The 71,508-nt window shown below is 43.5% G+C and overlaps 3 protein-coding genes and 1 pseudogene across 7 annotated transcripts in view; 1 reads left to right on the top strand and 3 right to left on the bottom strand.

Moving 5' to 3' along the window:
• Nucleotides 1–408: 408 nt before the first annotated feature.
• Nucleotides 409–9,173, top strand: THEM6 (thioesterase superfamily member 6). Its single transcript, XM_027845136.1, is given in 4 exon segments — nucleotides 409–502; nucleotides 505–621; nucleotides 624–1,258; nucleotides 7,598–9,173. Coding segments are annotated over 4 exon segments (957 nt in total). The 3' UTR covers nucleotides 7,709–9,173.
• Nucleotides 9,174–33,042: 23,869 nt separating this feature from the next.
• Nucleotides 33,043–36,462, bottom strand: LOC114030380 (annotated as a pseudogene).
• Nucleotides 36,463–44,070: 7,608 nt separating this feature from the next.
• LOC114030279 (secreted Ly-6/uPAR-related protein 1-like) lies at nucleotides 44,071–65,257 on the bottom strand. Of its 4 annotated transcripts, none has more exons than XM_027845107.1 (4): nucleotides 65,010–65,257; nucleotides 55,405–55,524; nucleotides 53,900–54,104; nucleotides 44,071–44,524 (listed from the first exon to the last, which is right to left on the bottom strand). In XM_027845107.1, the coding sequence occupies exons 1-3, from the start codon at nucleotides 65,062–65,064 to the stop codon at nucleotides 53,905–53,907; spliced, it is 375 nt and encodes a 124-aa protein (XP_027700908.1). In that variant the 5' UTR covers nucleotides 65,065–65,257; the 3' UTR covers nucleotides 44,071–44,524; nucleotides 53,900–53,904. The 4 variants fall into 4 exon arrangements, with proteins under 4 accessions (XP_027700908.1, XP_027700894.1, XP_027700901.1 ...); XM_027845093.1 differs by lacking the exon at nucleotides 44,071–44,524 and adding an exon at nucleotides 47,489–47,720; XM_027845100.1 differs by lacking the exon at nucleotides 44,071–44,524 and adding an exon at nucleotides 47,489–47,595.
• A 3,060-nt stretch (nucleotides 65,258–68,317) lies between these two features.
• Nucleotides 68,318–71,508, bottom strand: part of LOC114030265 (ly6/PLAUR domain-containing protein 2-like) — a 6,110-nt gene continuing 2,919 nt past the window's right edge. For both annotated transcript variants that reach the window (XM_027845072.1, XM_027845079.1), the window contains exon 3: nucleotides 68,318–68,936. In XM_027845072.1, coding sequence (XP_027700873.1) covers nucleotides 68,725–68,936 — 212 coding nt within the window. In that variant the 3' untranslated portion in view covers nucleotides 68,318–68,724. The remainder of the gene's footprint in view (nucleotides 68,937–71,508) is intronic.

Raw genomic sequence — 71,508 nt, 5'->3', positions numbered from 1 at the left:
ACTGCATCACCTAACTGCCTATGAAATCTACGAGTTTTCTGACACTGAATCTAACGCATGTAGCACATCACCGTGTTACCCTCCTTAGGGCAAAGCCAACATTCCCCCCAACCCCCACTCCGGGAGTGGTGTGCCTCTGCCCTGAAACGTATTATGAATTCTGGGGAGGAGCCTGGCTTCTGGACTGCTGCATTCTCCTGAGGGGGGCGGGGGGTGGAGAGCTGCGCGCTGGGCACGCTGGACCAGCTGGCCAGGACCTCAGCCTGCAGCAGCAGCTGCCGACTTGCACATCCCAGAGAGCCTTGGAATATCCCCGAGAATCATCGGCCTGTGGGGGACTGAAGTTCCGGGACTCGGCCGGTAGGTGGCGCCGTAGCTCTCACAGCATTGAGTGGGAATCTGGAGGGGATGACACTCGGGGCTAGTGACCCCAGAGCTCCGGGTGGGAAAAGAGAAAGCCGGCGCAGCTGGACCCGGCGGCGGAACGAACCAAGACTGGGAGGGGCGGGGGGGAGAGCGTGCGGAAGGGCGGAGCCACGTTGCGGGGGCCGCCCAGCCTCGCACTTTCCCCCCTCGCCCGGCTTCTGCGGGTGGTTTCTCCCATGCGCCGCATTCGCTCAGTGCGTCTCTCTCTCCTGGTCTCTCTCCCCGTCCCCAGGCCGCGGGGGGGCCCTCGCATCCGGCGTGCGCTCGCTCCCTCGCTGCCCGCCAGCCTTCCGATCCGTCCCCGCCTGCTGCCGCCGCCGGGATGCTGTGGCTGCTGGTGGCGCTGGGGCTGGCGGCCGCCTACTTCTCCCTGCTGGACGGTTGGTACCTGGTGCGCGTACCGCTGGCTGTGCTACGCGCCCGCCTGCTGCAGCCGCCCGTGCGCGACCTGCTGGCTGAGCAGACCTACGCGGGCCGCGTGCTGCCCTCTGACCTGGACCTGCTGCGGCACATGAATAACGCGCGCTACCTGCGCGAGGCGGACGTGGCGCGCGCCGCGCACCTGGCGCGCTGCGGGGTGCTCGGGGCCCTGCGCGCGCTCGGGGCGCACGCGGTGCTGGCCGCTTCCTGCGCGCGCTACCGCCGCTCGCTGCGCCTGCTGGAGCCCTTCGAGGTGCGCACCCGCCTGCTCGGCTGGGACGGCCGCGCCTTCTACCTGGAGTCCCGCTTCATCAGTGGCCGCGACGGCTTCGTGTGCGCGCTGCTTCTCTTCCGCCAGCACGTGCTGGGCACCACGCCCGACCAGGTGGTGCAGTACCTGTGCAAGAGGCGGGTGAGCGAGCCCCTACTCCCCGCTGGTCAGGACCCGCAGCCGAATACCCTCCCTGGCCCTCCTTAATGTGCAACGCCCCCCTCCCCAAGAGAGCTCCTCTTGGATGGCCTGCCCCGAGCAGACATAACCTTCCCCCACCCTCAAGAGCTCCCCCCGATGACATCTCTACATGCACCAACTTCCTCCTTCTAATCACCCCCGAAGTCCCCCATGGCATCCCCCAAGCAGATATCCCTGCATGCAGCACCTTCCCCCTAGAACTCCCTCCGAATGACATCCCCGAATGTGCCAACACCTCCTTTTAAATGACCCTTCCCAGTGCCCCCTGAATGGCATCCCCAAAGCAGACATCCCTGTGTGCACCAATCATTCCCCACCCCTAGCTCCCCATGCATTACCTGCATTGTACCCCCAGCAACCTCGACCCTATAAACAGTAAGGCATCCTGCCTCGATTGCCTCCTGCATCCCTCTGCCTCCAATCTCTTAATTCACATTCCCTCCAGTGCCCCCTGCCATCTCCTAATAGTTCAGGGCAAACCCTCTAGCAAATGTCTTTTGGGCCCTCTGGCTCTATTGTACCACAACTGATGTCCTTTCTCTTCTCCCTTCTCACCTGCTAACTCAGTGTCTGTTCCCTTTGCTCAATCCCCTGCCTCCCCTACTCTCTGTCCCTACCATTTCTCCCCATCACCACCATCTAATTTTCATCTTAATTTACATGGCCTGTGATCCTAAAATGTTAGGACTGGGAGCTCCTCTGGAATATAAAACAGGATGTCAGAGCTGGAGAATGTCAGAGCTGGGAGGGACCTTAGAACAACTCAGTGTCAGAGCTGGGAGGGCCATACAATACAATATCAGAGCTAGGTAGAAACTTAGAATATAGAAAGTCAGAACTGGGGAGTAGGGGTGGGTGGGGAAACCATAGAATACAGAATATCAGAGTTGGGTAGGAACTCAGAATATGGAAAGTCAGAGCTAGGAGGGACCTTAGTTGTTTTGTTGTTGTTGTTGGTTGTTTTGTTTTGGGCAATTGGGGTTAAGTGACTTGCCAAGGGTCACACAGCTAGTAAGTGTCAAGTGTTTGGTCTGAGGCCGCATTTGAACTCGGGTCCTCCTGACTTCAGGGTTCCTGACTTCAGGGCTAGTGCTCTATCCACTGCGCCACCTAGCTACCCTAGGAGGGACCTTAGAACACAGAATGTCAGAGCTGGGAGGGAACTTAGAACACAGAATGTCAGAGCTGGGAGGGACCTAAGAACACAGTATCAGAACTGGGTAGGAACTTAGAGTATGGAAAGTCAGAGCTGGGAGGGACTTTAGAACACAGAGTGGCAGAACATAGAACTTGACATTCTGGGAGCTGAGAGGGCTTTTGGAGTGTAGAATGTCAAATCAGGAAAGGCCCCTGCATTGCAGAATGTCAGAGCAGGGAAGGCCATTTGGCTGTAGAGTTTTCTATTAATTCTAGCATCTTCTTGACTTGTCCTGCATAATCTTCCTGGACTACAGCCACACCCATGTCAGTTAAGTGTAATGCAATAAAGTCTAGACTTTGGAACATAGAATTCCAGCATAGCTTTAGAATATGGAATGCTTGTAACTAATTACCTGCTATATTTAAGGCCTTGTGCAAGTCAGTGCACAAGGAAATAAAAAGTGCAAAGTATTCAGCCCTCAAAGAACTTATATTCAGTGGGGGGGGGGGATGATTACAGAATATGCTCAGATAAGAGACTAGAAGTTAATTTGAGGAGGGATGGAGCCCTAACTACGGAAGGAATTGGGGAAAGCTTTATGGTAGGATGTTATGGTGGTAAATGCCGTAGACTTGGTGTCAAAGGAGACTTGGATTCAAATGTTAGTTACTATTATTAATTATATCTCACTTCTGACATTTGCTGTCTTCTGTGACAATTGTCAGGCTACCAAACCTCTCTATGCCCCATCTCTATACTGAATTACATTTAATTATAATATACAACATATATATAATTCTTTACATATATTTACATTATATATTTTACATATATATTTACATTTATGTAATTCTTTACTTGGTTGTTAGGATGACATGAGATGACATATGTAACGTGTTTCTCAAACCTTAAAGGGTCATGTAATTATGAACTATTATTATAGAGTATAGAAAGTCAAAGGAACCTTCGAACATGGAATGTGAGGCCTGGGAGTTACTTTAGAAGATAAAACCAGGGGCTCCCAGGGAGACTTGACCAAAGTCACAGAGCAGCACTGGAAGCCAGGGGTCCTGACTCTCCTAGGGTTCAGTGCTCTTGCCACTAATGCTGGCCCTGCCAAGGACTCACTCACCGTGTGACCTAGGGCAGAGACACTGCAGGGGCAGACCGTCAAGGGAGGGGGTTGGATTATGTAATCGCAGAATGTGAGAGCTGGAAGAAACCCTAGGGAGTCTTTCACATCATCTCCTCATTATCATTCGTCAGGAAAGCTCATGTTGCTCCGTATTACTTCAGTTGCTTCTCCTGTGAGGTAGATGTCTTAGTGATTGGGGCCAATTTACGGATGAGAAAACTGAGCCCTCCAGAAGGGAAGGAGATGGTTTGACGAGATCCAGATAACAAGTGGTAGATCACAGGTCTCCTGAATCTTCCTTGGTGTTTAAGCAATAACAGCATCTCAGGACATTTGAGCCAGATAGGTAATTCTGAGCAGTTCTGAGCTTAACCTGCAGGGTCTGAGAGTGGGGAGGAGGACCGAACCCAAAGTCAGGGAGTTTCCAGAATCCCAGAATTAGGAAGGACCTTGGAAGTTATCTAGTCCAACCCAAAACTGAGCATAAAGTCCCTCTATAATGTCCCAAGTCAAACAAGGTAATCATAATAGCACTCTATTATCTCATGCTTTAAGATTTGCAAAACATTTAACAAATATTATCTCATTTGATTCTCACAGCCACCTTGGGTGGTATGTGTTATTTCTATCCCCATTTTACAGATGAGGAAACTGAGGCAGGCAGCAATGAAGTAAGTTGCCCAGAATCACATAGCTAGTGAGTTTCTGCAGCTGGATTTGAACTCAGATCTTCCTGATTCCTTTCCCACTGTTCCTCCTAGCTCCCTACCATCAGAGTTGGCTCTTTGCTCTTTCAGACCATTCTCACGTTAGGAAGTGTTTCCTTATGTTGAAATCTGTCTCTCCCACTTAACGACATCCAACCTAGTTCCCTCTGTGGTCAGGCAAACCATGTCTTACTCCTCTTCTAAGGATACTTGTTCAGCCACTTGAAGATAGCTGTCATATTCCCCCTAAATCATCTCCTTCCCAGGCTAAACATCCTCAGATCAACTGCTCGTCCTGTGACACTCTCTCTAGTTATCTCAACCTTCTGGTTACCTCCTGGATATCTCAAAGGAGCCTTCATCTGAAAAAGAGGCATCCAGGATTGAACTCAGTATTCCTCTTGTGGTCTGACCTGGGCCAAAGACAGTGGGACTATGGCCTCTCTTCTTGTGGCTTCTCTGCATCTCTCAGTGCAGCCAGAGAGAGAGCCCAATTAACCTTCTTTACTCCCATGTCATGCTTCTGATTCATATTAACCTTGCAGGCATCAAGCCCCATTTCTTTTTCATGTAAATGTGACTGCCTCACCCATTCTGTTGTCCAGTTGATTTTTTGGGCCTGAGTGTGTCCCTGTTCAGTCTCATCCTAATTGAAGGAATCCTAGCTTATCAGGATCTTTTCAGACCTTGGCTGAGTTATCCAACCCGTGAGCTGTCGTACCTCCTAGACTTTGTGTCATCTTCACTGTTGACCATGCCATCCGTCAGTGCCTTCATTGAAGACAAGAGGTCTTAGACCCGTTGGGAAGTCTGGTGAAACCTACGGATCCCATCTCAGAGTAATGTTTTCTAAATAATTTAAGGAAATGCTAAGTTTCAGTTAGATGTTAATGAAAAGAAAAGTGCTTTTATTTTTCCTTTCAAGTTCGTGGACCTCCAGTGCAAGCCATCTTCATCTGGAAACCTCATTTTCTTCATCTGTAAAATGGGGGATGGTAATGCTTGAATGATCTGTCTTGGGCAGTTATGAAGAGGAAACTGCTTTGTAAACTTTAAAATACCATAGGCTATGAATTGTGTTTGATCATTATTTCTTCATCTACTCTAGCACCTAAATGAGGCTCCTTAGTGACCTTAGAAAAGGGTGGGAGTGGGGAGAATTCTAATAGGAGACACAGGGAGAGCTGAGTTCAGATCCAGCCTCCAGACAGAGGAGAAGAACCCCCCTGGACACTTGATCTGGTCCTGGAAGGGGGAGCAGGAAAGCCTTCAGGTTTGGAGGAAAAGGAAGCCTTGGGTGTGTGTAGGCAAGTTTGGCTGGGATCAAGAGGGAACTTCCACAAACGTGAGTTTGGGGCCTTTCAGCCACGTGTTGTGGGGTGCTGGGAGCAGTATCTATAGGAGTCTCAAGGTTTTGGAGTGGGGAAGGGGCTCACCAAGAGCAGTTTCAGGCGGCGGAGGCTGGCATTTTGTGCAGTGTACAGAGTGAGACTGGTGGTAGACGTCTGTCATGTGTCCTGAGCAGAGTATGGGAGTGCTGTGACCCAGGCTCCTCAGGGGTGAGGTGAGGCTTGTCCAGCAGCCAGATGGAGGTCATGGAGTCTGGTGCTTGGCATAGCAGGGCTTTTTAACCTGGGGCTTATGAACCTGGATTTGAGGAGGTGTTTTAATAACAGTATTTCAATATAATTAGATTCCTTTGTGCCTGGCACCTAGTAGGTACTTGATAAATGTGTATTGATTGATTATAATCCTTTGTATTTTATTTTATCCATTTAAAAACATTCTTCTGAGAAGGGGACCGTAGGTTTCACCAGGTGGCCAAAGGTCCGTGTCACAAAAAAGGTTAAGAATCCCTCACATAGTCACAGAGTTCATCTAATCTAACTCCCTCATTTTATAGCCAGGTAAACTGAGTGGAGTTCACAGCAGCTAGGTGTCTTGCCCAAGGTCACAGATGGGATTTGAACCCAAGTCTGATTCAGAATGCAGTGTGCTTCTCATTATGTTCACCCCGTCTGATCCAAGCTCCATCTGGACCCCTGCGAGCTCTGGTGCAATGAGTAGAGCCCTGGGTCTGGAATCAGGAAGGATCTGGCCTCAGACACTAGCTGTGTGACCCCTGGGTGAGGCTTTTAACCTCTGCCTGCCTCAGTTTCCTCAGCGGTAAAATTGGTATAAACATTTATGGAAGGAAGGAGTTCAGTGAGCTGACCTCTAGGGTCTGATAGCCTCAGCTGGACTGGGCCGGGTTGTCTACCCGTAGTGTGCTAACTGCTGTACACTTTGATCAGATGAATGCATCTAAATGTTTTTTTGATCTGGCACAGAGGGAAGGCCAAGGACAGGGGTGACCAGGGAATAGTTCCCTGAAGACGTGGGACTGGAAGAGAATAGGTGGGATTTGGGGAGCTCCTTCCAGGTCAAGGCAGAAAATAGTCCTAACCGTGTGGAGGCAGGAATGAGCTTCGTGTGTATCGGAGACAGGGAGGTGCTCTGATCTGCATTGGCTCATTGGTTCTAGAACTGGAAGGAACTTTTTAAAGATTATCTAGACAAGGGGTGGGGAACCTGCAGCCTCGAGGCCACGTGTGGCTCTCTAAGTCCTCAAGTGCAGCCCTTTGACTGAATCCAAATCAGAAGTTCTGTGAAGTTTGGATTCAGTCAAAGGGCCTCACTTGAACACCGAGAGGGCCACATGTGGCCTCAAGGCCGCAGGTTCCTCAGCCCTGATCTAGACCCAGGGTTTTTTAACCTTTTTTTATTGTCCTGGATCCCTTTGGCAATCTGGTGAAGCCTATAGACATCTCAGATTAATGCTTTAAATGCATAAAATAAATTACGTAAGATTATAAAGGAGACCATTTATATTGAAATAGTTATTGATTTTTTTCTGAAGTTCACGGACCCCCTGAAATCTTTCCATTAACCCCTAGTTTAGGCTCATCCCCAACCTTCATTTTACAGAGGAGGCCCCAAAAGAAGTCATTTGCCCAATGTTAGGATAATAAAGATCTTATGTACCCAGTGATAGGTGGTAAGTAGTAATTCTGGGATCCTGAAGGAGGTTCCCTGTGTCAGATTCAGTTCTGTTGGGCCTGGGCGGTCATTGGCACTCACAAGTCAGGGACAGAACCCAGACCCCACCCTGAGATGGACCATAGGCCAAGGCAGGCAGCAGGAGCTTCCTAGAGGCAGAGCTAGAAGCCGAGGGGCCCTCGTGGATCGGAAGCCAGGACTGGGGGGCCACTGCCAGGACCCATTTTGGCCCTCACCTGTCTGCTTCTCCCCCACAGGTGGAGTCCCCTGAGCTCCCTGAGGATCTGCAGCACTGGATTAGCTACAACGAAGCCAGCAGCCAGAAACTCCGGGCGGAATCTGGGCTCAGCAGCACCAAGGATCAGTAACAGGCTGGCCCCTGCCCTTCCCCCGTCCCTCTTCCTGAGGAAGGAACGCCAGGGTCCCTGTCACTTATTAATTTATTTTCTACACGTTTGCACTTGTCCACTGGGGCTGGGGATTCTCAGGGAAGGGGTGGGGGGAGGGCAGGGAGGCTTCTGTCTGACCCCCTACCTGGGCAGGGCCGGATTGGGTGAACTAAGGGGAAAGGAAAGGTCAGGCTGGGGCCATCACTTCTATTTTACAGAAATGGAAACTGAGGCCACCTTGGCCAGTTTGACAGCAAGTTGCTAGCAGAGCCTGTGGTCCCTGTACCTCACAATTCCCAGTCCTGGGCTCTTTCTGTTACTCTACCTATGCCTTCTTTCCTTGATTTTACTATTTATGCCTCCCGTGGGGCTTTATTCTTGAAGTGAATAACCTGCCTGGAAAGCCCACTTACTGACCAACTTGGGGTGGTGGAAAGAGCCTTGGATTCGAATCTCAGCTCTTTCATGATCTCGCTATATGACCTAGGAAAGTCCTTTCCTCTCTCTGGGCTTCTGTCTCCTTCTTTTTCATAGGATTTAGAGGATTTGGGGCTGGAACAGACCTTAGAGGTAGTCTGATCCAACCAGCCTTACAGAGGGGGAAACTGAAGCCCAGAGAAGGGAAATGACTCCTATAAAGGTTATGCAGGGAGTGAGTAGTAGAGCGAGCAGTTAGTGCCCCTTTGTCCTACACTGTGCTGAGAGGGGCAAGCTAGAATGCCCCTAAGGCCCGTTCCCACCCCAGACCCCACCAAGTTGACTTTTCCAACAAGTCAAGAGTCTTTTTGCTCTCTCTACCCTGAGTGGGGGTCCAGAACTGCTGTGTGGGCCTCTTTGCAAGGAGCAGGGGAAGAAGAGAGATTGGTGGCCAGCCATATCACCCTGTCCGTCCCTCAGACACCTGAATGTAGTGACCAGGTCTCTCTCCTACACCAGTTCCCCTCCAATAAGCACTTTATGGATGAGACTGTATTTAATCCACCATACTAGATCTGTGTCAAGGCCTGTACATTTCTGTCCATGTATATCCCCTCTTCCTCCCAAGGAGCTGATGCTGGCATGTGGTCAGCCAAAACTGGGAGAGGGCAGGCCCAGCCACGCAGGGGACGCCCCGTCTCTTGCTTTTCTAACAAGAAGTGGGGACTTGAGGGCCCAAGCAGAGCTATCCTGTCCTCTGTTGTCCAGGCCTACCCTCCACCACTGCAACCTCTGCTTGCCTTGTGGCTACCCCGACAGGTTCCCCGGGGACCACAGGTGCCAAGGTCTCTCCTGTGGCTGCCCGGACAGGTGCCCCAGAGACTATAAGTCCCAAACTCTTTTTCCTGTGGCTGCCCCCACAGATGCCCCAGGGACCACGCATCCCAAGCTCTCTTTCTCCTCGGTTACCCCAGCCATTCTCATCCCCTATCTCAGAAAAACTGCAATCTTTTTGTTTTACTTAAGAGAGAGATATTAAAAGATTTTAAAACAAAATATCCTTAGGAGCTTATGGTTTCTTCATTCTTGGAGTCTCCTTGTTTCTGGTCCTTAAAAACACATTCAAGCAGTTAAAGTCCTGGCCGCCCCAAAGAGAGGGAGACATTTTCGTCTACTGTTCTCACATTTCAATAATTCTTGAAGGTTTGCAAAACTCTTTGCTCAAAATCCTTTCTATGATAAAGGTAATATAAATGTTTGTACTTTACTGATGAAAGAACAGCTTCAGAGCCATGAAGTGACTTCTGAGGGTCACATGGGGGTGGGACATTCAGAGAATATTCAGCACCTAATTGCAGGTGTGTGCGCAGGGGTTGAGTGGCTTAGTGATCAATGCAGAAAGGCTGTTACCTTAAGGAAGCAAAAATGTTTCCCAGGGGCTGACACCTTCCTGCTCCACAGGAAATGCTGGGAGTCTGGCAAATCCTTATTAGAAATTACCTTGAGGCAAATGCATCACCTGGGAATCCATCCTTAGGCACATTGGCTTTGAATCAGGTAGTTGAACTCATGGCAGATTGGGGCAGATTTTTTTCAGTTCAGTTGAACTGTCTGCTAGGAGCCACACTACCCTGTGCTGTGCTTAGGTCTGGGAGAGATCACTAAGGTTGTTCTTGGCCTCTTGGGGACCCCAGTGTGGGAAGATGATACCCACATAGGTAATTTTGATTCATCATATTACATAAATTCATCAGAGGGACAAAGTGTTGTGTGAGATCTGAGAGGGAAAGGCATTAATGATAGAGATATCAGAGAAGGTTCCCCAGAGGAGGTGCCACTTGAGGAAATCTTTGGAATGCAGTGAGAAGCAGTGTGGTAGAGTGGACAGAGAGCTAGCCTTGGAGCCTGTAAGAGCAGGGTTCAAATTCTGCCTCTGATGGGCACGACCTGAATGACCAGGGCCAAGCCACATTCCCAGGTTACTCCATAAGGCTACAGATGAGTTGCCAGTATGTATCATGGAGGAAGTTTCCCATGGGAGTTCCCAAACATGAAATCACAGATCTAGATCAAAATCAAGGAATGTCAGTACAAAGGAGGTAAGACAAGGAGGTCATTCTAGGCCTGGCCTGACAAAAAGTATGGAGGCGTGAGAGGACAGTGAGGAGTATGTGAGACTGGAATGGGTAACTGCCATACTCCAGGATTATTTCCTGCACCCCATATGAAACATACATTACACTGTTTGAGGCACATTACTTCTGAATCCTGGGTACTGTGGCTAGTCTTTCTGCCTGTGCGCATATGAAGTAGGTGTCAGATAATATCTGAGTTGTTCTACCCCCTGACATACACCCCCTGGCTTCCCAAGCCCCTTATAAAACCTTTATAAGTGAATTCAGCTGAATTCAAGTCCCAGCTTTGAAACTGACCAGCAGCATGACCCTAGGAAGTCACTGTTCCTTTATCCGTAAAATGGGAACACTTACATTACCTCTGTCCTACCAGGGGTTTGTGAGGGAAAGGCTTTGTAGACCCATAACATCACATGGTTCAGTATATTGTGAAATTTGGAAAGCAGATCCCTTACCATGCTGTGTGCTGATGGCTTTGGGACCAGGGGAGGGATTGGTTTCCTTCCTTTGGTCCTCAGTTATCTCATCTGTCAAATGGGAATCATAGTTTCATATATTTAGATCTGGAAGGGATTGTCAGGTCCACCCCCACACTGTAAACCTTAAAATGTAATTGAAATGAGAGTAAGGAGAGTAAGACATGTTTGTTGGTTTTGAAAACAAAAACAACACCCTTCTTTTGAGCTCTTTGTGGCTTTTAAAGCAAGTTCTTAAGATGTTATTGATCTGGTGCTCTGGCAGAAGTTTTGCTTGGACCTCCCCACCCCCACCCCCATGATTCCTAGCTGGGATTGGCTATCCTGGCCCCTGTGCCCAGCACTCCTGGCTTCTGACAGTGCTCAAAAGCCTTGGCAGCCCACCTTGGCACACACCTGCTCATCTTCATTGTGGCATAGGTCTGTCTGTGAATCTGACGAAGCTACATGCCATAGGCATGTTTTGAGATTAGGATTTTCGTGTAGGGAACTCCAACCCCTTCATGAGGCAGAAGTGGGACGCAGTCAGGCAACTTTAGGTGCCAGCAAAGGGACTCAGTGAGTCTAGGATGAATAGAAATGGTGGCCAGGGAGTTGTCTTGTAAGCACAGTGGGCCAGAAGACCTTCAGGGTGAATGTGGCCCCCTACGTGTCATTTACCCATCAGCTGTTTCTACCCACTGAAGGAGTACACGAGCTGTCATCACCCTCTAAAGCTCAGTTACTGTTGTTTAGTCATGTCTGACTCTTCGTGACCCCATTTGGGGTTTTCTTGGCAAAGATATTGGAGTGGTTTACCATTTCCTTCTCCAGCTCATTTTACAGATGAGGAAACTGAGGCAAAGAGGGTTAAGTAACTTGCCCAGGATGATACAGCTAATAAGTGTCTGAGGCCAGATTTAAACTCAGGGAGATTAGTCTTCCTGACCCCAGGCCTGGCACTCTATTCACTGCACCACCTGGCTGCCCAGAAAGCTCAGTGCCCCAGCCCAAAACGTCATGCATCCCACCCAGGTTATGGTTTTGTTGCAGCACTAGCTCAATTTTTCACAACTCCTTATGAGGAAAGAACCCTCGATTGGGAGGCATTCGAGTATAGCTGTCACTAACTAGCCAAATGATCTGGAGCAAGGGTTCAATGAGATGAGCTCCCTTCCAAATCTGCTTTTCTTGAGTTTCCCCCCCAGACTTTTGTGTGCTGATTGACTAGCTTAAGGCTGAGCTGAAGGAATACACATTGAAGGAATTTCGCCTGGAGGAGAGAAGGCTGGAGCACTTGATTGTAACTTTCAAATATTTAAAAAAGGGTATCTGGGAACAAGGGATTAAAGTGTTCTGCTTCATCCCAGAGGGCAGATCCCGTAAAGGAAAGCTGGGACACAAGTGGAAGCAGATGCAGGAAGCCAAGTTTACTAATTGCATAATTGTTCAGGTGAGCCCTGGGCTGCCTCAGGATGTGGCAAGGTGCTTTAGCTTAGGCTGGATGACCACCTGTGGGTATTTCCAAGAGAAATTCTGTCCTCCAAGCAAAGTTGGATCAGGCACCTTTAGAACCCCTTTCCAATTTGGAAATTCTAATTTCATTTATTCTCTGGGGAATGTTTGCCTTTGATGTCCAGGAGCATAGAGCCTTAAGGGTAGAAGATGACTTTTTCCCTGGGGCTCTGGGTGTGACTTCAGTGCAAGATGAGTCAGCCAGTAGTTAATATTTTGAGAACTTATTGTTTAAAAAAAAAATCCTGGAAAGGCTCAACAGTTGTGAAGGGTCCTCCTACCTTAGTGATCTGCAACCTGCCTGCCAGCCTCTTCTCAGAGCAAATTCAGGGGACCTTTTGCTCCTTCCCCCCTAGAGCCTTCATCTTTCACCAGTGTCTGAGATTTCCAAGATTCCTGAAGCCCAAGACTTCTGGGCTTGCTAGGATTCCTTGAGCCTGCATGACTCACCTCTCCAATCCCTGCCCTTTCTGAGCCGCCATTCATAACTGGATGCCCCAATCTAGAAAGCTGCTCTTTCATCTCCCTTTTCCCTTGTTTCTATGAGCTCCAGACCTCAAGAATGTTTCTCTCCAGGTAGTCACAAGAGGAAAGTCAACTTACAAATTCCCGGGGTCCCTTAAACTTTCCAGGAGAATTCTGCTTCCTAAGCTCTCCTCTCTAAAATTTCCCAGGCCTTACCCTTATTGTTGTTGTTGTCGTTATTAGAGTGTAGAAGGGACCTTAGCAATCATTTATTGCAACCTACTTACTATTTTTCTTTTTTAAATTATGAATTCAAGCATCAACAAACATTTTGATAGTCCAAGAACAAAGAAACAACATTGTATATGGAACATATTTTTTTTAATAAGTGTATATTAAATTTAACAGGATAACAACAAAAACGCCCTCTTTGTCCCCTTCTAAACATTTTGGTTTTCTCCTGTGTTTTAAATGTTTTATTGATGCTTTTTAAAAAATTTTACTTTTTTCTGAATTTAGTGAACCCTCAAAAGGGTATTTCCATATACAAAGCAGAATAGAAAAAGAGTATTCTAAGTGAAACTGTGTATGTCCACTGTGTATAGCTTGCTTTTTTTAAAGTGTATAACAGATCCATTATGTCATTTTCAAAGCTGTCGTGCCTCTCTGTCTTCCTTTGAACCTTCTGCTCTCTTTTATGTTTAAAAAAATGCTGCAATGACCTTTTCTTTCCTTTCATCCTTTTTTTTTTTTTTTGGAGGGGAGCAATATAACTGCTAGTTCCTCTCTTCTCTCCTTTCAAATAAAGAAGAAGAAGAAGAAATTCTTGCAGAAAATAAGCAAAACAAACAGACAGATCTGCCATGTCCAAAAACATATGCTTCATTCTGCACCAAGTCTTTTACCTCTGCTAGGAGATGGGCCGGCAGCATACTTGCTTTGTCATTGGTCCTGTGGTATCAAGGTTGATCATTGTGTTGATCAGAGCTCTTAAATCTTTCAAAATTGTTTGTTTGTCTTTATAATGTTATTGTAAAAATTGTTCTGATCCTGCTCACATCACTCTGCGTAGCAATTTATACAAGTCTTCCCAAGTTTCTCTCAAGCCATCCCTTCTGTCATTTCTTATGATGAAATAATATTCCATTACATTCATATACCATGATTTGTTCAGCCATTCCCAAATAGATAGGTACCCCCTTTGTTTCCAACTTTTTGCTAAAAGAAAAAAAAAGAGCTTCTTAATTTGTACACATCTTTCCCCTCCTTCTTTGATCTTTTTGGGGTACTGGGTTTGTAGTGGCATCACTGAGTCAAAGAGAGTGTCCAGTTTAGTGACTTTTGAGGGCATTGTTCCATTGATTTCTTTCCCCATCTCTATCACTACTAAGTAATTCACCTGTTACCCCTAAATAGAAGTTCTCTCTGGTAACAAATAAGTCTAATCAAACAAAACTCACCAACACATGGACCATGTCTGAAAATATGTATTTTTTTTCATTCTGTACCTCTTCCACTTACTACCTTTGACCTTTGTCAAATCACTTAACCATTTTGGACACAGGTTTCCTTATCTGTAATATGACCACATAACTTATAAAACTCACCTGGCTTTAAATCTGTGATCCTAGGACCTCTCTACCCAGAGGCAGGAAGCGTGCTTCATGCATTTTTCTGAAGCCATGATCACTTGCCGCCTTTATCAATGATCTAAAGTTTTGAAAGTTGTTTTTGTTTTCATCATTATGGTCATCTTGTAAAATGTTCCCCTGGTTCTGTCAGTTTCCTTCTGCATCAGTTCATATAAAACTTGTCCGATTTCTCTGAATCCTTATTTGTCATTTCTTACACCACAATAATATTCCATTGCATTAGTATATCATAATTTATTCAACCTTCCCGCACCTCCTTTGCTTCCAGTGCTTTGCTTGCAACAAAGAATGCCACCATAATTGTTTTGTGTATATCAGTCTTTTGCCTTTGTATTCTTTGGAATATATTTCTAGTGGGGTATCAGGTCCAAAGCAACCCCCTTACTGTTAAAGAAGGAAATTGAGGCTATGGGTAACACTGCTGCTTTGTTGTAGAGCTAGGATTTTAACTCAGGTCCTTTGAATCTTACATCAGATGTTCTTTCCACTAAACCCACAGACTACAATTGATGCCTTTCCCCCACACCACGGGATACAGTGACCTGAGTCTTTGTAACAAGATACCTCACTCTTGGCCTTCACATATTCCTCTTCCATCCCAACGCTTGGGGCTTTCTGTCCTGGACATTCTGTTTTGGTCTAATCTTTGTCATCCCTCTCCACCCTTACCTACTTACCACTTACTCTCTGGATAGAGAGACTTTTCCATAAACTGAGGTTCAGAAAGAAGAAGGGATCTTTTATCATCAACTTCTCAGGTTACCACTATGTAACTTATCTTTTCTGGACAATTTTGCAGGTAAGAGTTTGGAAGGATAGAGAGAATAGATTTAGGCTGAATTAATAAGTTTTCTGGGTAACAAGAAGACTGGGAAAAAATTTTTAATATGGGCAGTGTGGTGTAATGGTAAGATCAGATTTGCAATCAGAGGAACTAGATTCAAATCTCTGCTCCTGTGTGACATCAGGCAAGTCACTCTCCCTTTCTATGTCTTAGTTTCCTCAGCTGTAAAATACGGGCATTGTATTGGGTCTTCAAATTTCCCTGTATTTCTTGCTGGCTTTTTTCCTTCTTCCTGTTCCCTCTCCACTTTGGGTAGAGAAAAGGGAGATGCCTAGTTAGATGGCAAATCACATATATAGAAATGTAGGCAGGATGCCAAGAATCTGATATCAACCAGAACTGACTTGCTAATGATTGAGGAATTGAAGATTATAATCTAATGAAAAAACTTCTTCCAAAGTAACAGGTTGTGGGAATCCCAATCCAACACAACAAGCTTCTGTTAAGAGTCTACTCTAGGCAAGGCACCTTGCTAGACATGGGGGATAGAAGGCTTCAGAAGCCTTCAAAGAGCTTACATTCTTCTGGAAGGATACATCTTGTTAACATATATATTCGAGAATTTGAGGAGGGAAGAGAACACTATCAGGGAAATGGGGAAGGATTTGGAGATGGTGCTTGAGCTTAGCGCTGAAGGAAGCCGGGGATTCTGAGACACAAAGAAAGGAGGGAGTGAGGGAAGGCGTGTGATGGAGGAGGGGAGATGGAGTGATGAATTCATGGAACAGCCCACAGGAAAGCTTGGCTTCACTGTGGAGTGCCTGAAGGGAAATAATACGTAATAAGCTTGGGGAGGTAGGCTGGAGCCATGACTCTTCATTTTATCCTAAAGGCAATAGGACTGAAGGGTCTTGAACAGGAGATAGACAAGTCAGATTTGTTTCCAAGTTGGAATTGGAGGTGGAAAGGGCAAGGACATTATGAGGCAAATGACACCACTCTGGCGGGGGCCGTAAGACAGTAGCTGTGGTGTCAAAGCAATATATTGACTTGGGGGAAGTATAGGGACAATGTAGGCTGGGAAAAGTTGATCTCATAAAACAGGTTAGATGTTCCAGACCCACCCAGTCTGCACTGGATAGATTATTTTGTATAGTTCTAATAACGTTCCCCTGGTGTCTTATATCAGAATTTACATATCCTCTTTTCCTCTGTAGGCACAGTAAATACCCTGGCTTAGATCCAAGACGTCTACGATGTGATAAGAGAAAGAGCGAGGGGATCCTGGGAGTGCTCATCTGGACACGGTGGCAGATAGGAGAAAGGGGAAAGTAATTAGGGAATGGGGACAGTAGGTCTCCAAGCCCGAGGAAAGAGGAAGGTCAACAGGCTCAGTGCCTCAGATGGGTATTGGAGAATCAGGGAGATTTGGGAAATAGTGGGGGATAAAAAAGTCTTGGGCTCTGGCTCTTTGCATATTCTCATCAACAGAGTACTAAAAGCTAGGAGCCAGGAAGGGTGTTAATGATCTGCCTTGAATTATGAATGCCTGGCATGGCCATGACTCTCAGCATGGCTACTCCCTATCGGGGAAGAGGAGAAACCACTGGCATTCTTTTTTGGCCAAGACATAGGGTCCTGGACGTGCAGCTTCCTCCATGGAAGGGGTGAAACTTCCACAACCAACAAATTCCACTGTTTTAAAATCTAAAAGAGCTTGCACCACGTGATTGAGGGGCAGCCAAGGGCTGGAGAAGAGAGGCAGACACAGCCAAAGGAATGAGTCCCCAAGCAAGTTCCACTCAAGGACCAATTTTCTCCTCCTTCTCTGTCTCTCTCTGTCTTCTCTTCTGGCTCTAGGTCTGATACTCCAAACCTTTCCAAGTCTTTTCTCTTTCCCCAAAACTCCATCCAGCTTCTCTCACTGGGAACACCATAAAGGCCCCCATCTAACCAGAGTCTGTGCTGCCCAGTGGACACAATGCCCCATGCCCGGCATCCCAGAACAAGAGGCAATTGCTGTGAGGCCCTATAACACTGCAATGGTTTAATGAAGAAAGAAACCAAAGATCAGATGATTCGTGACAGGCCTAGCAGCAACTGGTACCATGGTACCATGGACAGAGCTGTGGGCCTGGAGCCAAGAAGACCTGAGTTAAAATCCAGCCTCAGATACTTTACTTGCTGTGTGATCCTAGGCAAGTCACTTAATCTGTTTGCCTCAGTTTCTCCATCTGTCAGATGGGGTTAATAATAACATTTACCTCCGAGGATTGCTATGAGGGTAAAAAGAGATAATAATTTCAAAGTGCGTAGGACTTTGCACTACCTGGCAAAGAGTAAGTACTATATAAATGTTAGACATCATTATTATCATTATAGTCAGTGCTATATAAATATTAGATATTATCATTGTAAGTGCTATGTAAATGTTAGCTATTATTATCATAAATGCTCTATAAGTATTATTATTATTATTATTATTATTATTAGGAGTCTGTTTCAGAGCTGTAATTCAAACTCAGGTTTCCTGATTCCAAGTCTCGAAGGTTTTTTTCCTCAAGAATTATTGATGACCTTTGTTTTCCAATAGTAGTAGTAATAATAATAATTAGTATTTATATGTCACTTTAAAGCTTGCAAAGTAGTTTACAAATAGTATCTCATTTTATCCTCACAACAATCCTGGAAAGTGGGTGCTATCTTTATCTCCATTTTACAAATGAGTAAACTGAGGCAGACAGAGGTTTTTGTTTTGTTTGTGACTTACCAAGTGTCACACAGTTAGTAAGTGTCTGAGGACAAATTTGATCCCAGGGCCTCCTGACTCCAGGTCTGGTGCTCTATCCACTGTCGCCATTCAGCTGCCTCATTTCTGGAAATATCTCCCTTGCCCCCTTTTCTACATTGAACCCTCCCTGTAACAAAGGAAAATTTGCCCAAGACATTAGTCAAATCCAAAAACACATTCACCATTCTGCCCTAGTAATCTCTCACCTCTCAGCCCAAAGGAAGCATATTTAATTCCTTCTTCCGCAGCATATGTATTGGTTTTCCCAGAGCTTAGAATTACAATCTTTTCATTTGCATTGCTTTGGTTCTTGTGCATATATATATATATATAGTTTTTTGTCTTTGATTTTATACATATACATTATATATATAATAATTATGATAAATATAATATGTAAGTATATATCTATGTATATGATTATATATCCTTTTTTTGTTTTTTGTCTTTTATTTTTGTTTCTGTCTTTGTCTTTATTGGAGTTTATTTGCAATGGTAGGATTTCAGGGTAGGAATGAACAGTTTTCCAGTCTCTTTTCTTGCATCATTCTAAATTGATACCTAGAATTGTTGGCCCAATTCACAGCTCCACCAGCAAATTATTAGTCAGTGTGTCTTCCGACAGCCCCTCTAACCTGACTTCCTGCTTTTGTTATTTTTTGCAGACATACAGGGCATGAAGGGAAATGCTAATGCTGCTGTAAAATACTCGTTTCTCTTATTGATTTGGAGCATGATTTCAAATACTTGTCTGTAGCTTACAGTTGTTTTGATAACCATTCATATCCTTTGACTGCTTATCTATTGGGTACCTCCTCCTCATGTCTCCCCTTCACTTTAGTTTGAGGAATTATGGGATCCTGAGATTTAAAGCTAGAAGTCAAGTCAACAAGCATTTATTAAGTGCTTACTGTGTGCCAGATGCTATGCTAAGTGCTGGGGATGTGAGGAAAGGCAAAAATAGTCCCTGCCCTCAAGGAGCTTACAATCTAATGAGGAAGCCAGCATGCAGACAACTGTACAAACAAGAGTTACACAGGATAAAATGGCGGTAATCCCAGAGAGAAGGCAGTAGCATTGAGATTGGGAGGGGAGGTTGGGTGTGGAAAGGCTTTTTATAGAAGGTTGGATTTGAGCTGAGACCAAGGCAGCCAAGAGGTAGAGATGAGGGACAGCATTCCAGGCATGGGGGTCAGCCAGCAAATGTGCACAGAAGGGAGCTCGGAGATCCAACCCCCTCATCTTACAAATGTGCATGAGGTCCACAGAGGGGAGAAATAATTGCTCAAGATCATATGGTCAGTATGTCAATATAGTCAGTATTGGTCAGTAGTAAATAGTGGAACCCTTGAGGGGCTGGAGGGAATCCGGGTAATAATCCAGGCCTCCTGGCTCTCTGTCTAATGTTTTCTCCTTCCCCAGGGGTCCCCTGAGATGTTTCCGTGATCTTTAATTGACAAAATGTCAAAATTGAGGGTTTTTGAAAGATCATCTAGTCCAATGCCCTTGTTTTACGGGAGAGGAAACTGAGATACATACAGTGGCTGAAAGGGGGTTGTGTGAGGTGAGTTAGAAAGGGCCTTAAATGCTGCTGCGGCAGCAAGGAGAGGCTAGCCACCCAGGAGACGGCCAAGTTCTTCTCAGACAGAAAGGGTTGCTTTAGGGACCTAATCAGTTCTCTAGCAACAGCCAGCTGGCAAACACTTACTGAGGGCTTGGCCTTGGGGAGAGGGAGAGAAACATTTTAGGCCTAGGTAGAGAGGAACTGGAGCTCAGCGATGATGTCCCCTCCCTCCCCCCCCTGCCCAACACCTGGATGCCTCTCCAGAGAGCCTGGGGGAGGCAGGTCACCAGGCACTAGTCTCCAGGCTCAGAATGGAATAGAATTCTTTGCTGGACACAGCTAAAAGGAGCAGGGTATAGAGTGCTGGGGCTGGGGTCAGGAAGAACCAAGAGTTCAAAGTTTGCCTCAGATGCTTACTAGCTGCGTGACCCTGGGCAAATCATTTAACTTTTGCCTGTCTCAGCTTCCTTAACTGTAAAATGGGGGTAATAATAGCAATTTCCTCTCAGAATTGTTAGGAGGGTCAAATGAGAAAATATTTGTAAGCACTTGGCACATAATACATACTATATAAAAGCTTATTCTCTCCCTCCTTCCCTGGAAAATAAAAAGCCCATTATTTTTTTTTCCATGTAGAACATGCAGCTTTTGTCCTCAAGGAGCCCTTGGTTTGAGGGAGGAGACACGCTTTACCCTCAGATAAATCTAGTCCCAATCCAAGGTCTTGTTCAATTTCATCGATGCCTTTCTTTATTGGAAGCTGTGAGGCAGGTGGTCTGCATAATGTTGTCCCCACTTTGTAGAAGAGGAAACAGAAGCTTAGAATTCTGTCCCTCCTGCGCCCCCTACCCCGTCCCTGAGACAGTAAGCAATTTGATATAGGCTATACACATGCAGTCATGCAAAACATATTTCCATATTAGTCATGTTGTGAAAGAAAGCACAGACCCTCCCCAACAAAAACACCAAGAAAAATGAAATTTTAAAAAGTATGCTTCAATCTGCAGACAGACTCCATCAGTTCTTTCTCTGGAGATAGATGGCATTTTTCATCATGAGTCCTTCAGAATTGTCTTGAATCTTTGTATTGCTGAGAATAGCTAAGTCATCCACAGTTGATCATAACACAATATTGTTACTACTGTGTACAGTGTTCTAGTTCTACTCACTTCACTTTGCATCAGCTTATATCAGTCTTCCCAGATTTTTCTGAAAGCATCCTGCTTATGATTTCTTATAGCACAATCTTATATAATATTCCATCACAATCATATACCACAACCTGTTCAGCCATTCCCTCAATTTCCAATTCTTTGCCACCACAAAAAGAGCTGCTATAAATATTTCACTACATAAAGGTCCTTTTCCTTTTTTAAAATCTCTTTGCGTTACAGAATACCTCTACTAAGAGGTATTGCTGGGCCAAAGGGTATGCATGGTTTTATAGTCTTATGGGCATAGTTCCAAACTGCTCTCCAGAATGGTCGGTCAGTTCACACCTCCATCAACAGTGCATTAGCATGGGACACACTTTTAAGTTTAATCTGCATTATTAAATCCATCAGCTTAATAAATCATGCCCTGATATGTAGTCAAAGTTAATTAAGCAGAACCAGGAAAACATTATACTCGGTGATCACAACAATATATTATTTTTGTGAAAAAGGAGAGGAAGAAAAAGAGGCATTTGCTGATTTCTGAATGGGAAATGTTCCACTGAAAATTTAATAGTCAATTCTCATGTGCCTGTTAGAACTAGATGCAGCAAACCCCTGTTCCCATCCCTCAGTTCTATGAGATGGGCTCTAACATAACCTTCTTGACAACTACCCCATCAATGAGTGACCTTACAGTGAAAGTTGGTCCAGGATGGAAAGGGGAGCAGATTCTATCCATGACTTGCCCAACAGCAGCAGTGGTTGTTTGGTCAGAAGATCATAGGTTTTAGAATGGAAAGGGACTTTAGAGAGTAATTGGTATGATCCCCTCATTTAAAAAAATATTGATATCTTTTTGTTTGGAATTACTTTAATTTCTGAAAATACCCTTCCCCTTCCCTTACCCAAAGAGCCATTCCCTAAAACAAGAATAACATGTTTTTAAAAATCATTTCAACAAAAGTAGCCACTTGCAAATCAAAACAACTCTGAGGTACCACATCCCACCTGTCAGACTGGCTAACATGACAAAACAGGAAAATGATAAATGTTAGAGAAGACGTGGGAAAATGGGAACACTAATGCATTGTTGGTGGAGTTGTGAACTGCCAACCATTCTGAAGAGTCATGTGGAACCATGCCCAAAGGGCTATAAAATTGTTCATACCCTTTGACCTAGCAATAGCACTTCTAGGTCTGTATCCCAAAGAGATCATAAAAAATGGGAAAAGGACCCACATGTACAAAAATATTTATAACAGCTCTTTTTGTGGTGGCAAAGAATTGGAAATTGAGGGAATGCCCATCAATTGGGGAATGGCTGAACAAGTTGTGGTATATGAATGTAATGGAATACTATTGTGCTGTAAGAAATGATGAGCAGGCAGACTTCAGAAAAACCTGAAAAGACTTGTATGAACTGATGCTGAGTGAAATGAGCAGAGCCAGGAGAACATTATACACAGTAACAGCCACATTGTGCTATGACTGACTTTGATAGACTTAGCTCTTTTCAGCAATGCAAAGATCTAAGACAACTCCAAAAGACTCACGATGGAAAATGACCCACATCCAGAGAAAGAGTGGTGAAGTCTGGGACAGCTAGGTGGCGCAGTGGATAGATCACTGGCCCTGAAGTCAGGGGGACCTGAGTTCAAATCGGCCCTCAGACACATAACACTCACTAGTGGGCAAGTCACTTAACCCCAACTGCCTCATAAAAAACAAACAAACAAAAACTATGGAGTCTGAATGCAGATGGAAGCATACTATTTGCTCTCCTTTTGTTGTTTTCTTTTATTGCTTCATTCTTGTGGTTCTTCCCATCGGTTCTAATTCTTTACATCATGACTAATGGGAAAATAATGCTTAGTATGAATGTGTAAGTACAGCCTATATCAGATTGCATGCTGTCTTGGGGAGGGGAAAGGAGAAGGAGGGGGAGAAAATTTGAAACTCGAAATCTTATGGAAGTGAATGTTGAAAACTAAAAATAAATAAATTATTTTTTAAAAAAATTAAAAAGTAGCCACCACATCAACAGAGTCTGACAACATATGCAATATTTCCCATCCACAGTCCCCCGCCTCTGCAAAGAAGGGAGGGAGGTACATTTTTCCATCTCTACTCCCAGGTCAAGTTTGGCCATTATAATGATAGAGTTTTCAGTTTTCTCTTTCCTCTCCACCTCTTCCTTCTTCTCTTTCTCGTCCTCCTCTTTTACATTTCTGTTGTTGTAGTCTGTGTGTTCAATGTCTTCCTGCTGCTGCTTATTTCACTGTATCATTTCATATAAGTCTGTGTTTTCCTGAATTCTTCATAGTCATTGGTTCTTACTGTGAAGCAAGATTCCATGATTACGTTTGTAACATTATTTTTTTAACTATTTTTTTTCTTTTCTATGATTTTTTTGTGGGGGGGGATTGAACTTAAACACCAAATAAAACAAACATTCCATATACCCAGTAAAACAGAAAAACAAGGCACATGACATTTCTTTTTTTCTTTTTCACATGACATTTCTAAACACTGGAAATTCGCTTTTCTTTGAAATGCATGGTATATTCAATACTTCATTTTCAAAGCTGTCCTGCTTGTCTGTGATTTTTTCTGGTCTTTCCTTTTGTTCTCTCCTGTGCATTTTGAAGAATGTTTCTGTGACTTTTCTTCCTCCCTTATCCCTCCTTCCCCCTCTTCCTTCCTTTCTTCTTTCCTTTCTTTTTTTCCTTTCTTTCCTTTCTTTCTTTCTCTTTCATTCCTTCTCTTTCCTTTTTTCTTTATTTTCCTTTTACAACCCTATCACTACCTTACTACCTTGCTACCTTCCTTCCAAAGCCCCCAATCCAGAAAAAAAGACAAAGAAAACATGGTAAATATGTATAATCAAACAAAAAAAATTCCCACTTGGCTGTGACCTAAAATTATGTCTTATTCTGCAACTTAAGTTTGCAGAACGTGGGTAGTATGCTTTAGCATCAGTCCTCTGGAATCATGAGTTCTTAAGTCTTTGAAAGTTATTTTTCTTTACAGTGTTTTTATTATATGAGTTGTTCTCCTGGTTCTGCTTTCTTCATTCTGCATCAGTTCATAAGGCTACCCAGGTTTCTCTGAAACCATCCTTTTTGTCATTTCTTACAGTGTGCTAATATTCCATTATATTCATATGCCATAGTTTGTTCACCAAATCCCTAATATGTGTGCATCTCCCCCCCCATATTCCAGTTCTTTGCTATAACAAGAGTGGCTATAAATATTTTTATATTGCACTGTAAAAAATGACATTTCTGTATATTCTTTCTTTGATCTTTTTGGGGTATGGACTTACTGATATGGTATTATTAGGTTAAAGGGTATGTATAGTTTAATGACTTTTTGGTCATAATTCCAAATTGCTTTCCAGAATAGATGGAATAATTCACAGCTCCACCAATAATGTATTAGTGTGCCTATTTTCCTGTAGTGTCTCCAACAATTTTCATTTTCCTTTTTTGTCATCTTTGCCAATCTGATGGGTATGAGGTGGAACCTCTGAGTTGTTTTAATTTTCATTTCTCTAAATATTAGTGATTTTGAGCATTTTTTCATATGCTTGTTGAGAGTTTGTATTTCTTCCTATGGAAATTGTGTATTTCTATCCTTTGACCACTTATTTATTGAGGAATGGCTCTTGCTCTTATGAAATCCAGTTTGTATGTAATAGATATGAGACCTTTATTAGACAAATTTGTTATAAAGATTTTTTTCTTTTAAGTACTTCCCTTCTAATTTTGACTGCATAGATTTTGTTTGTATAAAACCTTTTTTCATTTTATATATTCAAAATTGTCCATTCTTGTCATCTCTATCCCTTGTTTAGTCCTTCCCCTATTCATAGATCTAAAAGTTATTTTCTCCCATGTTCTGCTTGTTCATTTTGTGTCCTTTTTAAGCTAAGTCTCATATGCCCACTTGGAGCTTATCTCAATATATGGTGTGAATATTGGTCTATACCTAATTTCTGCCAGACTGCTTTCTGGTTTTCCCAGTAGTTTTTGTTGACTAGTGAGTTCTTGCCCCAGTACATGGGGTCATTGGGTTTATTAGAGACTATGCTGCTATATTTGGATCTGTATGTTGTGTCTGCTCATGGATAGACCCCTCTGTTTTTAAAACTAGTACCAGAGAATTTTGCCTGTTGCTGCTTTGTGCTATGGTTTTAAATATGGTATTACTAAGATGGCATGGGGGGAGCAGCTAAATGGCTCAGGGGATAGAGCATTTGGCCAGGAGTCAGGAGGACCTGAGTACAAATCCTGCCTCAGATTCTGGGCAAGTCACTTAACCCTGTTTACCTCAGTTTCCTCATCTGTAAAATGATCTGGAGAAAGAAATAGTAAACCACTCCAGTATCTCTGCCAAGAAAACCCCAAATGGGGTCACTGAGAGTTGGACCCAACTGACTTGAATCAACAAAACAAAACTACTAGGGCCATTTTCTTCTTACTTTTTTCCCTTATTTATCTTGAGATAAATTCAAGTTTATAGCTATTCATCAGAAAAGAGGAAGAAAAGAATTCCAGCTTAGTGCCAGAGCATATGCCTCAGAGAACTGTGATTAACAGCAGTCACCATAAAGTGTATGAACCACTGTCAGGCTGGCATGGATTGTAGATGAGGAGTGGGTCTCATAGCAGTTACGGCTGTCTGGATGGCAGAAGCAGGCCCCCACTCACAACAGGTGAGCCTGACTGGGGTGGAAGAGCCGATATGTATGCACAAAGAGAGGAGTCGGGCTAGAGAAATCACTCATGTGTGGGGAGCTGAGACTCATGCTGAGGGGACCAGACTTTGATAGACGCATTTGGATTGCAGTTGCTTCCTTTTGGACTTCTACTCTGTCTTCTCTTTACCCCGGGACTAAGCAAACGCAAACAAAGGGAACAAGGAAGTCAGTTCTAGGAATCCTGAGTAGGCTTTTGCCCTAATGGCCTTGAGGTTCATCTGAAGGGAGAGCATACGGTATATTCAGGCATGCCCCAGGAGGAATCAGATAATCCTCTGCTTTCTCTTCTGTTTCCTTGACAAGAGGAGAATTATCCTTGTTCTGTGTCTTTAGTGCTTCACTGAGGAAGCCTTTGCTTTGTCAAGTTCCTGGCTTCCTTCTCTTACCTGAGCTATACCTTTCTGCTTATTAGCTCCAAGACTAGATTCAAACAGAGAGATTATAAAAAGGCAGAAGGAAATCGGGGGATGGACAATGGAAGGATTGATTCTCTAGGGAAAGATTTGTGCATCATTTGGTTCTCTCCAGGGAACCACATATATTGAAAAAATGGCACCAGGAAGAGACACTGACCATTGGGGAGATACACATGGAAGGACCTGGAAGGAGGTATGCTCTTCTCTGAGACGCTTTGTTCTCCACAAGGACCAATGACATCACCCTAGTGGTGTCGCACCTTTTCCCTAATGCCCCTTCAGATAAAAGGAATTAACACCAGATAGACAGAGTAAGAAAGAGGAGCCTCAGCAAAAGGTGACAGAGGAGGATGAAGCAGACACTTAACCTCTCAGGGACACAGAGAGAGGCCCATGGTCCACACCATCTACCCAGGCGCAAAGAGAGAGAAAGATTGAAAGAGCAGGGAACCCTAGGTAGAGGAAGAACCCAGACCTATCCTTCCAATAGTATTGTGACTCATGTGGACTGTGTAGATCCTGAGAGAAGGCAAGGTTAAAGGAAGGGTTGCTACCCCCATGGGTTACCTCAACCCCAAAGAGGCACTGGAAACGCTATATTTCCCCAAGGGTGATGGGATTTACCAGAAAGGAGAGTTGTCTTAGGTATTTATTGACTCAGGTGCAGGTTCTTTGTATTACCTGTTGGGTAATGTTGAGTGGAACATCCTTTTTTAGATGTTTTGTTACCCTGAAGCCTTGCATGGGAATGAAAGGCCAGTCAGTCGATAAACATTTATTAAGCACCTACTATGTACCAGGCACTATTGCTAAGCTTTGGGGCACTGTGCTAAGTGCTAGATCCTTCTTAGGCAATGACAAATTATGATGTTCCCTGAAGAAAATTTGCATGGAGGCTTGAACTAGTCATTGTTTTTTTAATCTTATTTTAATCAATATCTTCATTTCAAATATAACCTTCCATCCCTCCCCAACCAATGAGTAGCAGGGATTTTTTTAAGATAGGAAAAAACCCCACACACTTCAACAAAATCAACTTATATATCAACCCAGGCTGACAGTGTATACACTATCCCATACCCCAGACTCCCAACTTTGCAAAGAAGGGAGAGGAATGTATTTTCTTAACTCTTCTGTGGGGCCACATTTCTTGGTCATTACAATTACATACCACTTTCAGTTTTCCTTGTTGTTGTTACCACTCACAACAAATCAGTGTAGGTTTTTAGAGAGGTTGTTAAATATTGTTAAACTTTTACTGACCTGCCAAAATACAAGATCATACAATTTTAACAAAAAAAGACATCATTTTATAAAATTTTCACAGGATACTAGTATCTTGGTGTTTACAAAGGCCTGCTTCAACCCAAACATAATAAAGAAAATAAAAAGTAAAAAAGGAAATAAAACTTTCCCCTCCCCTCTCAGAGGAAAAATCTGGTCCAATCAGAACTCCCAACATAGATAGGGGCTGTGGAGTTGATTGGAAATTATTCCCTAACTTCAAGTGAGGATCTAAACTTTCCTGAGTGAAAATTCTTCTGGGCCCCTCTAACAATGTCACTCGAAATTTCTTTTTTTTCTTTTTTCTTTTCTTTTCAGTGAGGCAATTGGGGTTAAGTGACTTGCCCAGGGTCACACAGCTAGTGTCAAGTGTCTGATGCTGGATTTGAACTCAGATCCTCCTGAGATTCCAGGGCTGGTGCTCTATCCACTGCACTACCTAGCTGTCCCTTGAAATCCAATTGGAGATCTGGGTGAAATATTTTCAATGGGTTCTTGAAGCACATTTGGCACCTAAAATTTCCGCAGTAGGCCCCAGGAACTCATTGCAAATGGAGATCTAAACTCACCTTTTGGATTTACTTAAGGGCTCCCCAAAAGATGTTAAGCAGATGGGGTTGATTACTCCTGGCTTCTAGGCCAATGGGCAAACCTCATCCTATGAATCTGGAATCTATATGGATCTCAGGCAAACTGTCCATAGTCATCACACAGTAAGGCAAGCAGTCTAGGTTGGATCAAGAGTAAAGGAAAAGAAATGATCGTGGATGAGTTTCCAAAGTATACTGTAGGAGAATTGCCAGGTACCCACTTTCTAAAGATACAACATCCATATTGCTCACATCAGTTTCCATAGGCATAGTGGCCACAGTAATACAGTAGACATCAGTACATAAGCTCTCATGCAAAAATTATCTCAAAGAAGCTGGCCCAACTTTTAATAGCAATGGAGCAAGTAATTATATTAGTTCCCTCTATCTCTTCGATATCACATCTTGTTAGAGATATTTGATGCAATTTTCCCCTAGACAATGGCTTTCATTCTTATGATAGCTACATTGATTTTGTTGATGCAAAAGTTTTTTTAATTTAATTTAATTTAAAGTAGTTAAAACTACTTAATCTTTTGTAATCATTTCTATCCTTTGGTTAAGAATTCTCCTCCTACCTATAGCTGGGGCCAATGTATAATAAAGTTCTCCACTTTTCCCCATGGTATGCACCCACAATTTTTCAGTGGTTTGTGGGAAAAGTGGCAAGAGTTGCCAAGTACTTAGGGATCTTGGGCAATCTGAAATATCTCACTGTATTTCAGAAGGCATTGGATGAACATGAGAAATACCCAAGAGCTTTTTATTGGCTTGATACCATGGGCCTGAAGCTGTGGCTTAACAAGCGTTAAGTTTTTTTTAATCATCTATGGGTCATGTATATGGGTCACCTCAGCAGGGAGAGAGTGGTGACCCTGAGAAGACAGAAGCATTTGTTACCTGGACAAGTTTAAAGAATTGTTGTGAGTGAGTGATATTTCTGGGGATTTGTGATTATTGTTAGAGATTTATGAAAAAAACTGTGTCCTCATTGTAAAACCTTTCAGTGAGTCTCACCCATGTTGTTGTATCAGGCTAAAAAGCATTTATTAAGCACCTACTGTGTGCCAGGTACTGGGCTACATGCATGTGTATATAATAGGGGGAACAGCCATAAGCAGGACATAAAGGAAATTCAGAAACTGTGTCTTAGATGAAAGGCATACCCTAGACTTGATCCCTTGGTACCCTTTAGAGACTGCTGGGATGGGAAACTTGACCAAGCCTTCAAGTATCTAACTAATTGCCTCACACATGCAAGGGATTGGCCTTCACCCATTTAAGTAAGCCTTTTGTGTTACACAGTGATGCCAAGCTTGATGTCTTGGGAATAGCCTTGTACCAGGAGAGCTCTAGCTACTCAAAGACACTTACATTCACCTGCCAGGAACTCTCTGATAGTGAGACTGATCAACTCTTAGCTTTGGAGTGGGCCTCACTAAGAAGTTCTAAGACCATGTGTCTGGAACTCCTTTTATTTATTTTACTTTATTTTTTATTTAATAGTATTTTTTTCCAATTGCATATAAAGATAGTTTTAAACATTCATTATTGTAAGATTTTCAATTCCAAATTTTTCTCCCTCCCTCTCTTCCTTCCTACCTCCTCAAGACAGCAAGCAATCTGATATAGGTTATACATGTACAATCATGTTAAACATATCTCCACATTAGTCATGTTGTGAAAGAACAATCAGAACAAAAAGGAAAAAACCGAAGTGAAAATAGAATGCTTCGACCTGTATTCAGACTCCATAGTTCTTTCTCTGGATGTGGTTAGCATTTTCTGTCATGAGTCTTTTGTAATTGTCTTGGATCATTGTATTACTGAGAATAGTTAAGTCTATCAGAGTAATCATTGCACAATGTTGCTCTTACTGTGTACAATGTTCCCTAGTTCTGCTCACTTCATTCAGCATCAGCTCGTAAGCCTTTCCAGGTTTTTCTGAAATTTGCCTGCTCATCATTTCTTATAGAACAATATTGTGGAACTGTTTTTAGATATGGATGGATACCAGCCCATTGATCTCACCAGTGTCGAGTTGAACAATGACAATCTTACCAAGCCAATTAAGTGTAAATTATGTCAGTCATGCCAGCCCTATAGGATTTTGACTTCACGTTCAAGTTTGAGCCAAGGCAGGAGTTGGCAATCACCACTGGGTTGATTGAGCTTATTTATTAGCAAGAGTACTCACTAGGAATATGTGCCTTTTGGCCTGAAGTTACTTCCATCCCTGAGAATTCCCAAACCCATTAGGAAATATCATGGCTCAGTGTTTGCTAGTGGGCATTTCACAAAATGGTGTAACACTTAGTTGAGTGTTTGGCTCTCAGTGATGCTACAGCTCAGTCTGGAGTCAGCTGATTTTAAGGATTCTTATCAAGCCTTGATCCAGTTCTGGAGCTTATTGGCATCCCCAGGGCAAGATGGTACAGTGGAGTGGTTGAATAGGTAAATTTTTGTACAGTTTCTAGGACTATGGATCAGCAAAAGTCACAATCCCTGAACCAATCAGCTCTTAATATTACAAAAATAATACTGAATACTCCTTTTACTTGAGAGAGTAGAACATATACCAGAAGTAATGACTTTCCAATTCTATAATCAATTTTTGTTGATTGACAGTCCTGATCAGGGGAATATATTAATTACTTCTGTTCCTTTGGCATCTGTTTGTTGTTGTTGAAGGAGGGTCCTGTTATTCTTTTTGCTGCCTTCTGCACCAAGCCAGATTAAATAGGGTTTAATAAGGCATTTTGGCCAGATATAGTTATTTTAGATCATCAGAATATGACAGTCATTATCACATATATGATGGTACCCTTTGAAAATGGACAATTCTAGATTGCCAGAGCTAGGGGAAAAAAAGCTACGTATCAACTAGTCATTTAGTATATGGTCCAAGAAGGTTTAAAATTCTGCTATGATGCTTTGTTTGTGGTGGGGTTCTTGGAAGGGTAGGACACTGGTAACAAGCCCATGCTATAAATACTGAAATTAGGGTGAAGGCACTGTACACTAAGGAGGAAATTGATAATACATGATGTCATTAAGTGGAATAGAGATAATTAGATGGAGCACTTATCACCAAGGTGAGGCAGTGTGACAACCAGTTGCTTTATGGAAGCAGGACAAATGCATTTGTCCTTTTTACCAAACAATTTTCTCTTAATTGCCAGATTTTAATGTGCTTTTCTTAATCCTCATCTTTCTTGATGTCTCTGTAGCACCTGCCACTGTTGACTACATTCTCCTGGATGCTCTGTCCTTTCTGGGTAGATAATGGTATGTAATACATATAAACACATACAAACACAGACATACATATGTGTAGACATACATATACATTTACATACATGTGATGGGAAGCAGAAATTGGCACCATCTGTTAGTGAAAGCTTTGAGAAATGCTTGAGAGAAGACTAGCCCTCATCCACGCACACACACACACACACACACACACACACACACACCCTTCTGCAGGAGCCCTGGCCAGGGCAATACTCTGTGTAACTGAGACTGTCCAAGAATGTTTTCTTGCCTCTGGCAGATGAGTCCTGTTTGTTTTCTTTATTCTCTAAATAAACATGTTCATGTTTTAGGTCTTGTAAACCTGTGTGCTTGAGGGGAATCTAATTACTGTTCCACTGAGAAGTGGGTGGCATCAGACTAAATTAGAGTTCCTAGATTATTTAGGTGAATGTAAGTAAGAGAAATGAGCAGTCCCCTGATATGTACTTGGACCCTTCATGGCAGGAGGGAGCCCTGGATTTAAAGTCTGAGGCCCTGACTTTATTGACCTGCATGACCCCTTTGGTCTGAGGGTCCTCACCTGTAAAACATAGTGATAGGACAGGATGACCCTGAAGGTCCCTTTCAACTCCAAATCCAGGAGCCTGTCATACAAGAGTCCCATATTCTTTGTCTTTCCTTTGGCCAGAGTTTTGTAGCCATTGATTGGTAGGCATGTGGGCAGAGCGCACACACCAAGCTGCCATGGAATTAGAAGTCTCCTCACTTGAGGAGTCTGAGCCCAAGATTGTAGAATGAGTCCCCTTGAGCTCCTTTCCCTACACTGGTCTGGCTCCCTGGAGGAAGTAAAGATTAAACAGGTTTTTGTTTCGTGGCCTAGGATCTGGCACAGAAAACCACTTATATGGCACCAGACTTGGCAAAACCAAAGGCCCCTTGGCTCATGGAAGGGCCACGGACCCCAGAGTCAGTGCTGGGGCTGTGGGCTGGGGGGAGGGAAAGAGCCCTGACCCCAGGGGCCCCATTGAGACAGGGCAGAGAAGGTGGGGATCTCAGCCAGGCAGGAGATGCCAGAGAAGAGCCAGAAATCATAATTTTAAAATCAATCCTATTTCTATAGTGCTTCCAGATTTATATAGCACTTACTTTATAACAGCATATAATGTAGGTAGTATTATTATCTCCATTTTACAGATGAAGAAACTGAAAAATAGAGAGGAAGCTGCTTGTTGGTGTCAGAACCTGAACTCAGACCCATATCTTCTGGCTCGAAGCTCAGTGCTCTTGCCGCTACACCAGCAGTCTCCCCCGAATAAAGCTTCCTTCCTTCCCTCCACATCTGATTGGAGGTGGCATAGATTGAACCAGACAATATCTGGGGTTCCATGATTCTGTGACTCATTGAGGCTCTGGGTCTGGGTTGAAGATATGGGGTGATAATGAGTAGGGGAGCTGGCAGTACAATAGCTCAAATGTAAATAGTGCTCCCAGGTTAACATAGGTCTCCCAACTTCCAGGCCAGGGAGAGACGGGGTAGTGGTTAAACCAGTATTAGTGCCCGGGCCTCACAATCATGGGCCAGATCTGTCCTGGGGAATTGGATACAAACTAACTAGGCCTCTAGGATCAGAAAAGGTAAGTAAGCAAATAAACAAACGAATGAATGAATAAATTAATAAGCAAATACAAATACATATAGACACATTTGTATATGTATAGACACGTATACACATGCATGTATATATGCCTGTCGGCTGTAGGTGGCGCTGTGGATAGGAGTCAGGAAGACTCCTCTTTCCCAGTTCAAATCCAGCTTTAGACATTTAGTAGCTGTGTGACCTGGGGCAAGTCATGTAACCTTGTTTGCCTCAGTTTCCTTATCTGTAAAATGAGCTAGAGAAGGAGATGGCAAACCACTCCAGTGTCTTTGCCAAGAAAACCTTAAATGGGCTCACAAAGAGTCGTGCATGACTGAAATGACTGAACAACGTACATATATGTGTTGAATAAATGAACTAAACATCTGACTTTTGTTCATGTCTTTCAATGTCTTTATTTCTCTCCATGTTGCTCTTTCTGCTATCTCTGTTTCTGTTTCTTTTGCTTTCTCTCACTGTTACAAGTGGGTATCTCCGGGTGTGTCTACCTCTGACTTTTTATCCTTCTTCCCTCTTTTCTTCTCCTGGCTCTGCCTTACCCCAAATGGGGCCCCTGGGGTCAGGGCTCTTTCCCTCCCCCTCAGACTAAAAGTTCCCTAAGGGGAAAAGATGTGTCTCCTCATCTTGAAGATCAATGCCTTCCCTTCAGACCAGGTGTACTCTGTAGGCCAGGGTTGGGACCCTTTCTCAGATCAGGGCTCTCTGAGGAAATCCGATGTCTTCCCCTCACTTCAGGATTTTCCTGAGGCCAAGGGTTGGGTCTCCTTCTCTGGCCAGGGCTCCCTGAAGGTTCCATGTCTCCTCCACAGACTGAGAAAGGGATCACATTTCTTCCCTCAGACCCAGGAAAGAGCTTTAACATCCTATTTCCTGGAGAAGCCTCCAGGCTTCCTGGGTAAGATGTGGTTTCCACAGAAACTGGCAGTCATATGTTTATTCAAAGGCCGTTCCATTCCCTTTGCCAAATTCCCAACATGCTCTCTCCCTCCAGAGGAGGGCATCGCTGGGTAGGTCATAGAAGGATGGAAGATCGTTCTCCAGAACCTGAGCCCCAGGCAGGAGATGTGTCTCACCACAGTTGCAATAAAAAGATTAGTCTGCATCTAGTGATGTTTCCGGGTTGGGGGGGGTGGAGTGAGGAGTGGAGAATATACAATGAGAATTATGACGGATCCTGAATATACAACCCAGATACCTACGGGACCATCTGGACTAGAATAAGGATATCAGGTAGAGGAAACTGGTAAGAACTGTAAGTCCTAGTAGGGACCTGGCCCCATCTCCCAAGGTACTATCTGTGTTGTAGAGGTCTTTGTAGCAGCAGGAAACAGGTGGGCAAGACCGATGGTATCAGGGTCCATGCCAGGCAGTTGTGAGAGCAGAAGCAGATTACTGTGGCATTGTTAAAAATGGATATTCTGGAGATGGATGGAATGGGGATAGGGTGGAGAAGGGAAAGCTCCCTGGGCAGCCTCTCAGCTTTTATACTCTTCCCTCTCAATTCAGTTCAATTCAATTCAAAACACTAAGTTTCTGCTGTGCAGGGAATCTTGTGCTTGAGGCTAAAGAAACAAAAGTGAAAAAAAAATGACAATCCCTGACCTCAGTGTGCTTACAATCTAATTGGGAAGACATAGCACATACATCTGGAGTGTGATGGAAGCCAAGGCAAAGTAAATTCTGATACTGATGAGCTGTATGTCCTTGGGCAATTCATATGTCCTATCTGGGTCTGTTTCTTTTTTCTGTAAAATGAGGGATTTGGCTTAGATAATTTCTAAGGTATTTTTCAACTCTAGATGCTATGAAAATACTATGCAAAATTTGAGTAGGGAGAGATCACTTTTAGCTGGGAAGGTCAAGGGATTGAGGAATAGAGAAGACCAAGATTTGCATATATCTGATAAAGGCAAAGCACTGTACTTACAGTAGTGATGTGTGAATTACTTGGGAGAAACAATGGTTTTAATATGGTTTCATTTTGTGACAGCAACAGTACATCTATAGACACTAAGTTGACTCAGAACATCTGACTTTGACCAGATAAAACTGGATATAAAGTTGACTTTCCCACCTTTAGCTAGTTATGTGTCATCTGAGTGCTGGATTTTATGCCAGACACACCTTTCATTGTTCTCTTTTGTTGCATTTTTAATTGTCTGGTTTTCTTTTTTTTTTTTTTAAGAAATTACTCCCAGAAAATATGTAAAATTTGTACTTCTTAAAGAGCACACTTCAGTGACTGTTAAAGATACTGTAGTGGGTCATGGTGCAGGCAAATAAATCAGTTCAAGGAGCATCCAAGTCCATAGAGAAACAGAATCTGTCATCAGAGTGTGGCCAAAAATAGGAAACAATACCAATAACTGGCAAACTGTTTTTGTGCAACAGTCTAATCAATACTCAGAAAATAAGCAAAGACCTTTACAGGGACCAGCAGCCAGAAGGATTGTTATTGATTCTTAAAAATTTCAGGCTTCTTCAAGTTGGAAGAACATTGGAAAAACAGGAAAAAAAAAACCCAGCCATAAAGAAAAATGTTTGGGGCAGCTAGGTGGCACAGTGGATAGAGCACCAGCCCTGGAGTCAGGAGGACCCGAGTGCAAATCCAGCCTCAGACACTTGACACTTACTAGCTGTATGACCCTGGGCAAGTCACTTAACCCCATTGCCTAGCAAAAAACAAACAAACAAAAACAGAGCAAAGAAAAAATGTTACAATGAAGAAAAGAATGCTTGTTTTGAGCAAGACAATATAAAGGTTGTAATACTAAAGATGGGAAAAAGGCAACTCTTACCAATGAAACTTACTTTTTCATTCAAGACTATACCAGTCATTGTCAGAAGAACTTCAGATGAGTCTGTAAGATCTAGACATCTTCATCAGACTGTAAAATTTTGAGCCCCCCCCACAACACAGACACATAACATAGTAGAAAGTCCTAGAGGTCGGGAGCTAGGAATTAGAGTCAGAAGCTCTATAAGATGGAGATAGTAATCCTTGCACTACCTACCTCATAAAATTGTTATGAGTAAAGTTGTTGTTGTTTAACAAAACATAAGGTGATATGTAAACATGAGTTGTCATTTATAAACTGAGTCCTAACCTTAGGTATTGATTGATCCCTGACCCTCACCCCCGACCGTGGTCCTACTCTGAGCACCAGCCTAGATCCACATTGAGTCCCAGCCCTGGTCCTATTCTGAGCCTGATTCTGTTAACTGACTGAAGCCTTCCACTGGTCCCGTGTTGAACCCTGGACCCTATTCACAGACAGAGCCCTGCTTCTGAACCCTCGCCCTCTCCACAGAGGACAAGCCAGGGCAGAGGGAAAAGTTCCCTCCATGTCTTTCCTTTCTTTACCTTATATTTTGCCCCCTCTTAGTCCTTTCCTTCATACCATCCCTCTCTTCCTGAAGTCATTTGCTCCCAGGAAGTGTCTAATAAATTGCTTCTTACCCACCCATTGAAGCCTGCTTGTTTCTCCCTCTTAGGATATTGGTATTTTAACAAAAAGGCTGGGGAGGGCAATGCCAAACCCTAAGGGTTGACAAGTTAATGGTGGAATTTTAAGCACAGGGGCAAGCTAGCTCGATAGAATTTTGGGTGCCCTGAGAGATTTCCTTGTGTCTCTTCCATTGTAGGACCCAGAGGGAGACCAACCCAGCCAACTGTCAGCCTTTCCCCAACTCCACACTCTCCAGCTTGGTCTTGCAGGAAGTCTCCCAGTGGTTACAGATACTGATGTTTCTGCATTTACAGATATCGGCTCTTTGCAGATATAGCATTTCAGGGTGTTGCCTGGGTAGGTGGGAAGGAAAAGAAATTGCATTTATCATCATAGGGTATCACATCTAGAAGGGATGTCAAAACAAAGAGCAAAGAATGTCATGGAAAAGAGGATTAACCATTCCATCTAAGGTAAGGAGCCTAGACATGGGACAACAGGAACCACATTCTGAATGCTCAAAGTTTCTTCCTGGGGCCAACACCTCAGGAACCTACCCATCACCACCAAAGCTTTATCCCGCACAGACCTGCTGGTGTTAAGAGCCGAATGCCAGGTGAAAGGGAAAGGATCCTGGGACAAGGAGACAGGAGACATGAAATCTAATTCTGGTAATGCTATATACTGGTAGTGTGGCCCTGGGCAAGCTGCTACAGCATCCTGAGCTTCCTCTGTCAAACAGGTATCACAGAGTTACTAATTCCAAGTTAGAAGGAACCTCAGAGCTCATCCACTTCAAGTATTCTCATCATACAGAGAAGGGAATGGGAGCCCAAAGAGATAAAGTGATTCGCCCACCCAGGTTGTTGTTTTGTCTTTCAACCTCAAAGAGGACCATGACATCAGGAAGGAAATGTCATGGCTTGCAAATGAATTGGATTTGCCCGAAGGTCTCATGGAAATGAGGAACAAGGTCACTCAATCAACAAATTAAGGAGCATTGATTAAGTACTTAGTATATGCTGGAGATAAAAGATAAAAATGAAACATTCCCTGCCATAAAGGAGTTCATATTCTATCAGTGGAAATAATGTTCACACACCTGCGTAGTACACAGCAAGGAGGATTTGGAGTCAGAAGACCTGGGTTTGAATTCTGATTCAGTCACTACCTGTGTGAGCTTTGGCAAGCTGCTTAACCATTCTGGGACTCGATTTCCTCATCTGTAAAATGATCCCAAAGGTTGCTCCTAGATCTAAAGATATGATTCTTTGATCTTCAGTAAATACAAAAATATGAATGAGGTAAACAAAAACCATTCCAGGATCTGTGGGCACTTACAACAGGGAGGTTTAGGGAAAGGCCTCGTGTAGCATAGCTGAACTCTGAAGGAAGCTGGGATTCCAAGAGGCAGGGGGGAGGAGGGAGTGCATTCCAGGCATGGGGCATAAGCTACACACAGTACAAAGAAAGGAGCTGGAACATTGTACATGAGAAGCAGCAGGTAGGTCAATTTGGCAGGATGAATTTGGCTAAATACAGAGTATACAAAGGGGAGGAATGTATAATAAGACTAGAAAGGTAGTCTGATGCCAGATTTGTGTTTTATTTTAAAGGCGATAGGGAGCCACTCAGGCATTTTGAGCAGGGGAGTAACGTGTTTAAAGGTATGCTTTAGGAATATCAAATTGGCAGCTGTGTAGAGAATGAATGGGAGACAGGAAAGAATGTCTTCAGGGAAGCCAATTAGGAGGCTATCGCAATAGTCCAAAGGAGAAGTGAGGAGGACCTGGGCAAGTGGAGAGAAGGGGATGGATGGGAGAGATGTTGGGGAGCAAGCATCAACACACCTTGGCTAGGGAGAGCAAAGAGTTGAGGATGACTCCAAGGTTGTGAGCCGGGTAAATGGCAGGGTGATGGCACCCTTACCAGACAAAGAGATGTTTGGAAGACAGGTAGATAGAGAAAGAGAAGAAGATTGGGAGTTCGGTTTTGGCCATATTGAGTTTGTTGCTAGTTTTTTGGTATTACAGGAAATTCTGCTATAAACATGTTGACGTAGATGAGACTGTTCTTCCTGTGTTTAATATGTTTGGTTATAAGCCAACTAGTGGAATCTCTGAGTCAGAGAATGAATCTTTTAGTCACCCATGGAACATCTGTTTGGAAAAGTCCAAAAAGTAGCTGGTTGTGTGTGACTAGGGCTCAGGAGAGAAACTAAGGCAAGATGTCTAGATCTGGGAATTGTCTGGACGGAGATGGTAATTGAATGTATGGGAGTTGGTGGTATCACTGAGCAAGGGAATGTATAAAGAGAAGAGAAGATGGCCAAGGAAAAGGCTTCAGGAGTACATTCATAATCAGGTGGATGCAGAGTTAGGTCACGGATGATGATTCAGCAAAAGAGATTGAGAAAATGCTTCCTCTAGGAAGAGAACCAAGGGAGAGCAGTGTCATGAATATTCAAAGAGGCAAATTACACCCTAAAACAATAATTACCAGAACGGTTTTGTATAATGCCAGCTACAAAATAGAAGAGTTGGCCAATTGAGCAGATTAGATTGTTGTTGTTGTTTATCCTTCGTTCCTGAAAAGGACCATGACATCAGGGAGGCGATGCCATGACTTGCAAGTGAATTGGATTTAAGTGAGGGAGGACTGTGCAAAGTCGCCAGCCTCATTTTCTCATCCGGAGCCATCTGGGTGTCACGGGAAGACATAGATCAGGATGACTGGTGATGGCCCAGGATGCAGTGGCTGTAAAGATTCATGATTACTAACAGATTCCACTGGTTGGGTCCAGGATTGGACTGTACAGGCTCAGGAAGAGGTTAAAGAAGGGAAAACTTTGGGCCTCGGGGCTTCCCTGGGAGCTAGAAGGAATGCCCCAAACTTCCTAACCATCAGAATTACCCTAAAGTGAAATGAAACAGGGCTTGCAGACAAAGGGTGAAACAGCATAGGATTTAGAGCAAGCAAAGACGTTGGGTGTTACCTGCCCGTGGGTTGGGGAGCGTTTGCCTTGCCATTACTCCCCAGGCACACTGGGAATCACCATCTTCCCTACCAGACCCCAACTACCAGCTTGTCTTTCCATTTGCCATGAAGTTAAGCTTTGCTCTATTGTTTCCTTTCATTCAAATGTGAGTTCGTTGATAGCAGGGACTGTCTTGCTTTTCTGTTTTAATCCTCGCACTTAGCGCAGCCCTCCATCCCATTTGTTAGAACCCTTCATTTGATATGTAAGGATCCTGAGCTCAGTTTCACCCAGTTAGCAAGCCACAGAGCTGGAGCTGAAACCTGAATACCCGGACTTCACATCATTGCTCGTTTCATTCTGTCAGGTTGACAGATACGTGCGTGGTCCTAACACTGAATTTTAGCATGTGGGCATACTGTGTATGCCCAGTTAGGGTCAGTTCTTCCCACTCCCTCCTGACACCCCCCCGACCCCTAACTTACTCTGTGCCACACTCGTGGCAATCACCAGCATCACAACCCAGAGGAAAACCGTCTTCAGGACATAAACCCAGGAGCTCAGCAACTGAGGACCCAAGGTCAACACCAGAGCGGTTATCCATTCCCTTTCTCTCAGATGGGTGGGATAAAATCAGTTCTGAGTCATGACAGCTGTGATAATCCCTCTACTAATTCACAGGCACATTGGATAAGGCTGGTAGCCAGTCTGGGCTTGCTTACTCGATGTCACCCAACGGACGATAATTGACTGCCCTCCTAGCTAAGTCTAAAAGTAAGACTTGTCCCTGGACTTAGGAAGAAATCAGACCCTGTCCTCAGAGAGACTCTGTTCTGACCTTGTTTTTTGTTTGTTTGTCTTTTTGGCAAGGCAATGGGGTTAAATGACTTTCCCAGGGTCATACAACTAGTAAGTGTTAAGTGTCTGGTCTGAGACAGGGTTTGAACTCATATCCTCCTGACTCCAGGGCCAGCGCTCTATCCACTGTGCCACTTAGCGGCCCCTGAGAAACCCTGTTCTGACAGGGAAAAAATGGCCTCTGCTTTCAGGGAACCCCAAGACGGGACTTCAGGAAGCCTCTGGTCTGAAAGGGGAGATTGGTCTCCATACCCAGAAAATAAATGTGAAATTACCAAGTTCAGCACCTCAGTGTTATTCACAACTCCTTACTCTTCTCACTCCATAGATTCAGTGTTACTAAATATTGTCATTTCTGCCTCCACGTCCCTCATCTCCAACCCCTTCTCCCCATTCATAGAACTACCTCCTTGTTCATGTCCTCATTTTTTCTTGCCTAGACTATAGCTAATTGGTTGTCCTGCCATAAGTCTCTCCCAGTTCCAATCCACCACACACACAGAGCTACTAAAATGATTTTTTTAAGTGCAAATCTGATTATGTCACTCCCCAACTCTATAAATTCCAATGGCTCTCTACCACTCAAAGAATAAAACATAAACTCCTCTGTTTAGCTTTTATAGCTCTTCACAACCTGGCCCCATCATACCTTTCCAATCTCGTTGTACATTCTATATGCTTCGTATTCCATCCATTCTGGCCTACTGGCTGTTCAGTGCTTCATCTCCCATTTCTAGGCCTTTTCACTGGCTGCCCCCTGGGGCCTGGAATACACTCCAACCTCACCTCTGCCTCTGTTTCTTCAGATCTACCCTCTACATACAACCCTTCCTGATCCCAATTGTTAGTGCCCTCCCTCACTTATACCACATATTTATTTTGTGTTTGTTCTGTATATATTTATCCTAAGAGGCAATATGACAGCGGATAGACAACTGGCATTGAAATGAGGAAGATATGGGTTCAAGTCCTGCCTCTGACACATTCATAGAAGTGTGACTCTAGTCAAGTCACTTAATCTCAGTACTCTAGGTAATGTTCTAAGACTATGAATTGCAGAGAAGGTGCCAACCTAAATTAGTAGAGGGAGTTTCCTCATTCAGGAATTTCCTAAACTGTAAGTCCATTTCTTATCTTTTGTATTTATTCTATATATACTATCAATAGCATTTGAAAGATCACTGAAAATGGAAGATGAGAGAAGAGGAAATGTCCCAATTAAAAAAAAAGAATAGAATAGAATCTGCCAACCATAGGTCAGTATGCTTTGCTTGGATTCCTGGGAAAGTTCTAGAATGGATCATTAAAGAGATGGTTGGTGGACGTCTAGAAAGGGATTGTTGTTGTTCACCCTTCGTTCTTTTTTTTTCTTGCTTTTTGGTGAGATAATCGAGGTTAAGTGACTTGCCCAGAGTCACACAGCTAGTAAGTGTCAAGTATCTGAGGCTGGACTTGAAGTCTGGTCCTCCTGACTCCAAGGCCGGAGCACTATCCACTGCGCCACTTAGCTGCCCCTCACCCTTCTTTCTTGAAGAGGACCAATGACATCAGGAAGGTGATATCTTGACTTGCAAACAATGATTAGAAAGGGCTATCTTGACCTCACTAAGAACAGGTCATGCCAGATAAACTTCATCCCCTTTGTGGAAATGATCAGTGAACAATTGGATAAATGGTGGCTATAATTCATATGGATTTTAGCAAACCTTTTGACGAAGTATCTCACACTATTCTTGTGGAGAAGATGGAGAGATATGGATTGGACAATAATACAATCAGATGGATTTGGAACTGGCTGAATGGCTCTAAAAAGTAGATTTTATTAGTTCAATGTCATGGCAGGAGGTCTGTAGTAGAGTATGCCAGGGATCAGTATTATTGACATTTTTTATCAGTGACTCAGATGAAGGCATGGATGGCATACTCATCAAATCTGCAGATGATGCAAAACTGAGAGGAGCACCTAATACAGGGGATGATAGATTCAGGATTCAAAATGATCTCTATAGGCTAGAGCACTGAGCTGAATCTAATACAATTAAATTCAATAGGGATAAATGGAAAGTCTTACATTTGGGTACAAAAATCAGCTTCACAAGTACAAGATGGAAGAGGTGTGGTAGGACAGTAATTGTTCTAAAAAGATGTGGGGATTTCAATGGATGGAAAATTCAATATGGAACAGCAGTATGCTATGGCAGCCCAAAGCTACTATGAACTTGAGCCGCATTAACAAGGGCATAACATAATAGGAATAATAAGGTGGTAGTACTGTTGTACACTGCTCTCCCCAGGCCCTAACTGGAGTACTGGGTTCAGTTGTAGGTGTCACAATATAAAAAGAATATTGATAAACTAGAGGGTGTCCAGAGGAAAGAAAGCAGGATGGTGAAGGACCTTGTGTCCATTTCATATGACAATCAGGGAACGAACTAGGAATATTTAGCCTGGAGAAGAGAAGACTGGTGGGGGCAGGGGAAGAGGGACATGAAAGCTTTCTTCAAGTATTTGAAGGTCTCTCATATGGAGGGGGGATAGATTTGTTCTGCTTGGCCCCCAGAGGGCAAATCCAGGAATGATGGGTAGATATTGCAAAGAGGTAAATCAAGGCTTGATGTTAGGAAAACCTTCATAGCAGAGTTATCCCAAAGTGGAATGGACTGCCTCGAGAAATGGTGAGTTCCCCTTCCTTGGAGGTCTTCAAGTAGAGGTTGGATGATGCTAGATTCTATGATTATGTCCTTCTGAGCCAAATTCTGCCTCCCTACAATTTGCTCTTATTTTTATTTCCTAAGCCTGAGCAGAGCAAATCTAATCTCTTTTCCCTGTGACAAACTTCAAATATTTGAAGACAGCTATCATATTCCCCCAAAGCCTAGGCTAAACATATCTAGTTCCTGTAACTGATATGCATATGGCATGGTCTCCATATGCATCACTATCTGGTCCTCCCACCTCTGGATTCTCTCTAGCTCTCCAATGTCCCCCCTAAAATGTGGCTCACATCACTAAGCACAGTGCTGTGGATGTGTCTGACTGGGGCAGAGCGTAGGAGGCCTATGACTGCCCTAACCTGAACATTAAACATCTAGTCTGACTGAATGCCACTGGGACAAGGACAGATGCCTGGGGTGCTTGGTCTCTTCCGGAAGACATGACTCTATTATTCCTTATATTTTGAGTCTGTTCAGCAAGAGGAGACACCTAATACTTGAAACTCTCATCCCAAATATTGGTAAATGGAGGCCACTGGAATATAGTGAAAAGAATGTTAGGTTTAGCATCAATGAAATCCAAGTTTGAGACTGCCATTTATAAACTGTGTGATCTGAGGTCACTCTCTCTACCTCTCTGGGTCTATTTCCTCATCAATTAGATGAGAGGTTGGGCTAGGTCTGTTCTAAGGTCTCTGTCATTCTGAGGTCCTATAAAGGCTTTGGAAATGTCCGCTCTCCATCTCTGGCTTCTGCATTCATCTTTCTCCTGTTAGGTTTCCCAGTAGGAATGTGAGAAGGATCCCTTACGAGAGAGACTTAGGAAATGTGCATGGCCCTCCTCACTTCCCCAGACCTTGGTTTTTTGTGTTTTGTTTTGTTTTTCATTTTGTTTCATTTTGTACTTTAAAATAAAGGCTCCTTATCCAACCCTTTCCCTGGGGCATCTGAGAGTATCTTTCCCAGCCCATTTCCCACTTTCCCAAACTTCAGAAGCCATAGACTTAGTCTAGAGGGAGAATTCCTGTGTCTTCTCTCCCATCCTCCCTTCTTCTCTTCCTTTCCTCCTTCCCTCCCTCCTTCTCTCTATTCTTTCCTTCTACTCCTTCATTGCCCCCTTTCTCCTCCTTCCCTTTCTTCATTTCTCTCTTCCGTCTTTCTCTTTCTATATAAAGGAATTGATCCAGAAAGCCCAGGATTTAATTACAGAAAAGTAGCTGATTATAAGGTGTGAAACTAACTGTAAAATTATAGTCACCTAGATGATCCCTTTATGAGTTAATCCTTTAAATTTTTTTAAATAGATTTTTTTATATCTTTTGTTTTGATATCACCTAGATTTCCTCCCTTCCCCTTCCAGAGAGCCATCCCTTATAACAAATAATTTAAAAGAGAAAAAAGAAAAGGAAACAAAAATTCAACAAAATGAATCAATATGCTGAAAACATTGGACATTCTATGCAGTTATACACTTGTGGAGCCCCCAACTCTGCAGAGGAGTGGGAGGAGGTATCTTTGTCTAGCTTTTCTTTGGGGCTAAGCTTCCTCTTCTTAATTTTGCAACATTCATTTTTGATCGTCTGGTGGTGATTCTCTCCATTTCCATAATGCATTATATACATTGTTTTCTTGGCTTTTCCTTACATCACTTTGCATTGGCTCATATAAGTCATGAGGGCTTCTCTGTCTTTTGTCATGCAAAATGTCATACTTCATTACATTTATCACAATTTGTTCAGCCATTTCCTGTGACTAAATCCTTTGATTGAATTGCTAAGGAAGAAATGCCATTGGATGAAAAATGATTGGCCATGCTTTCTGCTTGACCTTTCACAGCCACTTCAGGGTGTCTAGGAAGTTGGAGCAAATCCAGCTCCTGGAGGGATGAAGAGGACCCCTGCAGAGATAGAAAAGCATAAAGGCACGGGGAAGACACCACTGCAAGGAAGGGGATTGGGGCAGGAGGAGGATGAGGACAGATGCTAGGTTGGCTGGACCCTTCCCCCGCCCATTCCACTACAGGCAATGATCCTGTATCCCTCTTCTCCCCTTGGATTCCTTGTGGAAGTCTGAACCCTTTCTTGGGGGGATGGGAGCGGGGTGGGAAGAGGGTTTGCTTTTCTTTGTTTAAACATTTATATTGTCTTTATAACAGGGCTAACCACAAGCCTTTGCTCGTCTGGGTGATGGTGGTATTATTCAGTGATTTTCAGTTTGTGTCTGACTCTTCAGAACCCCCTTTTGGGGGGAGGGGTTCTTGGCAAATATACTGAAGTGATTTGCCATTTCTTTCTCCAACTCATTTTACAGACGAGGAAACTGAGGCAAACAGGATTAAATGACTTGCCCAGGGTCACACAGCTAATGAGTGTCTGGAGTCACATTTGAACTCAGGTCTTCCTGACTCCAGGGTCTGTGCTTTATCCACTGAGACACCTAGCTGCTCAATCTGGGTGTAGTTATCAGAAATATGTTGAGGAAGGGATCCTCCCCAGAGACGAGTGGAAAATATATTTAACACTAAACTGTTTTTTTCTTTTTATTTTTTTGCTGGAGCACTGTTTTTGGCTGAAGGCTTGGAATTAGAGAACCTTTGATATAAATTTCCAGAGCATAGAAGGGAACATTGGTACTGGAAATGGGTCAGTCATAGGATGAGAGGAGTAAATAAATGGGAGTGGATGAACAAGCATGCTCCCCATCTCTCCGCATTACTGCCATAGCTCCTTCTCTCCTTTTTATTCCTCTTCCATTCTTCTTTTCCCTTTCTACCACTTTATCTCACCTTCCTTTGCACTCTCTCCATTCCCTCTTTCCTCCTTTTTCCCCAATTCCTTCCCTTTTCCCCTCCTTCCTTCTCTCTTTCCTCAATCCCTTTTCTTCTCCCCTCTCCCATTGCCTCTGTCCTCTTCATTTTCTCCTTCCATTTTCTCTTTTCCCTCCTCCCAATAGAGATAGTTGGGGATAAAATTGAGAGTGGGTGGTTCACTGGGTGGTGGAATTAGGAGGTCCAGGAGATCCTTGGTTGGAGAAGCTGAGAGTGTGACCATTGATCCAATAGACTCTTCAATCTCTAGCCTTTGTCTGGATTGTAAATCTTTCACAGCACAAGTCCCATCTCTCAGGGGGGGTGAGCAAGGAGGAAGGAAAAGATAGGATGAAGAGGGTGTCCCTGCAGAAGATTCCTTTTTCCAGCACCACTGAAACATTCAGAGGAGGGGAAGGGTGAGAGGGGAGAAACAAAGGTGAGTTTAGGCAAGGAGACCACAGTTGAGGGGCTCTTCCCTAAGACAAGGCAGAGATAGGGCCCAGTCTGGGCACTGGATTGGGGCTCAGTTGCTGTAGCAGCCTTCTGATTGGCGTTCTATTCCAGTCCATTCTACACCCAGCTGCCAAAGTAATTTTCCTGAAGCATAGACCTGACCTTATGACTCTCCTACTCAATTAAACCCAGTAGCTTCCTATTGCCTCTAAGATAAAATATTAACTCCTCTACTTATCTTTCAAGGGGCAGCTAGGTGGTGCAGTGATAGAGCACTGGACTTGGAATCAGGAATATCTGAGTTTAAGTCTGGCCTCAGACATTACTAGCTGTGTGACTCTGGGCATGTCACTTAACCCCTACTTGCTTCAATTCCTCATCTGTAAAATGGGGACACACTGGAGAAGGAAATGGCAAACCACTCTAGTATCTTGCCAAGTCCATAGGGTTGTGTAGAATTGAATGAGACTGAACCCATGACCTTATTGGCGTGAGGGCCTGACCACTGAGCCAATTAATACGAAGAGTTCACTGAACATAGAACGTCGGGGTTGGCAGGAACCTTAGAAAATAAAATGTCAGAGCTGGAAGAGATTTTACAGTGGTAGACTGTCAGCATGCTAATAGTTCAGCTTTTCCCAATGAGTTCTCAATCCTCTCCGTTTGTCAGCCCATTCCCCATAGTCATCCTTCTTCCTCCTAAGACTTCTTGCCCAATGAAGATTGATTCAGTAATTGAGGCAAGCCCACCCATTTCATTTCTGACAGGTTGTACATTCTGATCTTGGTGGCAAAATCCAGATGAAGGGAGGGAAGAAAGGAACTAAGGCCTAATTAAGGCTTTTATAGTCACTCCCAACAATTTTTTTTCCCCAAAGGGGCAGGTAGAGGTCACCTGAGAAAGAGTTTCTGTATTGTGTTCCTCATCTTGACAACTCCACTCTATCTCACTTCCTCAGGTAAAGCCTGGTATGAATGAGAGACTCAGGTTTGCCCTCCATGTAGACGAGGCTGAGAAGACCCTTTGAGAACGAGGCCCAATTCTCCTTCTCATTCCTCTCCCTATATTATCTGCCCTGAGCTGGGAGTGGAAAAGGCCCCAAAAGCGGACCCTCCCTACTAATTCTACTCCCTATTGAGTCAAGCATAATAAGTATGTCTTGGGGTCTTGGGGATGACAGTCTTTTTAGGGCTACCTTTCTGTTACTCCTCTCTCCCCAAATTTACCTTGGGGTTCTAGATTCAAGTTACTCTGTGTTGGCTCATTCCTTTTGCAACTCTTTTCTCTTAGATCTAGCTGTCACTATTGACAAATAATTAAGACTTTAAGTTTAGTAGAGCAAAATAGCTTAATTGGATTAAGATGAGAATGTTTATATCAAGCTTCAAACACAAGGAACCCTACATTGCATCATTGCATCAAACCCAGAAACCTGACTGTGGGTGCCAGGCAGCTGACAGAAAAAGGATAGGAAATTTTATACAAATAACCATGCAAGAAAGAATTTCTTCCTTTGTTTTTTATTTTAGGCAATTGGGGTTAAGTGACTTGCCCAGGGTCACACAGCTAGTAAGTGTCAAGAGTTTCGTCTGAGGCCGGATTTGAACTCAGGTACTCCTGACTTCAGGGCTGGTGCTCTATCCACTGCGCCACCTAGCTTCCCCAAGAAAGAATTTCTTCACTGGGATGTTCCATTTAGGGATTCCTGTGAGAGGTCAAGATTCATGCCAGGACACTTTAGCAGACTGATGAGAGATCAGGAATCACCACAGTTTCTCTCATTGGAATTGAATGAGGCATCATGTTAAGACTCCCTTTGAGGTCTAAAAGCTGCAAGGGAATGGACCAGCCAAGGTGACTCTCAGGCATCTGCTTCACTTGCAGAGGAGAACAAAACTCTTCCGGATATTGTCAAACCATGGTGGGAAGGGGGAGGTCATCTGGGGAGCTTCCTTCCACGTCTACTACTCACCCCCTTTCTCTCTTGTCTTTTTCCCCTGACTCCATTCGAAAGCCTCAATGGCATGTGCTTGTCCTTCTGGTGCTAAGCATTTCTTGGAGGGAAGGACAAAGCCATATGCAAGCATCAAAGTATTGACAAGATACAAAAGTCCAGAGGCAGAGAGGAGTTGAACCTTTGTACTCTACCCAGGGCAACCCATGTCTGTACTACTGTGCTAATCAGTCAAAAAGCATTTATTAATAAGCACGCCTTCCTCTACTCCAACTATCAACCTCCCTAGCATTCTTAAAGTCTCAACTAAAATCCTACCTTCTACAAGACACAGCAGTAAATTACTATAATACTCTAGCGTTTGATAAAACCAGAGACCCCAGTTTTCAGGACAAGAATTCACTATTTAGGGGCAGCTAGGTGGTGCAGTGGATAGAGCACCGGCCCTGAAGTCAGGAGTACCTGAGTTCAAATTTGGCCTCAGACCAAACACTTGATACTTACTAGCTGTGTGACCTTGGGCAAGTCACTTAATCACGATTGCCTTAAAAAAAAAAATTCATTATTTGACAAAAACTGCTGGGAAAACTGGAAAACAGTATGACAGAAACTAGGTATAGGCCAACATCTCACACCATATACCAAGATAAAGTCAAAATGGGTGCATGATTTAAACATAAAGCGTGATACCATAAGTAAATTAGGACAGCAAGGAATAGTTTACCTGTCAGATCTATGGAAAAGTGTAAAATTTATGACCAAATAAGAGATAGGGAACATTACTAGATGTAAAATGGATAATTTTGACTATATTAAATTAAAAAGGTTTTGCACAAACAAAACCAGTGTAACCAAGATTAAAAGGAAAGCCAGAAAGCTGGGAAACAATCTTTAGAGCAAGTGTCTATGATAAAGGCCTCATTTGTCAGATATATAGAGAATTGAGTCAAATTTATAAGAATTCAAGTCATTTCCCAGGTGATAAATGGTCAAAGGATATGAACAGGCAGTTTTCAGAGGAAGATATTAAAGCTATCTAAAATCATATGACAAAATGCTCTAAATTATTATTGATTAGAGAAATGCAAATTAAAACAATTCTGAAGTACCACCTCACACCTATCAGATTGACTATATAACAGCAAAGGAAAATGATAAATGTTGGAAGTGATGTGGGAAAACTGGAACACTAATAAATACACTGTTGGTGGTATGTGAACTGATCCAACCATTTTCAAGAGTAATTTGGAATTATGCCCAAAGGGCTATAAAACTGTGCATACCCTTTGATTCAGCAATACCACTACTAGGTCTGTAATCCAAAGAGATTTTTAAAGAAAGGGAAAAGGACCTATTTGCACAAAAATATTTATAACAGCTCTTTTTGGTAGTGGCAAAGAATTGGATGAGGAATGGCTGAACATGTTGGGGTATATGATTGTAATAGAATAATATTGTGCTATAAGAAATGATGAACAGATGAATTTCAGAAAAACCTGGAAAGACTTACATGAACTGATGAAAAGTGAAGTGAACAAAACCAGGAAAACATTCTACACAGTGACATCAATATTGTGTGATAATCTACTGTGAATGACTTAGCTATTCTCAGCAATACAATGATCCAACACAATTCCAAAGGACTCATAATGAAAAATGCTATTCATCTCTAGAGAAAGAATTGATGGAGTCTGAATGAAAGTTGAAGCATACTATTTTTTAAACTTTTTTTGTGTTTTTTTTTCCTTTGGTGTGTCTTCTTTCACAAGATGATAATATGAAAATATGATTTGTATGATTGATCAGCCACAGTCAGACACACTGTACCTTGACTTCTAACATAGTGATGTCATTTTGGTCCTCTTGGAGAGCAAAGGACAACAACCAAACAGATCATTTCCGATTTATCCTGTATGGAGTTTGCTTTGTATGTATTTGTTTGCATGTTGTCTCCCACATTAAGCTGTGAACTCCTTGAAGGCAAGGACTGTTTTTTTGCCTCTTTTTATATCCTCAGGGCTTGGCACATGGTAGGTGCTTAATTAATGTGTATTAACTTGAATTGAACTTACTATGTTGGTCTCTACCCTCCAGAAGTGCACATTCTAATGGGAGAGACAACATGAAACACCTATTCTTATACAAGATATATACAGAGTAGATAGAAGGTAATCTCAAAGTAAAGGCACTAGAAAGTGGGGAGGCTAAGGCGGGGGGACATACTAGGAAGGGCCTCAAGAGCAGAAAGTGGGATTTGAGCTGAATCTTAAAGGAAGTCAAGGAAGACAGGAGGAAAAGGTGAGGAGAGAAAGCATTCCAGGTGAGAGAAATGATTACTTTTTTCTTAAATTAATAACCAATTATCAAATTAGGATTAAGGTTTTTCCTTTCTATTTCCTCATTCAGGGACCAGCCCCTATGGGCCTTCAGCCATTCTCTGAAGGACGTTGCTGATAGATGAGATGGCCTAAATCTTCTGGCTACATGTTTCTAGATCTTGAGCGGGACCCCACCTAACTTGAAGACCTTACAAACAGAATTCAGGCTAGGTAAGTTCTTGCCCTTAGGAAATAAGCTCCTGTCCTTGGAACCTTCTATTAGAAGTTAGGGTGACCCAGCTTATGAAGGAGAAAATAAACCAGAGTGGTCTGAGTAGAGATGGATTCTTAAGTCCAGATTGCTGGAGGTGGGAGGACCATGATCAAGTCAGGTTCTCAGCTGGAGGAGTTGAAGACTTTTAGCCCACCTCCTCATTAATATGTCCACCCACTTAAGGGTAGGTAGAAATTCAAGGATAAGTAGATGAAGAGGGGGTGGGGAGGATATTCCCGGAATAGGCAACAGTGTGAGTTGGTAGAAATGAACCATGTGTGGGCCATTGACCTGGTCAACATATGATGTTTTAACTGTGGGTGTCCCTTCGAAACACTGTCCTGTGTCCTCTTTCTCCCTCTCTACTCTTTTACTTGGTGATCTCCATAGGCCCATGGACTCAATTAACACCTCTATGCAGATATTTCTCACTTAACTAACTTCCGTTTGTTTCCAATTGCCTATTGGCCATCTCAAACGGGATGACCATAGACATTTTAAATTCAACATTTCCAAAACATAACTAATTATCTTTCCACCAAACCACTCCCATTTCTCCAAACTTCCCTATTACTTTGGGGAACACCAGCATCCTTCCAGTTACCCAGGCTTACTAACTAGGTGTCATGAAGGACTCCTCAATCTCTCTAATTCCTCATGTCCAAGTCTTTGTCATTTGTTACTGTCAAGTCTTGTCAATTCTACCTCTGCAATATATCTCACATGGTCTCCCTCTTTCCCTTGACATTGCCACCCCCTTGGTGCAGGTCCTTACACACCCTTAAATGTGGACAATTGCAAAAGATTCTGGTTGGCTCCCCTGCCTCAAGTTTCTCCCCATTCCAGTTCATTTTCCACTTAGCTACCAAAGTGATCTTCTTACATTACCCCCACCCCCAAATTCAATAAACTCCAGGCTTCCTATTATCTCCAGGATCAAATATAAAATCCTGTTTGCCTTTCAAAGCCCTCCATAACCTGTTCCCTTTCTACCTTTCTACTCTTCTTACACTTTACTCCCTCTCTCCAAACCAATGACACAGACCTCTTTGCTGTTCTTCAAAAGAAACATTCTATCCTTGGACCCCATGCATTTTTACTGGCTGTCTCTCATGGTCAGATTTTTCTCCCTCCTCATCTATCCCTGGTTTCCTTGGCTTCCTTTAATTTGAAATTTGAAAAATTTGCATTTGAATGTTTGAAAAATTCTACATTCTGCAAGTAGCCTTTCCTCCCCTGCCCCAATGCCTTCCCTCTGAGATTACTCTATTTTCCTTGTTTCTATCTTTTTTGCACATAGCTGTTTGCAGGTTGTCTCCTCCATTAGATTGTAAGCTCCCCGACAGGAGGTAATGTTTTTGCTTTTATTTGTATCCCCAGCACTTAGCTCAGTTTCTGAGACATCCGAGGCACTTAACAAATGCTTGTTGACTGAGTAACTGAGGTGTTATGCATATCACTATAAAGTATGTTTTGTGTATATAAGGTATACTTTGTATGAAATCTCAATGTGTGATGTACTCTGTATTTCTGTGTAACCTTCATAGTATATATCCTCTGTAAGTGATGCTGTTATATGATGTTATATGTAGTATATTTCTGCCTGTGACTCCTGTGTTTGGCCTACTGTATACAAGAGTAATTTAACATACATACTGTATATCTACATGTGACTTATGAATCTGGAGTAATTGCCTTTGATTGTGGCATAAGCAGATTAATCATTGTTGCCTTGGACCTTCTTCTCAGTCTTTCTCTTTATGCTTTTTTGTCTTATTAACTCCCATGAATTCAATTATCATTTTAAAGCTGATGACTCCTAGATCTTTATAGCCAGCCCTTTTTTTCTCTCCCGATCTCCAATTGTGCATGACCTGTTAAAAATATCTGATAGACATTTCTAACCTGATGTCCCATGGACATCTCAAACTTAACATGTCCAAAGCAGAACTTATTTTCCACTTACTTTCGTGTTAACAAGAAACTGGAAACAAAGTAAATTTCCTTCAACTGGGGAGTGGCTAAACAACTTGTGGCACGTGAACACAAGGGACTATTATTGTGATGTTAAGAAAAGATGAATAGGAAGAGTACAAGGAAGCATTAGAAGACTTATATGAACTGATGTAGAGTGAAGTCAGCAGAACCAGGAAAACAATATACGCAATGATTATAAGAATGTAAATGGAAAGAGAAACAAAAAAAGATACTGGGTCTTCTTGACACTACCCTGCACTACTTCTGTAATGGAGAGTCTTTCTTATATACCTTGGGAGCAGTTGTGGTACAGTGGTAAGAATGCCTTTTGAGCCTGAGGACCTGGATTCGAATTCAGTTCAATTCAATTTGTATTTATTAATTGCCTACTATTTTTCAGATGCTGGGGAAAAAAAGACAAAAGCAAGAGTGTGCCTGCAAGAGCTTGTGTTCCTATGTTCTGAGTCTTGGTTCTGTCAGTTATCAGTACTGTGAGCTTGGTTATTCCATTTCCCATCTAAGTGCTCTTTCTAACAGATCATGAGTTCAAAGTAAAAATGCTCTGATGGTGGATCTCAGGCACTGTGACAGTGGGGCAGAGGCTTTAGGGTGGGAATGGGGGCAGGCAGGCTTCTCTATCTGGGCCACTCAAATCACTAAGTCTGAGTTCAAAGAGGGCATTATGTTTTGACTAATCCTAAAAGAAACCCTAACACACAAGAGAGGATTGTGTGTGAAAAGAGCTTTAATACTTTTCCTAGGCTCCTATATTCAGATTTCTGTGCAAGCCCCTGATTAATTAATCTTCAGTTCCCACTTGATTAATTTTTCAGCTCTTGGGATCCTCTGTTGGGTGTTGAGCAGAAAAGAAAAGCATTTTCCCTGTCCTGGAGATGCTTGCAATCCCTAGCCACGGCCAATGTCATGAACCAGAAAGAATAATTAGCAAGCTCATTGAACTGGGCTTCTGTTTGCTCTCAGATTTCAAAGGCTGACTAGGATTATTGTAAGCCGTGTTGGTTTCAGAATCTCAAACATTTCTATATGATAGGGCTGGCCTTGTTTTTCTCCCTGGTGACAAACGTAAAAGGTATGAAATTCAAATATATTTGTGACTATTCGGTAGTTTTGCTGTCAGGTTTGTCATTGATTTCCTTTCTCTCTAGCATTCTTTCCTGACAACACAAACATTGTTTCTCCCTCAAACCAGAGGCTCCCCCAGGGCAAAAAACTAGTCTTCCCCTCAGATTGGCTGCTTCTTGACTAGGCTTCCTCTGAGGAAACGGGCCATGTCTTTCTGGCAGAGCAATCCGGAGCATCCAGGAAATGGCCAAATCTCCTTTTTCTTCCATTCCTCTCTTCCCTCCCCCCACCATGATCTAGTGGCTTCATCTTAGGCAGCTGGTATAAATCCCTAGGTTCAGGCTTTCAGGGATGGACAGGGATTATTTAAAGTGGGTAGCAGTCTGACCCTGACCTCCCCTACCCTCATCAGCCAGCACTGAGCAGGATAGACAGGAATCCAGTCAGGATAAGACCAGATCCTTGGGGCACCGGGGCACCATTGCCAACACAGCGGTCAGTGTTGCAACAGAGTATGGGCTGAAATTCTACAATGGCATCAGGATCTGTGGGGATACAGGAGGTCGCACACCCTCGCTGAACTGTCTTCTCCTCCATGAAGGGATAACCTGAAAAATCCCACAGGGGAGAAGAGTGAGATAAAGTCCATCGTTTGCTGCTTTCGGCTAGACTTTCATATTCCTATCTTCTGTGACATGAATAACACCAGAGATATTCAGAGCCATAATAACCAAAAAATCCTAGATTCACACACACACACACACACACACACACACACACAGAGGAAGGGACCTTAGAGGTCATCTAGTCCAACTTCCTCGTTTTACAGATAAGAAAACTGAGACGCAGAGAGAGGAGGTGATTTGTCCATGGTCACACACAGAGCTGGGATTCAAAGCACAGTCCTCCAACTCCAGATCTAGTTCTCCCTCTATTCCTTCTTTCAGCTCTCTTTCTTTCTTTCTTTCTTTCTTTCTTTCTTTCTTTCTTTCTTTCTTTCTTTCTTTCTTTTTCTTTCTTTCTTTCTCTTTCTTTCTTTCTTTCTTTCTTTCTTTCTTTCTTTCTTTCTTTCTTTCTTTCTTTCTGTCCTTCTTCCTTTCTCATAGCCATTCATGCTAACACCGAGAATTCTGGATCCCAGTTTTAGAATGGACTTCAGAAATCAAATTTTGTCCTCCTTAGCAGAGCATATATACTTGGGGAGGAGGCGGCCAGCTTCTGCCAGAATACCTATAGTGATGGGGAGCTTACTACTTTCTGAGATAGTCTATCCCATGGTGGAACAGCTCTCATTGTTGAAAAGTTCTTTCTTATATTGAAGTGGGGGTGGGGAGAAAATAGAAAAAGGATAGGAATTAGGACTAGGAATTAGGAGATCTGGGGTTCTATTCTTGATGAAATCCCCGTCTTGCTGTGTGACCTTGTTCAGGTCATGGCCCCTCTCTAGGTCTCAGGCCCCTCCATCAATAAAATAAGTCATTGAATGACTACCATTCTGTGAACATATGAGCTGAAATTTGGCCCCATTTGTCTTCACTCCCTCTCCTGAGGTCCACTACAGGTTTAAATCTGTGACCTAACACAGCTTGGAGTCACAGATTTAGATCTGGAAATCTCCTTAGAGATCAATCAATCAGTTAAGTATTTATTAAGCAATTACTATGTGCTAGGCACTACACCAGGTACCAGGCACACAAATATAATGAAACAGTCCTTACTCACAAACACTCAGAGATTTGGTTAGTGAATTTGCAAACAGATAACTGGGAGCTGGCTGTTTACAAGGTAACCAGGGGGCCCCATCACTGGCTGCTCTGTCCCCCAGAATAAGGTCCCTCTGACTCAGTGCTTTAATTTTCCCTTGCCTTCAGAGGCCTTGGAATCTTCCCAGCTATGTCCTGGCCTTACCTGTTTGCAGAGACAGCAGTGTGGTTTTGCACCATCCCTCTGCAGCTGAACAGTTGGCTACGTTAGTACAGAGAGACAAGGCTGTGGGTTTGGAGCAGGAGAAGCAGCTCAGGAAACTGCCTGCAATGCAGAGGCATTCTCAGTACATACACACACACAGAGGCACCCATAGACCTACATGGACAGATACAGAAATATAAACCCAGAGAGAGAGACAGAGACAGAGACAGAGACATAGATATAGGCACCGGGAGAGGCACAGAAACCCAGTCTTGGGCAGAGACGAGAATAGGTAGCATGGACACTGTGCTCAATATGGGTTCGAATTCCACTGCAGGCACTAAATGGCTATGTGACCTTGAGGAACACTCTTAACCTCTTTGTGTCTCAGATTTCTCAATGGTAAAATGACCGGGTTAGACTCACCGGCCTCTAAAAGCCCTCCAGGCCCTAAATCTATGACCCTAAAACACATCCTCGGACCACAGACTTAGAACTGAATGGTCTCAGAGGTCATAGAATCCAAGCCCCTCATCACACAAAAGGCGATGAGGTCTAGAGAGGGGAAATGACAAGTATTTAGCTTGAACTCTGGTTTTCTGACTGTCCGGGCTCCTTTCCACCATTCTATGATACTGGTTCAGCCACATTCAGACAAACGGTGACATAAACAGACATATATACAGAGTCACACTGACGTGTGCTTACAATACATACATACCTGCATACATACATACACCTAGGGCACAGAAAGATAGACACAAATATACCATCAGACACATAATCGTGAAACCACAAATACAGGGGCACATACACAATTGGTGCGGATGCTGGATGTGTGTGACCGCTGCTTTGTCCAATTAACTCCCATTCATGAAGGAAGTAGGGGGTGGATGTAACACCAGGAATGCCTCTGGAGCTCAGCCCCTTAGTAACCCCTGCCTGGGATTCCAGCACTGACAGAGCCTGAGGGCTCATACGGAAGAGATTGTACTAGCCTTTCCAGGATAGGGACAGACTTCAGACCCTTGAGCTCTCTTCAATTCCATACCAACTTCCAGGGATTTCCCTCCTTTCCAGGAGGTCTCCTTGTCTAGCCTGGGGCTCTCTCAGTGGCTGAGGACCCTCTAAAGAAGAACTGATTTTGAATCCACGGTCTTTTACCTATTATCCTAATAACCTGGGGCAAGACGGTTAACCTTTCTGGACTTTAACTTACTTATTTATTAAAGAAGGTATAAGATGAGATTGTGTTTTAGGTCCCTTAAAGCTCTAAATCAGTGATTCTTTAACATCCCTGAATGTAAAAGCACTTATTATAATGCTAAGTAATGGAGATTTCAAAGCAAAACCAAAACATGGTGGGAAGACCGTACTTACTAGCTACACGACCAGACAAGTCACTTCACCTTCCTCAGCCTCAGTTTCTTCATCTGTAAAATGGGGAGAATAATACCACCTACCTCCCAGGGTTGTTGTGAGGATAAAATGAGACAATAACTGTAAAGCACTTAGCACAGTGCCAAGCACATAGTAAGCACTATAGAAATGCTAGATGTTGTTGTTGTTATCCAAAGGAGCTCACATTTTAATAGAGGGAGACAATACCTATAGGAGGGTTCATCTGTAGGACAGATGGAAAGGTCCAGTGGTCCTTAGGGTGCAGCAGCAAAGCAGATGATAGAGCATTTTCTTTTTTATTTAATATTTGTTTTATTTATTTTTTGGCTATATTTTGAGTTCCAAGTTGTTACCCTCCCACCTCCCAACCCCACACAAAAGTAGGCCAGCATTTAAAACACACACACACACACATGAAATACACACATATGACACACACACACATATAAAACACACACACACATATAAAACACACATATGAAACACACACATATAAAACACACACACACACATATATGAAACCCTATAGTACCTATGTCATTTCCTTCTCTGGAGGTGGATAGCATCTTCCTTCATAGATCCCTTGTGGTTGATTAGAATATTCATATTACTCAGAATAGCTTAGCCATTCACAGTTACTCTTGGAACATTATTGCTGTTGCTGTATACAATGTTCTCTTGGTGTTGCTCATTTCATTCTTCATTATTTCATGCAAGTTTTTCTATGTTTTTCTAAAATCAACCTGCTCATCATTTCTTACAGCACAGCAGTATTCCAACACAATCATAGTCAGACGTGCCCCAATTGATGGGCATCCCCTTAATTTCTAGTTCTTTGCCACCACAACAAAGAGTTGTTATAAGTACTTTAGAACATATATGTTCTTTTCCTTTTTCCCTGATCACCTTGGGAAATAGACCCAGTAGTGGTATTGCTGGGTCAAAGGATATACACAGCTTTATAATTCTTTGGGCATAGTTCCATATTGCTCTCCAAAATGGTTGGATGAGTTCACAATTCCACCAACAATGTATTAGTGTCCCAATTTTTCCATATTCCCTCCAACATTTGTCATTTTCCCCTTCTATCATTTCAGCCAATCTGATAGGTGTGAGATAGTACTTCAAAGTTGTTTTAATTTGCATTTCTCTCATCAATAATGATTTAGTGCAGGGCATCTTAAAATTTTCCACTCATAATCCCTTCAGCACTTTTTCATGTAACTATATATAGCTTTGATTTTTTTCTTCCAAAAATTGCTTGTTCATATCCTTTGTCCATTTATCAATTGGGGAAATGATTCATATTCTTATAAACTTGACTTAGTTCTCTATATATTTGAGATATGAGATCTTTATCTGAGAAACTGTCTATAAGTTGTGTTTTTTCTCAATTTTCTGTTTTCCTTCTAATCTTGGCTAAATTGATTTTATTTGTACAAACCATTTTTAATTTGATGTAATCAAAATCACCCATTTTACATTCCATGATGCCATCTCTTATTTATTCATAAATTCTTCTCCTATCCATATATCTGATAGGTAATATGTTCCACGTTCTTTTAATTTACTTATGATTATTTCCTTTATGTCTGGGTCATGTATCCATTTTGAACTGATCTTGGTCTATACCTAGCTTCTGCCAGATTGCTTTCCAGTCTTCCCAGCATTCATCTTCTTTAGTCTCATTTCTAACTCGAGATTGTACTTTGACTCATTTTTTTTCCAGCTCCCTAAGACTCCTCAAGGGGTAGTTTCTAAGGTTCTGGACATGTCCAGACTCTACCTGTCTTCTCCATGAGCTTATAGGCTTTGATTCTGACCCTTCTCAGCCCCCATCTCTTCAGAAAGGGCAGGCTTACTTTTTCAGTCTGTCCTCACAAGAATGATTCCCATTTGATCTCTATGTTGGCCAAACTGAACTGAAACATTTGACTTGTTTGCTCGGAGTTCTGATGCATGGTACGGGAGACAGGAGGAGGAAAAGCGCCTGTCCCTGGGGAGAACTCCATGAGGGAGACAGGACTTAATATACTTAATACACAGGAAATTGTGTAGTTCAGGTGCTAATAGAGGGAGAGGGACCTGAAGGAAGACCTTTTCTAGACTACAGAATTCTCTTTCCTCCTCTTCTCACCCCAATCCCTCCATTATAATCTCTTTGAGGGTGGGGGTTATTTCATTTTTTTTTTCTGTGTATGCCCAGGGCCTTGCTCAGTAATGTACACAGAGTAGGTGCTGACTACCAAATTAAAACCTATTGTTCCATATATGTAATTTGCTTATCCGATCCAGCCACCAGGCAGGACTGTCTGCCCCCTGCTGGCCAAGCTCTTTTATGCCTGACTGGATGCCTCAGCTCTGACAGAAGTAAATTCTTTTTCCTCATACAGTAAGAGCTGAATAGGACCTCTGAGATCATTTAGTCTACCTTGAACAGATAAGAAACCAAAGCCTTGAAAGAACAAAAGAATCTTAACTAGAAGCAGAGGTATAGTGGTAAATGTTTAACAAGTTGTTCTCTGGGGGGAAAAGAAGCCGTACAACATACTTTTAAATGTTATCAGCATTACTAATATTTTTCCCATCACCTTCTTAAGTCTAGACTGGGACTGGGGAACCTGTGGCCTTCTAGGTCCTTGGGTGCAGCCTTTTGACTGAGTCCAAGTTTTACAGAACAAATCCTTTTAATAAGGGGATTTGTTCTGTGAAGTTTGGATTCAAAGGGCTGAACTTGAGGACCTAGAGGGCCACGTGTGGCCTGGAGGCCGAAGGTTCCCTACCCCTGGTGGACAATCGATACAATAGCAAATCAAGTGCTGATTTCCAGTTTTTCCAAATCCTGAGGTGTGAATGATCATGCTCAAAATTTAACAATCAGTCCCAGTTAGTTCCGGCCTACCCCTTCTAATTTGCATGCTAAAAGCTATTTTAAAAAGATATCACAACACGAAAAAGGCAAGGATGCTTCTTCTTTTAACAATAAAGAAAAGGTCTACTTTAGAGAGCTTTTAAAAATATGCATCCCTTACACATTTAATGAATGCATATACTGTACTGGACATTCTTATCCCTATGCTTTCCCTTCCCTTGATTCCTAAGGGATTCATGCATCAAAAAACATAGCAATTGTGTCAACTTTCAAGAAGGGACCTAGGGCAATAGGTAGATCAATCCCTGAGCAAGAATCCTTTCTGCGATACTTTAACTACACCAGGTCATATAGCTTTAGCTTCAATCAATCAGTCAATCAATTAGCAAGCATTTATTAAGCCCCTACAAATAGCCAAAGGGGCAGCTAGATGGCACAGTGGATAAAGCACTGGGTTTGGAATTTGTATTCATGAGTTCAAATCCGGCCTCAGACACTTACTAGCTATGTGACTCTGGGCAAGTCACTTAACCCTGTTTGCCTCAGTTTCCTCAACTGTAAAATGAGCTGGAGAAGGAAATAGAAAACCACTCCAGTATCTCTGCCAAGAAAATCCCAAATGGGGTCATGAAGAGTCAGACATGACTGAAACGACTCAACAACCACAAATAAATTGCCAGCTACTGGGTTATGTACTAGGCACACAAAAATAATAAACAAAACAGTCCCTACTAGCAAGGAGTTTACCTGCCAGTGGTGAGGACTGCTCTATCTCTCAACCAGTCTGTTCTATTGAGGGACAGCTTTACTTATTAGAAAGTTGTCCTCCCAGTGAACCTAAAGTTCCTACCTGTAATTTCATCCCATTGGCCCTCATCCATCAGTGGCCATCATCTGGGTCCAGGCTGAACAATCTAATCTCTGTTCTGTGACAGTCCTTCAGATATTTGCGGTCAGCTCTCATGCCCAAGTCCTCTCTTCTCTAAGGTCTTCTCTTTCCACTTTTTTCAATTGATTCTCACATTACATGGTCTCCTCCTTTCTTGACCTCCTCCCTTGCTTGACCTTTTCTGAATGGGATTGAGCTGGTCAGGAGCTGTCCTAAAATCTGGCATCCGCAACTGAATATGGAAATTCCCTCTTAGAGGAAGTGACTTGTCCACAGTCTCACATTAAGTCATGGGCTGAGCCAGGATTTGACCTTACCTTCTGAGGCCTAGGCTATGGGTCTTTCCTTTTCCCCACACGGCTTCTCATTCATTCAAAATTTACGTAATTAGCATTCCCCACTGTGTGTTGGGTCCTTTGCTCAGCAAGATGTGGGGAAGCTACACGGAAGAAGGAACCTGAATCTAGCCTTTCAAGAGTTCCTGGTCTGGCTGTAGAAAACAAAATCACCCAAGAAGACTGATTATGATACCTCTGAGTCCCCAGGTTCAGGTAGTCAGTAGGGAAAAGAAAACAAGTGACCTGTATTGGCATGATTTGGGAAGGTTTTCTGAAGGAGGTGGCAGAATCATGAGATCTGGGTTCCAATGCCAGCTTTCCTAGTTAATAACCATGTAACTAAAGTCTTTCAGAGCCTCGGTTTCCTCATCTGCAAAATGAGCACAATGCCCGTACCATCTCCCTTATAAGGTTGTAGGGAAAGTACTTTTTATATATCAAGGTGCTATAAAATTGTAGTTATAACTATTATCATTTAAGGAGGGACAGGATTGAAGGCAGTATGGTAATGGACAGATTTGGTAATGGATTGGCCTTGGAGTCTGGAAGACCTGAATTCAAATTCCCCCTCTGATACATCTTAATTATGTGACCTTGGATAAAATCATTTAACCTCTCAGGGCCCCAGGCAGCTCTCTAGAACTTATACAGAACTTCATTGGTTGAAAGAGTTTCAGTAATAATAATAAAAATAGCATTTATATAGGGTTTTAAAGTTTTTTCAGTTGTGTCTGACTCTTCAGGACCTCATTTGGGGTTTTCTTGGCAAAGATACTAGAGTGGCTTGTCATTTCCTTCTCCAGCTTATTTTACAGGGTTAAGTGACTTGTCCAGAGTCATATAGCTAGTAAGTGTCTGAGGCCAGATTTGAACTCACAAAGATGAGTCTTCCTGATGCCAAGCGTGGTGCTCAATCCACTGTGCCACCTAGCTGCCTCTGAAGTTTGCAATAACTTTAAAAATTTAACCTTACTTTATCCTCACAACAGTCCTGGGAAGTAGGTGCTATTTTACACATGAGGAAACTGACATTGAAGGAGGTTAAGTGACTTGCCCAGTGTCTGAGACAAAATCTGAACTGGTCAGATCTTCCTGACTCCAAGTCTGGCACTCTCTGTGTTGTATACCATCCAGCACTGGTCCTGTCCCAAAAAAGATTGGGATAAACAGGGAGGACAGAAGTTAATGGTTATAAGAAAAATCTGGGTATATGCCAGGGACTTTGTTGTTGTTGCTGAGTCATGCCCAATTTTCATGACCCTGTGGACCATACTATCCATACTTCAAAGAGACTGGAGTAACTTGTCTGAGTAAGTATCTGAGGCCAAATTTAAACTCAGGTCTTCCTGACTCCAGGCCCAGTGCTCTATCCCCTAAGCCACCTAGCTGCCCCTGGGTAAGTGCCAAAGATAACTCTTGGTAATCATAGGCTTAACTGTTCTGCCCAGGAATTGCTGAGTTCCTATGAGTGCTTGGGTTCTTTGCTCAAGTTTTGGTAAACAGGGGATGGAGAAAGGGAAGGCTTTGGCCAGGAGTCCATTTCTAGTCCTGGTTTTTCTCTCCCTGGCTTGTTCTGGGCCTGATGTTTCCTAGAATCCCCATTGGAGGAAGGGCTATGTGACACAACAGAAGGAGTCCTGGGCCTGGAATTCAAAGACCTGGGTTCCAGTGTGGCTTTGTGACTTACTGCCTGTCCGTTACTGTGGGACAAGCTATTTGTATAATGGGGAGAGGGGTTGGTTGGGCAAAATTATCTCTGAGGTCTTTTTCAACTCTAAAATTCGATCCCCTTACAAAGGACCAGCTCAAATCATACTGCCACCAGGAAGTCTTCCCTAATTTCTCAACTCTGAGTCCTAAAGACCTTACCTTCACTTTGGCAGTTCACTAATAGTTTGTAATGTCTTGCTTTTGGTTTCTTGTTTGTCAATCATCTCTCCAACCCAGACCAAGTCTCTCTCCCACAATGGGGACAAATAGGAAGAGGGGGAGTGGGTATGGGAATGTAGAGGAAAACTAGATGAAATGACCTATGACATCAGTGGTTTGCTCTGCAAAGTTTTGTCTATGCCAGGGTCCTGTGATTCTGGGACTGCTGTCCCTTTGCTCTCCTATACTCCAGATATCCTTCCTCTCCAACCACAAAGAGTCTCTTTGCTTCCCTCATTGCTATGCCCTTCTACCCCATCCCTGACCCCAAAACACACAAACACACACACACACACACACACACACACACACACACACACACACACCCCACACACAGAGCCTTCATTTATCCACTTAGAATCATTAGAATCACAGTATATCATAGCCAGGGGTTCTTACCCTGGAGTCTGTGAACTTTTTTTTTTAATATTTTGATAACCATAATTCAATATAATTTGTTTTCTTTTCAGTCCCCTGTATTTTGTGAATTTAAAAGCATCATTCTGAGGAGTCCATACATTTCACTGGACTGTCAAAGAAATTCATGACACTACAAAGATTAAGAACCCTTAACATAATCTGTAAGGGATGGAAGATATATTAGAACATTAGTCCTGAGAAGCACCGTAGAACAAAGAACATTGAACATCTGAGTTGGAAGGGACTTTAGAACATAAAATATTAGAAGTGGAAGTGCCTTAGAACACAAAGTAATAAAGCTGGAAAGGTTCTCACTTAGGACATTGAGTATCAGAGTGTGAAGGATGTTTGGAACACTGAATGTCAGAGCTGGAAGGGACCTTAAGAGATTATCTAGGTGTACTGATTCCTAAGTCCAGGGGTCTTTATTTCAACTCCAAGGACCTCAAGAAAGAGAATAATTAGGAGAATTCCCAGGGGCGAGGGTCTTAGATGAAGGCATCAGATCACAGATGAATCTAATCTTTCCCCTAGATGGTAATGGGTCTAAAACCAACCCCACCCCAGAAAGACCTTGAGTCCTGACACCGATATTTGGCATCCTGTCCCTGTTCCCCTGCCCTACCCCACCCCACACCCATTAGGGACTGTGCTTTTTAAAATAACTATACATACAAAGTTGCTCTGAATCACTACTGGGAATGTGGATGGGTCCATACATGCTATCACCGTACCTGCCCCTAAGTGGGAAAAGTTTTTGAGCTTGTTGACAAAGGAATCCTGCTCAGCCACTAATTTGTAGGGTAAGTGATTGGATTGCCTGAACTCTAGGGTCACTTCCTGCTGTCAATCTGTACTGTGACTATACTGTATACTATATTCCTCAGGGCCTCAAAGGGCTTCCAGCCTGCATGAGCATAACTTAGAGGACACAATCTTTAGACAGAGCAATTCAAATATAAAACAATATGTAAGTTGCATATTTGTTACACATACATGCCCAGGGTCTGGACATGCTTGGGTGGCAGGAGGGTCAGGGCTGGAGAAAACCAGTGAAGGCTTGGCATCCCATATAGGGACTCTGCCAAAGTAAGAGTCCTCCGCCTGTCAATTCTTCCCCTAATGAGAAGTTACCTTGAAGGACTGTTGTCCCCATCTTCTCTGCTCAGCTTCTTTCAACCTAGTGGAAAGGGGCAGGGGCGATCCAGGTTGGGGGCAGAATGGCTGAACCTTAGACTCTTGGAATCACAGAGGTTGAGAATCTTAGGCTCCAAGAACCGCAGTATTGCAGAGTGGATCGCAGGGTACAGGTCACTTAGTAGAACTTTCAGTTCTGTGCTGGACACCGCCCCCACCCCCAGCCCTGGCTGGTCACAGAGTCTGCTTATCACCCAGTGGCTGGAAGCGCATTTCCTTTCCAGACTTATTCCACCATGGGGCAGCTCAGATTGTTAGAAAATCCTTCTTGAAAACAAACAAGCAAACAAACAAAAAACAAAACGGGCTCCCGGAGGATTTGGAGAAAACTAATTAGATAGAGGGAACTAAGCTGCTCCTGCCCAGGAGGGTCATCTCCCCACCTTAGGCAGGTCAGTGCCAGGATCTTAGGAAGCCAAAAGCCTTCCCTCCCCACCTCCCCGGAGCTGGCACACGGCTGGAGAGGATTAGGTGGACTTTCTAAGCGCTCCCAGGCACTCCTGGTGTCCGCCCCCTCCCCACATCACCTTGCGGAGGTCCTGGAGTGGCTGATACTCACCTAGGGGCAGGGAGGCCGCAGCCAGAAGCAGGACAGCCAGGACAGGCCTGGGCATGGTGCACAAGGAAGCTGGGGTGGGGGTGGGGGGTCTGGAGGGTCCTCAGGGAAAGAGAGTTTGTGTGGGGGCAGAGGGGAAGCCTGCCTGGTGGAGGGCAGAAACTCGAGAGGCAGAACTCTCGGGGAACGAGGAGCTGGCGGGAGAGAAGGGGAGAGCGAGCACGATGTCCTGGGAAGCTTGGGTGAGTTCCGGGGAGGACACAGGTAAGTAGTAACCCAGTGGGGTGTGGGCTGGGCGGGGAATCGAGTGCGAGGAGGGTGCAGGGAGCGCAGACAGGTAAGAAGAGCAGTCATGCATGGAGAAGCCTCGGAGCTGTGTGTGTGTAGGGGGGAGCGGAGGTGGTGAGGGAGGAGGCGCAAGAAGGCAGAAAGGATGGGGTTGGGGAGCGCTAGGAGCAGAAACGGGTGGGAGTGAGGAGGAGGGGCAGGTGCGATTGGGGATCATCGGGGAAAGAAAGAGAGAGGGAGAGAGAGTATATTATGTGCTTCCTGATCTCCTAGGCTCATTCACTGAAAGCCAGAGTGGACTAAAGCAGTCATTTAATCCCACCCTCCTCATTCCACAGAGAAGGAAATTGAGGCCCAAAGTGACTTGCTCAGGGTCACATAGGTACGGTATTATTGGTGGGCTGACCCCTCCCCCTCTCCCCTGGCCCTGCTCTCTTCCCTCTGCATAGGTGTGCAGTGGGGCAGCAGGCTGCCAGATCAGGTTGGGCCCTGCCTGCCCTTGGGGAGGACTGGTTGGGGAAGGTGAGTATACATGGTCAGAAAAATGTGGGGTGAAGGGCAGCAGAGCAGGTGTGGGCCTGGGAACTGCTGTGCTCATGGGGGAGATCTAAGCGGGTAGAGGAGAACATGGGGTAAGGGCAGTTTGTGGACCAGTACAATGCTGTGTTCAAAGGAGATGAGCAGGAGTGATTATAGACTCAGGACAAGTTTGTGTGAACTCTGGGGTCTGGGAGATGTGTGGCCACATTATACTTCTTAGAGGGTCAGAGGTGGGACAGAAAGCATCAGCTACACCACTGGGAAAACATCAGCATACTGACCAGGTCTGGCAGATTCCTCTGCTCACCCACTGGTCCTGGTGACTGCCTGGGGATCAGCAGTTCAGAGGAGCAGCAGGGATCAGGCCTTAGAGACGGTAGAATCCAACTTTCTCCTTTACAGATAAGGAAAGTGAAATCCAGATCAGGAAAGGCACTTGTCCTAGGACCCAAGGGGTCAGTTAGGGGCAGAGCTGGGACTGGAACCCAGGTCTAAGCTGCCTCCTCATTGGAACGGAATAAACATGATTGACATATGTACAGACAATTCTCGCTTTACCTAAGTGGACCATTCAGCAGACCTCTATATAAATACTTAATTTGAATTTGCCAGGGTCTGGGGAAGGAAGGAAGGGAGGGAGCAGGAAGGGGGCCACGTACAGTGGAGGGAGAACATAATTCAAGGACGCGTGAGGGGCCAGATACAAAGAAACAAGAGCAGGAGGAAGCACAGAGGCCTTGACCAGTCACGTGTGGGGGCTGGAGGAAGAATGGGGGGCAAACACAGACACAGACAGGAGAGGGTAGGTGACCAGTGTGGTTGGAGCTGGCAAAGGTCTCCTCACCTGGGGTCTCTATTGAAGGTGGCCATGGCCTACTATGTTTCTGTACTTCCATTATTCTTCTTTCACTTGAAAGGTTTTTTTTTTTTTTTTTAATTTTCGTGGTGGGGGGTGAGAGGCCAGGGAGAGCCCAGTGGAGGGGCAGGAGTGGGGTGAAGGAGGGCAAGGGGAGGTGAAGAGAAATAGAGAGAGACAGAGAAACAAAGAGTGAGAATAGTACTACTGTAAAGCAAACCACACTGGTGGTTTTTTTGGAATGTGGGTTTTTTCCAGAATTCTTAATGTAAAGTAGAATTTTCATAATTCAAATTTACATAAATCTAGAATCATCAGTACTGAGATCAGGCCCTCCTTTCTTGCCTGAATCATTCTTGGGGTCAGCATCTCCTTTGCTCAGGGCCTACTGGGCCAGCTCACTGGATGGACTGTGAGTCAGGAGGTGAAGATGAGATTCTAGAGGGGTCTCTGCATGCCCCTCTCCCCTCCCATTCATACCGCTCTTCCCACTCTGTCCCTTCTATCTTGGAATGTACATCTCTATGAATGTGTCCTTGTGTAAATATTTGTGACTGTGTCTGCCTGCATATCTGCACTGAATGAATATTGTATGACCAAGGTCAAGTAATTGGCAGATCTAGGAAGCTTTGTTGGGAAGGCAGCTTAGCATAGTGGATAGAGTGTTGGGCTTGGAGTCAAGAGAGTTCTGAGTCCAAATTCTGTCTTCAACATTGACTAGTTGTGTGACCAAGGTCAAATGGTTTAACTTTTCTGAGCCTCAATTTACTCATCCGTAAAATGGGAATAACAAAGAGATGATATGTGTAAAGTGCCCTGCAAAGCTTATTTGTTGTTCAGTTGTTTTCCAGTCATGTCTGACTTTTTGTGACCCCATTTGGGGCTTTCTTGGCAAAGATTCTGGAGTGTTTTGCCATTTCCTTCTGCAGTTCATTTTACAGAAGAGGAAGCTGAGGCAAACAGGGTTAAGTGACTTGCCCAGGGTCACACAGCTAAGTGCCTGAAGCCAGATTTTAACTCAGGAAGATGAGTCTTTCTGACTCCAGGCTTGGCACTCTATCCACGGCACCACCTAGCTGCTTATGCAAACCTTTTGCCAATATAGAAATGCCAAGTGTTATTCTTTGTGCATGTGTGAATCTGAGTCTTTGGGGTTGAGGCATGTGCTCCCTGTGTCTGTGTGTACAGAAGAGGTCGCATTTCTGTAGGGCTTTTGGGTTCACAAAACACCTTCTTCAAAACATTCTTTGAGATAGGTAGTGAAGTTATTTTTATTTCCCTTTTACGGGTGAGAAACTTGAGCCTTAGAGATGAGAAGCCGCTCCTCCTCAGAAGAGTAAACATTCCCTCTGAAATGCCCCTGAGAAGTGGCCATTCAGTCTCTGCTGGAACCGCTCCACTGAGCTGGGTGACCGATGAGGTCACCCAGTCTGTGGAAGGGCATTTTTAATTGTCGGGAGGGAGGAGACAAACTTGTGAGTGGAGACCCAGAAAAAAGAGGAGAACAGACAGCAAAAGCAGAGAGAAAGAGGAGACAGAGACAGGTAGAAAGGCGACAGAGTGAGAAACAGAAAGGGAGAGAAAAAAGAGACCGAGTGGAGGTTAATAATAATGATAATAGCTAACGTTAAGATTTATATGCCAATTTATAGTTTATTAGGCTTTACATGTCTTAGTTGATCCTTATAACAACCTTGTGAGGTAGGTGCTGTAATCCCCATTTTATAGATGTGCAAGCTGAGACCAGTGATAGAAAGGGAAGGAAGGAGACAAGGACTGTATCTGCTTGGCTCAGCCCAGAACTCCCTGAGGGACAGGGCTGAGTCTCCCTCTCAGACTGGGGATTCTTGAGGGTAGAAATTCCATTTTTCCCTCAGGCCGGTGACACCATTCTCTCCCATAATCTACAGCATAGAGACCGGGGAGAGCTAGGGTTGGGGAGATGTCACACCTCTGGATAGTGAAAAGGAAACAAGAGGGGAACCATCAGAGTAGGAAGAAGGGAGAGGGGAACACTTGTCCAGCCTTGTCCCTCTAGATCCTAGTGTATAGGAGGAGGAAGGTGAAGAAGAGGAGGGTGAAGACCACTCCCCCAAAGCTCCCCAGGGCAGCAGCCCCCCCTGTGTTGCATAGGTCTTGGTTACAGCAGGAGACAGGCCGAGTCAGACCGATGCCATCCACATCTGAGGGCACACACTTCTGGGCACATGCCTTTGTGACTGTAGCATCTCCCAAGAACGGGTACACTGCAATGGGGGCAGAGAATAATGGGCAAGTCAGGAGGCCCCCCAGCCCAAACATCAAAGTCCCATTCCCTAATATATTCCCCTCTGCTCATACAAGCCTCTGACCACCAAACCCCAGCTCAAAAACCCCCTCCTCCAGGAAGTCATCCCTGATTATGCATGACTAGATTCAATCACGACTGGATTTCCTTCTACCCACAGTGCTCGAGTGAACTTGAGTGTTCCCTAAGAATTCCGGGATGGAATGGGTACAGTCTTAACAAAGGGGGAGGGAAAACAAAATTCTGTCTAGTGAGCTGAACCTTTTCTTTGACTTCCCATGGTAAAATTAGAGATATGTTTTTATTCAAACATTGCTCAGCTATGTCCTACTCTTTGTGACCCCATTTGGGGTTTTCTTGGCAGAGACACTGGAGTGGTTTGTCATTTCCTTCTCTAGCTCATTTTACAGATGAGGAAACTGAGGCAAACAGGGTTAAATGACTTGACTAGAGTCACATAGCTAATAAGTGTCTGTGGCTAGATTTGAACTCAGGGCTTCCGAACACCAGGCCTATCTATTGTGCCACCTAGGCTGCCCTTTTACTCAAATAATTTTATAGGATTTAGAGCTGGAAAGGGGCCTTACAGGTGGCTAGTCCAAACCTCTCATTTTACAGGTAAGGAAACTGAGGCTTAGGGAAGAAATTGACTTGCCCAGGGTCAAACATAGAGTAAGTAGTCCAGCCTGGATTCAACCCAGGTCCTTGGACTCCAAATCCTGCTTTCCTTACATATAACACTGATATTTAATCAAATAACTTGAAAATATTTGAGTTTGTAATGGGGCTTGGCCCCTGGGTGTATCAGTAGCTCCACAGAAGAATGGCCCTTAAAGATGGTAAGCCTAGAGTCAACAGACCTGGGTTCGGATCCCGACCTTGACCTTGACCTTGACCCTTACTAGCTGTGTGATTCTGGGCAAGTTCCATCCTCTCTCCAAGTTTCAGTTTCATCTGTAAAACATGGGTGGTATTTCTTTGACTACCTAAACTTCCAATGTTGTAAGAAAAGTACTCTGGGAACAAGCCAGTGGTCTCAACATGTTCATTTTTCAATAGTAGTTATGTGTAAAACTGGCATCTCCTCTGTTTTGGTCACCAGCCCTCTCCCCAGTTAGCTCATTAGATTAGAAATTTTTAAAAACTGAAATGCATTTTAAATTTTATAATAGAAGTCTATGATAAGAAGAATTCATATTTCTATAGCTTTAAATTTTAAAAAGTATTTCCTCATGAGAACATTGTGAGGTAAATAAGTCTCTCCTCCTCTCTGATCCATTTCCCATCTCTGGAAAATAGCAGGTTGGACTATTAATAGTTCTTTTTTTTTTTTTTTTTTAGTGAGGCAGTCAGGGTTAAGTGACTTGCCCAAGGTCACACAGTTAGTATGTGTCAAGTATTTGATCTGAGGCCAGATTTGAACTCAGGTGCTCTATCCACTGTGCCACCTAGCTGCCCCATTAATAGTTCTTAAAGTGGGGTCTGGGGACCCCCTTTCAGTGACCCTTTCTGTGAGGTCAAAACTATTTTCCTAACAACGCTAAGACATTTTAATTATAAATTCAGTATATATTGATAGATATAACCTATGTAAACAAAAGCTCTTTGGAAGATTCTCAAAAAATTTTAATGATGTAAAGAGGACCTGAGATACAAAAAATTTGAGAACCATTGCACTAGGTGATCTCTAATCCCATATAGGCTTTTTTATGTGTAGCTAGATAGTGTAAGTAGTATTATTCCCATTTTATATCTGAAGATAATAATGAAATTGACCAGCTCTCTCAATAACTTTCTGTGGTCCCCTATGACTTATAGGATAAACTAAAAATTATTCATCTTGACATTTAATACTAAATTTTGACTCCAATATGGATTTCCAGTTTTATTTCACGTTTAATTTTGTTCATGCACTCTGTTTTATGGCAAAGCTGTACCTAAAGCTGTTTCCTCATCTTTTCCTGTCTTCTCTTGTTTCCACTCATTCCTAGACTTCTCTTTTTATCACTGCCGGTCAACATCTGTCTCCACGTGACACCATCTCTAGGAAAGCTTCCCTGAACCCTCCCTCTGAGGGAAGGTATTTCTCTATCCTCAGATTTCCCCAGGGTCCTGCATTTCTTTTCTGCCCTGGTTCTGTTCTATAGTCATAGGATCCTAGTTTTAGTAAGAAGGGACCTTAGAAGTCATGCAATCCAATGCCATCATTTTAACAGTATCACTCCATGAAAAGGGTGCTGGATTTGAAATCACAGGACCTGGATTCAGATCCTGGCTCCATCATTTACTTCCAGTGTGACCTTGGGCAAGTTACTCTCTGAGCCTCCTTTCCTCACCTATAAAAGATGCTGGTCCACTTTAAGGTCCCAGCTCTAAGTCTATGATACCATGAAACTGAGGCCAGTGGGGCTAAGTGATATCATCCTTATTTTTGTTTTTTCTCTCTTTTCTTTTCTCTCTTCTTAACTTAATGACTGCAACCCACAACCCCTAGTAAGCCAGAAACTAAACTTTTTTTAAGGTCATAGGAT

Source organism: Vombatus ursinus, unplaced genomic scaffold (genome assembly GCF_900497805.2).
Source record: "Vombatus ursinus unplaced genomic scaffold, bare-nosed wombat genome assembly UNPS02005236.1, whole genome shotgun sequence".
In the NCBI taxonomy this organism is placed as follows: Eukaryota; Metazoa; Chordata; class Mammalia; order Diprotodontia; family Vombatidae; genus Vombatus; species Vombatus ursinus.
Note: the sequence above shows the minus strand (reverse complement) of the source record. Positions and strands in the feature narration are given on the sequence as shown.

What these genes read in the sequence shown, in the direction of transcription:
- LOC114030279 (XM_027845107.1), bottom strand. Translation starts at nt 65,064, where the DNA reads ATGCCCAGGCCTGTCCTGGCTGTCCTGCTTCTGGCTGCGGCCTCCCTG. An exon ending in TGCGGCCTCCCTGCCCCTAG is followed by an intron (nt 55,525 to 65,009) that starts GTGAGTATCAGC and finishes TCTGCATTGCAG; the next exon opens with GCAGTTTCCTGAGCTGCTTC. An exon ending in ACTGCTGTCTCTGCAAACAG is followed by an intron (nt 54,105 to 55,404) that starts GTAAGGCCAGGA and finishes GGGATTTTTCAG; the next exon opens with GTTATCCCTTCATGGAGGAG.